The sequence below is a fragment of the Bombina bombina genome, chromosome 4 (genome assembly GCF_027579735.1).
Source record: "Bombina bombina isolate aBomBom1 chromosome 4, aBomBom1.pri, whole genome shotgun sequence".
Lineage (NCBI taxonomy): Eukaryota > Metazoa > Chordata > Amphibia > Anura > Bombinatoridae > Bombina > Bombina bombina.
The window spans coordinates 377955053-378027141 of record NC_069502.1 but is presented as its reverse complement, the minus strand read 5'-3'; positions in this window follow the sequence as shown (position 1 = coordinate 378027141).

The window sequence follows — 72089 nt, the reverse complement described above, 5'->3', positions numbered from 1 at the left end:
GATACAAAGAGAATAAGAAAATTTTATAATGGGGTAAATTAGAAAGTTGCCTAAAATTGCATACTCTTTCTGAATCACGAAAGAAAAAATTTGGGTTCAGTGTCCCTTTAATATGTATATAAGAATATGGTACATATAATGATCAATAAATGTATCTTTGAATAATATTAATATATATACCTACTCCAAATTAAAGATACTCAAGAATCCTGTATATGTTATGATACCTAAAACAGTATTAAGTGAATTGTAACTTTTTGTATATATAACTTTATATCTTGAGATTGAGTATTTTATGTGACTCAGTAGCCAATTGCCATACTATTATGTTACTTTAAGAAGGGGGAGGTTTCTCACTGTCTGTGTGTGGGGGGAGGGGTGTGTATAATTGACTAGCCTATAAATCTCTCATTATTTACATGGAAGACTAGGGTCTATGAGTAAGGAAGTTTTCCAGCTCTTCCATATTATTGGCTGCTTTATGCTTGCTTCTGTTTATACTCTAGAATACATTGCACTGCTTTTTAAACATCCGTGCCTGCAATCTGAGTCTTTTTAAGAAATATTGCATGGAAGTGTGCTTATTGATGTAGAGAGCATTAGAGGCATTTTAAAGATCAAAATAAAGCTCGGCTGGCACATATTTAGTACACACATTTGTCTGAGTGCATTTAAAAGGGACCTCCAATCCTGTACTGTCCATTGTATATGTATGTATGTGGTCTCCAACTGTGGCCCTGCAGACGAGTGCCTGAAGATAAGGTAGTCTTGAGTGGATCCAGGATACTCTGCAAACACGTTCATAATGTGCATGTTGCCATGTCACACAAAGTGCACATTGATACAATAAAAAAGTGTTGGCAGATACAATATGCCATTTGGTGGTTCCTCGGTTGCCGCAGAGCAATATGGGTGCAGTATATTGTCCTCCACACATTAGTTATAACCCCCCCATATTTTATTAGTTCCTCTTGAGATCAGCCCAAGCATCCTGTGTGTGAGTGAATCCTATGACAGGATGTCACTTTGTTGAGAATGCCATTTCTAAACTTCCCGATTCCCAGTGAAAGTGCCTTGAGTAATCCTTTATGACATGGTACAAACTAATAACTAATAGCTGATTCCCAAAGTTGTTCATCTAGGACATATTCAATGTGATGTTTGTTTAATTTCTAGTTTGCTAGACCTATGTGAGCACCTTAGTAATGATTCTTAACCAAATGTAAATGAAATTTATTGAAAACAAAAATGCTAATTATTTAAACAAAGTTGGGAGCTGTGGTTAAAACATCTTAAAATGTTCTGGATATCACAGCTACGTTCATATTACCCAGCAACTTGTAATACAAGTAAAGAATAATGTTTTTTGTGACCCATTGAAAAGATATGATGGCATTTTTCAAAAGCTTGTAAACTTAGTTCTTGATATTCTAACTGCTGATGAACTCGTAATATGGGTGGGTGCTAAAACCACGACAGCAAGCTTCCGATCATATGCATAATCCTCACATAGTTAATAGCATGCCACTAATGAAGCAACAATTAGAAAGCTGAGCCATTTAAAACAAGCATTCATATCTCTGAATTTAGTTTTTAGCCAAATATGTATTTACGCCATGTTTTAATTTATCTAAGGTATCGGCAGTCATTACCTCCTTACGCACCTCTCAAGCAGTAAACATACCCAATTTGGCTAAACTTTCCTCACCAGGGATTTATACAGTGATACTATTATGCTTTCATACCTTGCAACTTTTAATGCATTCTATTATCTTATTAGCCTTAGAATCCCTGCATTGCACACTTATTTTAGCTTGTTATCTATATATTTGTCTAAATCCTTTTCCTCCTGTCTAAATCATAAGTCTAGTTCAATAATAGGTAGCCTGCTTATTTTTATTCCCAAAATGTACAACCTTACATTTATCAATATTAAATCTAATTTGCCATTTACCAGCCCATTCCACCAGTTTTTGGTCAATTTCCTTGCAAATCAATTACATTGCGCACTTACCTAATCATCTTACATGGCTTTGTATCATCTGCAAAAATAGAGATATTGCTATAACACTTACTCGCTGATAAAAATATTAAAAATAAAAGGGCCAAGAGCAGATCCATGTGGGAGCCCACTAATTACTTTTGTCCAATCTAAGTATTATCCATTTACTACAACAGATTGCTCTTTGTCTTTTTCCCCAGTTATTTATCCATAAGCTAACATTTTCAGCTATTTCAAGTCCCTTTATTTTGTACAATAATGTTGTACTGTATCGGAAGCCTTAGCAAAATCCAAGTAAATCACAGAAACTTATTCACCTTGTTCTCTTGTGCAATGCCCCCCTACACAACCAATTGCACTAGAGAATGGCATGTAAATCACCCCATACAAATGAGTGTTGAGTTGATTTATTTCACCTTCTTGAGGTGGGTACGTTTGTAGTTACAGGCTCACTCACGTGAGCTTGCACTCAAAGACTCAAAAGCAGCCAATATGGCTTGATAAAAGTTCCTCTCAGTAATTTATCCCTTTTCAGGGCCATTATACACTCATTTTTTCTTTGCATAAATGTTTTGTAGATTATCTATTTATAAAGCCCATAAAGTTTTTTTTTTTTTTTTTAAATGTATATTTTACTTATTTTTTATTTTTTTACTTATTTTTAAATAACATTGCTCTGATTTTCCCTGTCCCTTTAAAGTAGGATGTTAATTTAAAAAAAAATAAATGATCTAATAAAGTAGGGGATTTAATTTTACCATAGAATGCCCCTTTACAACTGTAATACTTCTGATAGTAGGGCTGTACAAAATAATTCATCACTCTTCAATATACATTAAAGTTATGGAAACTAATATAAAAATCCAATCTTTACCTGTGGCACTGTACTTAATTTACAATGAAGATGTCAAATATCCATAAGAAATATTAAATAATAATGGATGCAATTTTAAGATGCTATTTCTCAAAGGATAGTATATTAATTTTCAGTGGATCTTTACGGATACTATTGTAGAATTTTCCAGTATTGTAGAATTTTCAAGTTCGATGTGAAAAAGCAAGTCTTCTCTACTTTCAAATTACAGGTTGAGATGACACTCCATAAAAAAATGAAAGGAGAAATAAAATTGATAAAGTTACTGTTTTAATGAGACTGCCTTTTATTGTCAGGAAGATGGATTTATTTGAGATTAGAGAAAATCAATCCTTGGTATCAACATTTAACAAAACAAACAAGTACAATTTATTAAAATATGTAGTTAAAATATAATCACAATATTTTGGACTTACATTGTCCTATCTTCCTTTATTCTAATTGGTTCTGTATGTATTTAGAAATATAATAATATTATTCATTTGGAGATGTAGATTTGTGAAGGATAACAAAAATGCGTATACTCAAATACCTTTTTCTAACTTGAGTCAAATAGTTTTTTTTTATTTTATATTCTACCCATGTCATGTTTGCAATGTCTTCTTTATTTTTCATATTGCAGTTTTTAATGATAGATTACACATTTTTTACACTTAGTTATCTTTTATATAGTAAACAGGAAAAAAGGTTTGGATCTCTTGTCAAGTTATAAATCAAAAATCAAAAACAACTTTATTGACTTCAACTGGATAAAATTCCAAAACCACCAGCGTTCTTAAAAGTATACCTTTTCACAGTCATTGGTTGGAGGGGTGTTGATTTACCCTATTTCAAGTTTTGCCACGTATACAAATTATATTATATGATTTCTTATTACAATGATAACAATTATTTGTTTAACAACCTTTCATCTGTAATAGTTCTAGGTATTTGTGATATGGGCTGCTTTTTCTTAATAGTCTAATCCTTACAGAAATCTAGACATATGAAGGAATTTACACTAATAAAAAACAGCACAATATGCAAGGTGTTCATAAGAATATCCCAAAAAGAAGGTTTTTATATACCGATGTCCATAACTTTATGACTTTCCTGTAACTTGTTTAATCTAGACTACTTTGTATGTAAATAGACCACTTTACAAATATATATACAGTATATATATATATATATATATATATATATATATATATATATATATATATATATATATATATATATATATATATATTATTTTCAGTAATATTAGGGGTTAAAATGGTAGGGTGGTTTAAACACCCCTATAACCAATGACTGTGAAAAGGTATACTTTTAAGAACGCCCCTCCCAAGTTTTCATCAGGTCTATGATTACGGCATAACGCTGAAACTAGTAAGGCTAGCTGTCTCCTGCGTTTTTGTGCTGGTGGTTTTGGAATTTCATCCAGTTGAAGTCAATAAAGTTGTTTTTGATTTTTGATTTATAACTTGAGAAGAGATCCAAACCTTGTTTCCTGTTTACTATTTGATATCGGATTACAAGGAGTCCTTTCTTGCCAGGGTCTCATTAACCTCACCTGGTATGTCTACCTGTCTGCCTGAATGAGTATACCTTAACCGCAAAATGGAGGAAACTAGCAGTGACAGCAGCGAGAGCGGATTGGAGCTCTACCCACACACCCCCCCATCGTGACCAGTGACGTCACACGCCACACTCGGAAACAGAGAGCGGCATTGGAAGCAGCCACATGCGACAAAGGCTCATTGAGTGAATAATCCCACACCGGAGACGTAGTTCACATACTATGCCTGGATCCCTGATATGGCATATGTCCCAGCCTTGGAGGTCTAGTGAGTATTGGTGATTTCTGCCAGAGAGGGGTAAGTGAGTGACGTGCACCTCATAGAGGACAGTTGATTGCTACACGGAACGGTATATACAATATTTATCCTGTCTGCTGTTTACCCTTTGTGGACACTACCTGGCATTTAGCGGCAGCTACGTTTTAAGCACCAGAGTTTGACTTTACTATTTAGTGAATGACATTGAATAGGGAATTTTGTTGTATTATCTTTTATATGTACAGGGAGTGCAGAATTATTAGGCAAATGAGTATTTTGACCACATCATCCTCTTTATGCATGTTGTCTTACTCCAAGCTGTATAGGCTCGAAAGCCTACTAACAATTAAGCATATTAGGTGATGTGCATCTCTGTAATGAGAAGGGGTGTGGTCTAATGACATCAACACCCTATATCAGGTGTGCATAATTATTAGGCAACTTCCTTTCCTTTGGAAAAATGGGTCAAAAGAAGGACTTGACAGGCTCAGAAAAGTCAAAAATAGTGAGATATCTTGCAGAGGGATGCAGCACTCTTAAAATTGCAAAGCTTCTGAAGCGTGATCATCGAACAATCAAGCGTTTCATTCAAAATAGTCAACAGGGTCGCAAGAAGCGTGTGGAAAAACCAAGGCGCAAAATAACTGCCCATGAACTGAGAAAAGTCAAGCGTGCAGCTGCCAAGATGCCACTTGCCACCAGTTTGGCCATATTTCAGAGCTGCAACATCACTGGAGTGCCCAAAAGCACAAGGTGTGCAATACTCAGAGACATGGCCAAGGTAAGAAAGGCTGAAAGACGACCACCACTGAACAAGACACACAAGCTGAAACATCAAGACTGGGCCAAGAAATATCTCAAGATATGGACTGATGAAATGAGAGTGAGTCTTGATGGGCCAGATGGATGGGCCCGTGGCTGGATTGGTAAAGGGCAGAGAGCTCCAGTCCGACTCAGATGCCAGCAAGGTGGAGGTGGAGTACTGGTTTGGGCTGGTATCATCAAAAATGAGCTTGTGGGGCCTTTTCGGGTTGAGGATGGAGTCAAGCTCAACTCCCAGTCCTACTGCCAGTTTCTGGAAGACACCTTCTTCAAGCAGTGGTACAGGAAGACGTCTGCATCCTTCAAGAAAAACATGATTTTCATGCAGGACAATGCTCCATCACACTCGTCCAAGTACTCCACAGCGTGGCTGGCAAGAAAGGGTATAAAAGAAGAAAATCTAATGACATGGCCTCCTTGTTCACCTGATCTGAACCCCATTGAGAACCTGTGGTCCATCATCAAATGTGAGATATACAAGGAGGGAAAACAGTACACCTCTCTGAACAGTGTCTGGGAGTCTGTGGTTGCAGCTGCATGCAATGTTGATGGTGAACAGATCAAAACACTGACAGAATCCATGGATGGCAGGCTTTTGAGTGTCCTTGCAAAGAAAGGTGGCTATATTGGTCACTGATTTGTTTTTGTTTTGTTTTTGAATGTCAGAAATGTATATTTGTGAATGTTGAGATGTTATATTGGTTTCACTGGTAAAAATAAATAATTGAAATGGGTATATATTTGTTTTTTGTTAAGTTGCCTAATAATTATGCACAGTAATAGTCACCTGCACACACAGATATCCCCCTAAAATAGCTAAAACTAAAAACAAACTAAAAACTACTTCCAAAAATATTCAGCTTTGATATTAATGAGTTGTTTGGGTTCATTGAGAACATGGTTGTTGTTCAATAATAAAAATAATCCTCAAAAATACAACTTGCCTAATAATTCTGCACTCCCTGTATATCTTGTTAGATGATCAATTATTGGTATACTTGGCTAACTTTTGTATATATGGTTTGTTAGGCTATCTATTATGCATTAGAGGAAAATATTTCTACTTGGGACAGTCTACACCAGAATTTTTATTGTTTTAAAAGATAGATAATCCCTAAATTACCAATTCCCTAGTTTTGCATAACCAACACAGTCATATTAATACACTTTTTACCTCTGTGATTATCTTGTATCTAAGCCTCTGCAAACTGCCCCCTTATTTCAGTTCTTTTGACAGACTTACATTTTAACCAATCAGTGCTGGCTCCTATGAACTCCACATGCGTGGGCACAGTGTTATCTATATGACACACATGAACTAACACCCTCTAGTGGTGAAAAACTGTCAAAATGCCCTGAGAGAAGAGACGGCCTTCAGGGGCTTAGAAATTAGCATTATGAACCTCCTAGGTTTAGCTTTTAATTAAGAATACCAAGAGAACAAAGCAAAATTGGTGCCCCACCGCTACAGAATTTTGTGGTGCTATACAAATAAATGATAATAATACTAACAGTAAATTGGAAAATTGCATAAAAATTACATGCCCTATCTGAATCATGAAAGTTTATTTTGGACTAGATTGTTCTATTAAGGATGGGCAATAATTTATTTGAATATTTTACAGACATGGTACAGTTTCAATGCACTATAATTGCTAGAGATTTATTTAACTTTTTTTTTCCCTTTTAATGTTCAATGTTTGTATGAAAAACTTAATAAAAAGATTTAAAAAAAAATTGCTAGTGCATTGCATTAAATGTATTGCTATGTTTCAGTGTTATAAATATAATACTAGTGTCCAAAAATATCCATGGCCAAAGTTAAATCTAAATGATCCTTTAGGATTTATTTCCCCAACTCTAATACTGTATATATTCATAGATGATTATAAATAGATGATTATAGAGAGATAGATAATAATTAGGGATGGGGGTTTACTTTTATTGTAGAATGGGGTAGTATTGTTTTTAGAAAAAGAGCTAAGTCACTTTAGGGTAATACCCTATAAAAAGCCCTACAAAGGGCTATTGCTAAGTATAGTTTTTTTTATTCTGAGATGTTTTTTATTTTTGGTGGTGGCTTTTTTTTGGTAAAGTGTTTTTTTATTTTATGTAGTTATATTCAGCCAGATTACGAGTTTGGTGTTATGAGTGAAAAAGCATTGTTATGGCCCATAACAATGCTTTTTCCCTACCGCTGCTATTACAAGTCTTGTCAGAATAGCTGTACCGCATACTGTTTTGGCCGTCACACAACGTCAGTACCGCACTTTAAGAAAAGTCCCTTTTCAATGGGACTTCCATAGCACCGGTATTACGAGATTTGAGGGCTGTGAGGCCAAAAAGTGAGCGGTACAGCCTAAAATTACAAGATCTGTACCACCATCTAAAGTCAGTAGTTATTAGTTTTACGCTACAAAGCTGTAGCATAAATCTCATAACTAAACTGTCACAAAGTACACTAACCCCCATAAACTACCTATTAACCCCTAAACTGAGGCCCTCCCGCATCACAAATACTAAAATAAAATTATTAACCCCTAATCTGACGCTCCAGACATCGCCACAACTTTAAAAATGTATTAACCCCTATTCTGCCGCTCCCCAAAATTGTCCCGACTATAATAAAATTATTAACCCCTAAACTGCCACCCTCCCGCATCAAAAACACTATTTAAATATAATTAACCCCTAATTTGCTGTCCACACAAACTGCCGCTATAATAAACCTATTAACCCCTAAACCTAACCCTAACCCTAACGTAACCCTAACCCTAACAACCCCTAACTTAAATATAATTAAAATAAATCTAAATAAAACCTACTATTATTACCTAAATAATTCCTATTTAAACTAAATACTTACCTGTAAAATAAACCCTAAGCTAGTTACAATATTACTAATAGTTACATTGTAGCTAGCTTAGGTTTTATTTTTATTTCACAGCTAAGTTTGTATTTATTTTAACTAGGTAGACTAGTTAGTAAATAGTTATTAACTATTTACTAGCTACCTAGTTAAAATAAATACAAATTTACCTGTAAAATAAAATCTTACCTGAGTTACACTAACACCTAACATTACAATAAAATTAAATACATTAAATTAACAAAAAGAAATTATCAAAAATAAAAACGAATTACTCCTAATCTAATAGCCCTATCAAAAAAAAAGCCCCCCCCCCAAATAAAAAACAACAACCCTATCCTACACTAAACTTAAAGGGCCTTTTGCGGGGCATTGTCCCAAAGAAATCAGCTCTTTTACCTGTAAAAAAAATATACAAACTGATGTCTATGGGGAAATAGTTCACGAGCACATCAAAACACTGCTTATATTTGGGTGAGGTATGGAGCTCATCGCAACCATATCGCCCGCACAAGCCAGGTTTTTGCAAACCTGTGTTAGCAGCGCTATGAAAGGTGAGCGGTGAAAATAACGTACAAGTAATTAGCGAGCCAGCCATAACGCAAAACTTGTAATCTGGCTGATTGTTTGTTATTTTGTATAATTTTGGGAATGTTAGCTTTTAGGTAGTTTAGTAGTGTATGTAGTTTGCGTTGGGGGGGGTTGTGGCAGATTAGGGTTTAATTAGTTAGGGGTCTTATTGCGATGGGGGTTGTGGCAGTTTAAGGGTTAATAGGTTAGGGGTCTTATTGTGATTCGGGGTTGGGGCAGATTAGGGTTTAATTGTTTATGGCACTTATTGTGGTAGGGGGGTGTGGTGGTTTAGGGGTTAATAGTTTAGGGGGTGGTTAGGTCTTTAGGTTATGGCAGATTAGAAGTTAATAATGTAGGTTACATTGGGGTTGAGGGCACATAAGGGGTTAATATTTTAGTGTAGCTTTGCATTTATATACAATGTTAAAATTATATGAATTGTCATGTACAATGCATGTTATTTTAAGTATTGTATGTAATTTAAAATATAGTTATTTTTGCTTGTTAATTTTTTAATTTTAAACTTAAATATATACTTTAAATTATATATTTATGTTTAAAATATTAAAATGAACAAGCAAAAATAACTACATTTTAAATGATATACAATACTTAAAATAATATGCATTATACATGAAAATGCTTATCATCTTAACAGTATACAGGTGGCACTCGGTTTACAACGGTTCAATTTGCACCGTTTCAGAATAACAACCTTTTTTTCAGTCATGTGACTGCTATTGAAAAGCATTGAGAAGCAGTGCATTGATTAAAATAGTCAGTAGGTGGAGCTGTCCACTTGTGCTGCAGCAAAGATATGCAAGCCAAGCAAGCTGAAATTAATCAGTTTAACCAGACCTGAGCTATCGAGCAGCTTGCAAAGAAACAAGATCTTCCTGTCTATAAATCAGTGCAGATTGAAATGCATAGAAAGAACTGTTTGCAGAAAAATACAAGTAAAGTCTGTGTTGTGTGATTATTTTATTAGGTTTATAATGCTGTTTAGAAAATGTTTTTGTTCATTTAACTTAGTTTTAATTATATATTGTGTGTTGTGTGATTATTTTATTAGGTTTATAATGCTGTTTAGCATTTAAAGTCTGCATTTCAAAGCTTTAAAAATAATGTATTAGGGGTTACTTATGCCAATTTTGAGAGGGGCCTGGAACTCCCTCACTTTCCATTGACTGGGTTTCAATTTACAACGGTTTCAATTTACAACCATTCCTTCTGGAACCTAACCCCGGCGTAAACTGAGGGCTACCTGTATATAAATGTGGCGACATAGCTCCTATAGTTATAAAAGAGAGGTTTTTTGTATACTTTATTATTCTTATTGATTGCAGACATGACATAGGTGTAGGCGTTCTGTGGGAGTTAGTTGGGCTTTCTAGGGGGAGTATAGGGAAGACATGACATAGATGCAAGTGGTCTGTGGGAGTTAGTTGGGCTTTCTAGGGGGAGTATAGGGAAGACATGACATAGATGCAAGTGGTCTGTGGGAGTTAGCTGGGCATTCCAGGGTAGTGTAGCTAAAACATAACATAGGTGTAGGCAGTATTAGGGAGTTAGCTGGGAATTCCAGGGGAGTATATCTAAAGTATGTCCTAGGTGTAGACATTCTGTGGGTGTTTGCTGGGTGTTCCAGGGGGAGTGACCTGGTATATCACCAACAGTGCAATATATTCCAATATCTGAAGTAGAGGTTTATAAGTAGGGTGTCAGCGATGTTTGTCTTGCCATCTTTTCAGTGGCAAGACTTTATAGTATGAGGCAGGTAGAGTAGGTGTAGTTACAATAAGGTCACACAGACATTATTTGAATTGTTCTTAAATAGAAACAGTGTTTAGGTTTAGTGAGCGCACTGTCTGTGCTGTGTAGGAGCAGTTCAAATACGCCCGCCACTGAAAGTGCCGACAAGTGGAAATGCTGGTGATGGCCAGAAAGATAGTTTTTCATCAGTCTGTTGATGTTTTGAATATTGGGGCCTATATATATTTAATATTGTGCAGTCAGTTTAAGTCTTTTGCCCTCATTTATCATTTGCCAGGCAGACAAGGTTTGCTATCAGGAACCTTACTCGCCCAGCTTTGCCGCGAGTATCTAGATCTAGAAACATAGATTTTGATGGCAGATAAGAACCATAGGTCCAACAAGTCTGCCCAAAATTTCCTAAAAGTGTTAACTCATATAGTTCATAGGCTAGACGTATCCTTAACCCAGACATTTTTTAAATCCCCCACAGTGTTTATCATTTCACCTCTTATAGAAGTTTATACCATGAAGAAATGCTTACGCAAATTACTCCAGAACGTACTAAATTTCAGCTTGAGATAATGACCCTTGTTCTTGAATTTTTCTTTTTAAGTTAGTATCATATTATGTTTTTCCCTTCTCTAAGCTATATACTGTATATTTTGTGCCTGCTAAGTCTCCTGTTTCTGCAATTACAGTGACAGCTTTCCTCAAACCAGCTGTGCCTGCTGTACCTATCTGGTATCATGTGGCAGCCTAACCAACAGTACCCACTGGGTATAGTGTCCCTGCTAAGTCTCCTATGTCTGCAATAGCAGTGACAGCTTTCCTCAAACCATCTGTGCCTGCTGTACCTACCTGGTATCCCGTGGCAGCCTCACCAACAGTACCCACTGGATATCCTGAGTCTGGTGAATCTCCTGTGTCTGCAATACCAGTGACAGCTTTCCTCAAACCAGCTGTGGCTACTGCACCTACCTGATATTCTGTGGCAGCTTCACCAACAGTACCCTCTGGGTATCCTGTGCCTGCTGAGTCTCCTGTGTTAGCAATACCAGTCACAACTTTACTATTACCAGCAGTACCTGCTATACCTACCTGGCATCCCGTGGCAGCCTCACCAACAGTACCCACTGAGTATTCTGTGCCTGCTGAGTTTTCTGTGTCTGCAATACCATTGACAGCTTTCCTCACACCAGCTGTGCCTGCTGTACTTACCTAGTATCCTGTGGCAGCCTCACCAACAGTACCCACTGGGTATAGTGTGCCTGCTAAGTCTCCTGTGTCTGCAATAGCAGTGACAGCTTTCCTCAAACCAGCTGTGCCTGTTGTACCTACCTGTACCCTGTGTACTTACCTGGTATCCAATGGCAACCTCACCAACAGTACTCGCTGGGTATCCTGTGCCTATTGATTCTCCTGTGTCAGCAATACAAGTCACAGCTTTCCTATAACCAGCACTGCCTGCTTTACCTACCTGGCATCCTGTGGCAGCCTCACCAACAGGACCCTCTGGGTATTCTGTGCCTGCTGAGTCTTCTGTGTCTGCAATAACTGTGACAGCTATCCTTAAAACAGCTGTGTCTGCTGTACATACCTGATATCCTGTGACAGTATCACTAACTGTACCCACTGGATATTCTGCACTACTTTTGCATTTTAATCCCCTGGACTTTTTTTGTGCAACCCTCCAAGTTTCTCTGAAATTGTACAGGACTTTAATGTTCTGCCTGGGGCCTATGCCATACTTTCTGTTTCGGTGTTCTTCAATTCAAACTACAAATTTTTATTTTTGCTATTTATTCAGCAAAGCTTTTTAAAATACTTCTGTTGTCCAGCATATATATTTCTGCATTCTGAGTTGTACTAATCTCCTCACACCACCCCTCCTGGATCTTAAATTAGTTTGTTGTGTAGGACAGTGTCAAATGCTTTGCTAAACTCTAGGCTACATCAAAAGCTCAATCCTGGTCTAATAATTTAGTTTACATAATCAAAGAAGTCAATTAAATGTCTCTAACATGATCTCACTGAAGTAAAACCATGCTGATTTTGGTCCTCTAAATATTTTCACTGAGATTTACGAGTTTTGCGTTAACAGGGGTGCGTTGCTAACAAGCATTTTTTTTCAATGCTCCCTTCAGACAACGCTGGTATTACATTTTTTTTTTAAACCCAGCGTTAGCCACAAAAAGGTTAGCGTAGAGCAAAATTTAGCTCCACATCTCAGCTCAATACCAGCGTTGCTTACGGTAGCGGTAAGCTGGCAAAACGTGCTCATGCACGATTTCCCCATAGGAAACAATGGGGCAGATTCAGCTGAAAAAAAACCTAACACCTGCAAAAAAGCAGCGTTCAATTCCTAACGCAGCCCCATTGATTCCTATGGGGAAATAAAAGTTATGTCTACACCTAACACCCTAACATGAACCCTGAGTCTAAACACCCCTAATCTTACACTTATTAACCCCTAATCTGCTGTCCCCGACATCGCCGCCACCTGCATTATATTTTTAACCCCTAATCTGCCCCCCCAACGTCGCCGCTACTATATTAAATGTATTAACCCCTAAACCTAAGTCTAACCCTAACCCTTACCAACCCCCTAACTTAAATATAATTTAAATACAACAAAATTAAATTACTACAATTAAATAAAGTAATCCTATTTAAAACTAAATACTTACCTATAAAATAAACCCTAAGCTAAATACAATATAACTAATAGTTACATTGTAGCTAGCTAAGGGTTTATATTTATTTTACAGGCAGCTTTGTATTTATTTTAACTAGGTACAATAGTTATTAAATAGTTATTAACTATTTAATAACTACCTAGTTAAAATAAGTACACATTTACCTGTAAAATAAATCCAAACCTAAGTTACAATTACATCTAACACTACACTATCATTAAATTAATTTACTAAATTAACTACAATTAAATACACTTAAATTAAATAAACTAAAGTACCAAAAAAAACAAACACTAAATTACAGAAAATAAGAAAATAATTAAATTTTTTTAAACTAATTACACTTACTCTAATCCCCCTAACAAAATAAAAACGCCCCCCAAAATAATAAAATTCCCTACCTTATACTAAATTAGAAATATCCCTTAAAAGGGCTTTTTGTGGGGCATTGCATTGCTGATCCAATCAGCCAATAGGATTGAAGTTCAATCCTATTGGCTGATCCAATCAACCAATAGGATTGAGCTTGCATTCTATTGGCTGTTCTAAACAGCCAATAGAATGCAATCTCAATCCTATTGGCTGATTGAATCAGCCAATAGGATTTTTCCTACCTTAATTCCGATTGGCTGATAGAATCCTATCAGCCAATCGGAATTCAAGGGACGGCATCTTGGATGTTATGTTCCTGTCCCTTTAAATCAGGATGTTCAGGTATTGACATCCCTATATAAGGCCCCTCCTCCAGTCTACCTATGCTTGGTAATTTGTACTCACTTAGCTATATGCTGAGCAACAACGAAGACACCTTGCTGATATTCCTAACCAAGGAATTTACTCCTAACAACTACAACTGCTGTGTGCTTTCCAACTTTGGATCGTCATATACCAGGTTTCTCTGTTTTGTCCGGAATCTCTAAAGTATCTCTTACTTGTTAATTCAGTTTCACCCGGCTTCTACATTGAAGCCGTGAATCGGCGTCTGACGTCATCGCAAGTCTCTGGATCCTCTCTCACTCTGGGTGCTAACAAACAACTCCTGTGCTTAACAGCAACTCACCTTGAAGCTGCGGTAACCGTTACAATTCCTTACTCTCTGAAGTTGGTAACGTATTATACCTTAATTCATTTACTACTTTGAAGGACTTCCTGCTTGTTTTAAAGTGTGACGCTTATGCAAATGCAGCTACCGTTTACTATCTGATTGCCTGTAACATCTAACGATTCAGCTTGATGAACTGTGCTTAACTATTCTATGTGCATTATCAAATAATCATACTATTATCTGTCAAAAGACTCTCTGCTGTTTATATGAATACTAACAACGTTATAGACTAACTAAGGACTGCCTGTTGCCTAAAAACATCATTAACTGTTATAGAGCTCTCCTGCTTACTATATTAAAGAAACACCTCCTGGTTGCAACCTGTGTTTCTTGAGGCTGACATTTACCTACTCATTCTTAATCTTGTCCTTATCTAATTCTTTCTTTTATCTGCTATCTCTGTAATTATCTGCATATTGCAACCTGGTATTGCAATCGGGATAATACACCTTTAAATCTTATTTCTTTCACTCTGCATCCATGCAGCAGTGACCCTCAGATCTATGAGCAAAAACTAGGTTCTTGATTACATCTAATGAACCTAAAGGTTTGGTGTGAGACTGAGTGGTCCTGCAGTTAAGGATATAATATACTTACACTTAACATATTACCAAGCCAATATATATCCTACAGCATGGATATCACTGAACTTACAAACCGTGTGGGTTCCCTTGCACAAAGCATGGACCATATGCTACAAGGCCTCAGAGAAATTAAAATTGAAAATGATCACATTAGGAAGTTCATTAATGAGCACTTATTTAATAAACCTGCTCCTATTGAATTAACACCTGAACCAACTGTATCCCCACCTGAAAAATTCTTTGGTGACAGGACTCAGTTTAGAGAATTTAAAAACTCCTGCACTCTGTACTTTTCTTTAAAACCCCGAACCTATACATCTGATCGGGTCAAAGTTCTAACGGCCATTTCATACCTAAAAGGAGAGGCTAAATCCTGGGCTAACGCCTTCTATGAGAACAATGACCCCATATTAGACTCCTTAGATGCCTTTTTCTCTGCCATGTCTCTATTATATGAAGACCATCATAAGCAGAATACTGCTGAGACTGCCCTTAGGAGCCTACGACAAGGTAAAAGAGCAGTAGAAGAATATATCATGGACTTTAAAAGATGGGCACCAGACACCCAATGGAATGAACCTGCTCTCAGAAATCAGTTCAGAACAGGTCTTTCTGAAACATTAAAAGATGAATTAGCCCGTGGTGCAGTTCCTGTGGATTTGGAGAATCTCATGACCTTATGTATCACTATTGATAGAAGGATAAGAGAACGTAGATCTGAAAGGGCAGTATCTGATCCTATTGTCAAGAAAATCCCGGTATACCATCCTGTGGTTTCTGCGCCATCTAAATCAAATGACGAACCTATGGAAGTTGCTGTTATGAGGGGTCCTCTAAAACCAGAGGAAAAAGCCAGAAGGAAGCTACATAACTTGTGTTTATATTGCGCAGCAAAGGACCATGGTGTTAGAGACTGTCCTGCTCTTATCAGACAGAAGAGGGGTAAGAATCTTCAGCACCAAAATTGCCTTAACAAATTGTCTACTCTTACCACTCATTTACCAATTTCTGTTTTCTTGCAGTGGCGTCTACAGAAGACAAAAACCCAGGCCGTTATTGACTCTGGCGCATCTGGGAATTTCATTGACCAAGCATTTGTTACAAAACATAAAATACCCACAATAAAAAAAGATAGTGCACAAGCCATAAGATTGGTTGATGGATTTTTTATGAATACAGGACCTATCACGCATCACACTACGCCCTTGCAAGTTATCACACAGACAGGCCATACTGAGACATGTACATTTGACGTTTTGCCTTCTAGTTTATACCCGTTAATTTTTGGTATCAATTGGTTGATAAAGCATGATCCTGATATATCTTGGAAGCAAGGTGTTGTGAATTTTAATTCCACTTACTGTATGGAAGTCTGTTTTCCCAAAGCTTCTGTGTGTTGTATGACTGATCATGTCTTACCTGAATGTTATCAAGAATATTCCGATGTGTTTGACAAAGTAGAAGCTCAGAACCTACCCCCCATAGGTCTTATGACTGTCTGATAGACTTACTACCGGGCAGTTCTATTCCTTTTGGTCATATATACCCTATGTCACAACCTGAATTGGTTCATTTGAAACAGTATTTAGAGGATAACCTTAAGAAGGGATTTATAAGACCTTCCACCTCTCCAGCGGGTGCTGCAATGTTTTTTGTTAAAAACAAGGACGGATCACTTTGTCCTATTATCGACTACAGACAACTTAACAAATGTACCAAGAAAAACAGGTACCCACTCCCACTCATCCCTGAACTTATAGAACGGTTGCAAGGAGCTAAAATTTACACAAAATTAGATCTTAGAGGAGCTTATAATTTGATAAGAATGAGGAAGGGAGATGAGTGGCTAACAGCTTTTCGCACACGTTATGGACTGTATGAATATACAGTAATGCCTTTCGGTCTGTGCAACGCTCCTGCAACGTTCCAGTGTTTTATAAATGACGTATTTCATGACTTACTTGATGTCTGTATGGTCATTTATTTAGATGACATTTTGATCTATTCTGACAATATAACAAACCATCACACCCATGTCAAGCTTGTTTTGTCCAGACTCCATACACACCATCTCTATGCTAAGTTAGAGAAATGCATTTTTAATACCACTACTATTTCCTTCTTAGGATACCATGTTTCCCCTTCTGGTATCGCCATGGAAGCAAACAAAGTGGAAGCTATTACTAACTGGAGCACCCCCAGTACAAAAAAAGATGTCCAGAGATTCCTTGGGTTTGCAAACTTTTACAGGAAGTTTATCAAGGGCTTTTCTGAGATTGCTAGACCCTTGACTAAATTAACTCAGAAAAAAAACTGGTTTCTCTTGGAATATTCATGCTGAGAACGCATTTAATATTTTAAAGGAGAGGTTTGTAACAGCACCGATACTCAAATTCCCAGATCCCAGTTTGCAGTACACGCTTGAGGTCGATGCTTCTGAATACGCTCTTGGAGCTGTACTCTCACAAAGAGTTTCACCCAAGGAAGCACTGCATCCAATATCATATTACTCTAGGGTAATGAGCTCAGCCGAGCTAAATTATGCTATTGGTGAAAAAGAGCTTCTCGCAATAAAATCAGCACTAGAGTTTTGGAGGCACCTCCTTGAGGGTACTAAACATACTATTCTTATACTTACGGATCATAGAAACCTTGAATATTTAAAAACCAGCAAAACGTTAACTTCTAGACAAGTTAGATGGAGCCTCTTCTTTTCAAGATTTGATTTTACCATCACTTACCGCCCGGGTTCCAAAAATACAAAAGCAGATGCTCTTTCAAGGAAAGATCCAAAACCTCAACATTATATACCTCCAGATTCTATCATTCCACAAAATAAATTCATTGGATTAACTTCAATCACTGAAACCTCTATAAAAGAATATCAGGGAGCAGATCCAAGACTCCCATTAGCAGATCTACAAAAACACAGTAGCAATCTGTATTACCATGGAAACCAGATATACATACCAGAACCTCTACGTAATGAATTAATGCATGGTGCACATGATTCTCTTCTATCAGGACATCCCGGACTTCATAAAACACTACGCATACTTCAAAGAGACTATTGGTGGCCCAATATGAAAAGTTCTGTCTTGTCTTATATCCGGTCCTGCTCTGTCTGTGCTACTTGCAAACATACTAGAACTCGTCCTTATGGTCTCCTTCTCTCGTTACCAGTTCCCGATAGACCCTGGAAGGACATAGCAATGGACTATATAGTGGAGCTACCCCCATCCTCTAACCATAATACAATCCTAGTCATTGTTGATCTGTTTTCTAAAATGGCTCATTTTATTCCACATATGGGTTTGCCAACCGCTTCCGAAACAGCCTTACTGTTCCTAAATCATGTTGTAAAGTTACATGGACTACCCGACTCTATCACGTCTGATAGAGGATCTCAATTCACCTCTAAGTTCTGGACTCAGTTATGTTCTATCCTCAAGATTACTAGGAGATTAAGTACTGCTTATCATCCCCAGACTAATGGTCAATGCGAAAGGACTAACCAGTCCCTTGAACAGTATTTGAGATGCTATTGTACCAACCAACAGGATAACTGGTTTGCTCTGCTGCCTACTGCAGAATTCGCACATAATAACATGACCAACGCATCCACAAAGACTTCGCCATTCTATATTAATTATGGTTTTCACCCTTCATATCATCTTTTCCACAGAACTGATTCCTTGCTACCTACTGTTGATCAGACTGTTAACACTATTGCTGAGGGCTTCTCTGTTCTCAAAACAACCTTGCAAGAAGCTCAAGCTTCACAGAAACACCATTATGATTTAAGGCGCTCAAAACCCCCTCTTTATAAACCTGGGGATAAGGTTTGGCTCAGTACTAGACACCTGAAACTTTGTATTCCAAGTAAAAAGCTTGGAAGTCTTTTCATAGGTCCTTATGACATAGTTAAGGTTGTTAATCCAAATGCTGTGACTCTTCAGCTGCCTCCTTCTCTCAGGATACATCCTACATTCCATGTGTCCCTCCTGAAACCTTTCTCTCCGATAAGAGATCCCCCTCATCCTTCGTTGACTAACCCTCCAGTTGTGGATGATGTTGAGTATGAGGTGGATTCTATTTTGGACTCTCGCTTATATCGCAATCAACTCCAGTACCTGGTACGATGGAAAGGTTTTGGGGCTGATGAGGACTCCTGGGAACCATATTCTAATTTGTCGGCACCTCGTCTTCTTTCAATTTTTCATCGGAGACATCCGGACCGACCCAAGCCTTGATCCGCGGAGCGGCTCTTTTTAGGGGGGCGTCCTGTTATGTTCCTGTCCCTTTAAATCAGGATGTTCAGGTATTGACATCCCTATATAAGGCCCCTCCTCCAGTCTACCTATGCTTGGTAATTTGTACTCACTTAGCTATATGCTGAGCAACAACGAAGACACCTTGCTGATATTCCTAACCAAGGAATTTACTCCTAACAACTACAACTGCTGTGTGCTTTCCAACTTTGGATCGTCATATACCAGGTTTCTCTGTTTTGTCCGGAATCTCTAAAGTATCTCTTACTTGTTAATTCAGTTTCACCCGGCTTCTACATTGAAGCCGTGAATCGGCGTCTGACGTCATCGCAAGTCTCCGGATCCTCTCTCACTCTGGGTGCTAACAAACAACTCCTGTGCTTAACAGCAACTCACCTTGAAGCTGCGGTAACCGTTACAATTCCTTACTCTCTGAAGTTGGTAACGTATTATACCTTAATTCATTTACTACTTTGAAGGACTTCCTGCTTGTTTTAAAGTGTGACGCTTATGCAAATGCAGCTACCGTTTACTATCTGATTGCCTGTAACATCTAACGATTCAGCTTGATGAACTGTGCTTAACTATTCTATGTGCATTATCAAATAATCATACTATTATCTGTCAAAAGACTCTCTGCTGTTTATATGAATACTAACAACGTTATAGACTAACTAAGGACTGCCTGTTGCCTAAAAACATCATTAACTGTTATAGAGCTCTCCTGCTTACTATATTAAAGAAACACCTCCTGGTTGCAACCTGTGTTTCTTGAGGCTGACATTTACCTACTCATTCTTAATCTTGTCCTTATCTAATTCTTTCTTTTATCTGCTATCTCTGTAATTATCTGCATATTGCAACCTGGTATTGCAATCGGGATAATACACCTTTAAATCTTATTTCTTTCACTCTGCATCCATGCAGCAGTGACCCTCAGATCTATGAGCAAAAACTAGGTTCTTGATTACATCTAATGAACCTAAAGGTTTGGTGTGAGACTGAGTGGTCCTGCAGTTAAGGATATAATATACTTACACTTAACATTGGATGACGTCATTTAAAGGAACCTTCATTCGTCGGGAGTCGTCAAAAGAAGAGGATGCTCCATGTCGGCTGGCTTCAAGATGGACCCGCTCCGCTCTGGATGGATGAATATAGAAGATGCCACCTGGATGAAGCCTTCTGCCCGTCTGGAGGTGGGGGGGTATTGCATTTTTTTTTTACAGGTAAAGAGCTGATTACTTTGGGGCAATGCCCCGCAAAAAGCCCTTTTAAGGGCTATTTCTAATTTAGTATAGGGTAGGGAATTTTATTATTTTGGGGGGCTTTTTTATTTTGTTAGGGGGATTAGAGTAGGTGTAATTAGTTTAAAAAAATTGAAATTATTTTTTTATTTTCTGTAATTTAGTGTTTTTTTTTGGTACTTTAGTTTATTTTATTTAATTGTATTTAATTGTAGGTAATTTAGTAAATTAATTTAATGATACTGTAGTATTAGGTGTAATTGTAACTTAGGTTAGGATTTATTTTACAGGTAAATTTGTTCTTATTTTAACTAGGTAGTTATTAAATAGTTAATAACTATTTAATAACTATTGTACCTAGTTAAAATAAATATAAAGTTGCCTATAAAATAAATATAAACCCTAAGCTAGCTACAATGTAACTATTAGTTATATTGTAGCTAGCTTAGGGTTTATTTTATAGGTAAGTATTTAGTTTTAAATAGGATTAATTTATTTAATTGTAGTAATTTTATTTAGTTTTATTTAAATTATATTTCAGTTAGGGGGGTGTTAGGGTTAGACTTAGATTTAGGGGTTAATACATTTAATAGCTGCGACGTTGGGGGCGGCAGATTAGGGGTTAATAAATGTAGATAGGTGTTGGCGATGTTAGGGGCGGCAGATTAAAGGTTAATAAAATTTAACTAGTGTTTGTGAGGCAGGAGTGTGGCGGTTTAGGGGTTAATATATTTATTACAGTGGCGGCGATGTCCGGTCGGCAGATTAGGAGTTAAAAACTTTATTGAAGTGTTTCCGATGTGGGGGGGACCTCGGTTTAGGGGTTAATAGGTAGTTTATGGGTGTTAGTGTAGTTTGTAACACTTTAGTTAAGAGCTTTATGTTACGGCGTTAGCCCATAAAACTCTTAACTACTGACTTTTAAATGCGGTAGGAGTCTTGACAGGAGAGGGTCTACCGCTCACTTCTTCCAAGACTTGTAATACCGGCGTTAGGCAAGTCCCATTAAAAAGATAGGATACGCAATTTACGTAAGGGGATTTGCGGTAAGCTCGAGTTCGGAAGAAAAGTGAGTGGTAGAGCCTCTCCTACCAGACTCGTGATACCAGCGGGCATTAAAAAGCAGCCTTGGGACCTCTCAACGCTGCTTTTAAGGCTAATGCAAGACTCGTAATCTAGCCATTTGTCTTTTTTAAGTCATAATTCTTTCTTTTTTTTTTTTTTTAAAAGCTTTATTGTTTAATTCAAACATACAGATTTTAACATCAAGATCAATGTAGCATAAACATAACATCAATATTCAATATAATACAGTGTTCTCATACAGATCTTTTTACAGAACTGTTTTAGACCGTTCTGTCCTGCACTCACGGTATTCCTTAGCAGATCTTTAATCACACCCCCCACCCCCAGGCCTGGTCACTTCCCCGTGTCTCCAGGTAAATATAACTGTATGTGGTGTGTTGCTACTCGTCGTTCCCACAAGAGTATTTTTTCCCCTCATGAGTTTATTTTCTCCCCTGTTCCCCTGGCAATGTCTAGATCCCCTGAGTTGGATGTAATGCCCCCACTGTGTCTTTCAACTTGTTATCCTAGGGGGATCCTAGGAGACTATAGCGGGCAACGCTGTCTTATGTATAGAGTGGAGGAGTTAGCAGGTGAATTTGTGCCTGTACATGGGGGAATTTATATCTATGAGCGGGGAGGGGAGGAGGGGAGGGGGAAGGAGGGAAGAAGGAGGAATGGGCCTATCTCTTCATCAGTGTGATATTTGTATTGTTAGTGTTTACTTCATATTTGCAGCATAAGTTCATGTATTTCCGCTGTACCATTTCTAATATGGTGATACCTTTCTAGTTGTAGCAGCAGATCTACCTGTTTTATCCACTCCTGTTGGGTGGGGGATATAGCGGTTTTCCAATGTCGGGGGATTAGAACTTTTGCGCTATTCAGCAGCGTCAATAACAGTTTTTTCTTCGCTGTGCATTTAATCTGGGGCAGCCCTGCATATAGGAGCACCATTTTTGGGTCTCTGGGGATTATGATATCTAGTGTTTTGCAGATGCCTGTGAGGATGTCCGTCCAGAATTGCTGGAGCTTGGGACATTCCCACCACACGTGCAGAACCGTGCCTTCTGCCTCGCAGCCTCTCCAACATTTACCCGAGGTATTTGGGTACAATTTTTAAGCCTGCTTGGGGTAAGGTACCACCTGGTGAGAAACTTGAAATTAGTTTATTGTATCTGTGCCGATATGGAGGCAGTCTTATTAATAAGAAATGTGGTTTTCCATGTTTTTACGTTTATTTCCTCTCCTAATTCCTTCTCCCATATTTTGGTATATGCTGGTAAGCAACCAGTGTCGTTTTGTCAAAGTTTCTTATAAATTATAGATATTAGGTGTGAGCGTGGGTGCCCTGCATAACAGAGTTGTTCAAATTCTGTCCACTCCCTGAGCAATGAGTTCTTATTTTTATGTGTTGATATAAAGTGGGAGATCTGAGCGTGGGCCAACCAGTTTAGGTGTGTTTCCGTATCTTTGATGTCCTCCCATTTTTTTATTTTGTGTTGTTGAGTCAATGTTGAGATTGTGTTCTGCGCTATTTGATAGCCCTGGTGTGTGTAACTCCTCACCGCTCCCAGTGCCAAGACTGGGTTGTCCATGTATGGGGTCATAGGGGACGTCGGTGAGGATATTCACGTTGATGTATGGATGAGTTTATCCCATACACTGAGTAACTCTTTGTAAAGGGGATACTTGTCTACAGTCAGCGGTCGGTCCCTTTTTAATGTCCATGCTATATGTCCCGGATTGTTAGTGTGTAGAATTGCTCTGTCTATCTGTATCCATTTTTTTGTATTGTCATTGACGCACCATTCTACTATTCTTTGCAACATTAAGGCTTGTCTATATGTCTGTATGTTTGGGACACCCAATCCGCCTTCCTCTTTTGCCAAATACATTGTTTGCTTATTAATTCTGGGTCTTATACTACCCCAAATATATGTCTCTAGTTTGTTTTGAAGTTTACTTGTAAAATCTACTGGTAAAGGAATGGGCAAAGCCTGCATAAAGTAAAGTATTCTGGGGAGGACATTCATTTTGATTACACTGATTCTGCCCAACCATGACAATTTCTTGTTTTTCCAATTAGATAAATCTGCAAATATCGTCTTTTCCAAGTGTTTATAATTAGTTTCAAAAATGGCCTCGGTGTCTGCTGACAATTGTACTCCTAGATATTTCATTGTAACTGTTTGCCTTCGCAACGGGCAGAGAGACATCAGTTGGGATATTTTATCTTCTGATAGATTTATGTTTAGCACCTCAGATTTATTGACATTTAATAGAAAGTTGGAATGAGTGCCATATTCCTGAATTATCTTTAAGGTTTGCGGTAACGACTCCTCAGACTTTGTTAGGGTTAACAGAATGTTGTCTGCATACATAGCTATCTTGTGCTCTGTGTTATCCAATTTAATTCCTGTAACTCGGGAATCCGCACGGAACTTTAAGGCTAAGATTTCTATCAATATTGCGAACAATATCGGGGAAAGGGGGCAGCCCTGCCGGGTCCCATTTGTGATTTCAAAGCTCGCGGACAAGAGGCCGTTAACTTTGATCTTAGCTGACGGGGCGGTATATAGTGAAAATATCATTTCAAGAAAATGTGTACTAAAACCCATCTTTGACAAGGCGAACCGCAAAAACGTCCAGTTCACCCTGTCAAAGGCTTTCTCTTTCTCTGAAAATGTGTACTAAAACCCATCTTTGACAAGGCGAACTGCAAAAACCTCCAGTTCACCCTGTCAAAGGCTTTCTCTGCATCCATTGACTTTCAAGGTATTGTCCCTTGCCTCCCTGCCTGGTACAAACCCCACCTGGTCCGAATTAATTAACCCTGGGAGAACCCTATTTTTTTTTTTAATTTTATTTTTATTGAAGTTTCAAGAAAAAACATAAAGGGAATACAAGATTCAACATTTGCCCATCTATAGGATAAACATCAAGGTACACCTCATAATATTATGACATTCAAACTAACTATGCAGTTAACATGGGAGTATCTGTTCCAGGCATCAAGTAAAGTCATGAGTTCTGGGATTTTGCAGAGAGAATCATAATAACAGAAATACGGAAAGATTACTCTTAATAAGCATAAGTCTATATTAAGTCTAGATAGGTGTCAGAGATAAGTTTGGGCGCGTTAAGATGAAACTTCATTTTATATTTTATTAAATGGACTCTGGTCTCCACATCTATAAAGTGAATGAAGTGAGAGTTCCTATCATGATGTGGGGAGTTAGCATTTAATGTGACCGCAAAGGTGTCATAGATAGCAGGAAAGAAGAGGGATTACAGTGGACAATAGCCACTCGGTATATGGGAGGGGGAGGGGAGGGGGAGGAAAAAGCAGGGAGGGCGGAGCAAGTTGTGATAGGGCTACAGAGTGAGACTATTTATACAATTATTTATACTGTGGGTGTCTTAAGAGCAATGACTAGAATAGAGAGCTATGGGGGGGTATCATATGTGCAATGTATATCTATGGGGCGGGGAAAGATATAGTCATGGTAACAGAGGTGTAGGGAGGCCAGGACATTCTATTGACACCCTAAAGGAGATTAGGTTGTAAGGCCTAGGATGGGGGTATTGATATGGAGGAGAAGAATCTGTTACACCAATCCAGAGATGGGTAACGCTATTGCAATTACAGACCTCCTGGTAGATTTGGAGTGGGAGGATAGTTAAGTGAAAATCCCAAGTGCAATAGGGGGAAGCTAGCCATTAGGGGCACTTAATGTGAAGCTTATAGAGGAGATTTCCCAAATGTACCCTCCAAGACCTAGAAACTACAGTCTCCACTTTATATAAAAAGTCTATACATTAACATGCATATTTACTCAGGAGCCAGAGAGGTGCATATGCGAATAGTAGACCGTGAGAGAGGTGTGTCAGTTTTACTATAGGGGTAGTGTTAGGTTATATATATAACAATGTCAAATAGGGTGGGGAGTAGTTGAGCAGGGAAATTATCTTCAATATTTTAACTGGAATTTATGTGAGTAATCGTTGATGTTGTATGGATCATCCTGTCTGCAGTTCACTAAGATAGCCCACAAGGTGTATGCAACTCTAGAGTGTGGGTTAGTGGCCTCTGAGTGTTATTCTTTATTTATCAGGAGATGGATATATGAATTAATAAAGTTAGCTCTGCAACAGGAGACAACCAGCAAGGGAGCCCATGTAGTAAACATAAAGGTAATATGAAAAATTGAGACCTATTCTGTAGGGTAACAGTGGCACTATGTTAGTTAGTTTAAGCATCAATGTTCTAGAGACAAGGTTCAAGCCCTAGAAGTAAGCTGTTATTGAGTGTAAAGATTCCTTTAGGTTAGGGCTTAAGATGTATAATCCAGGCAGGCTAAAGTATTTGTTAGACTAGTCTAGTAAGCAAATTATATCTCATTATGTCACAAACCCTGAATATGGATTAGGTATTTTGGCATATGTAACATAATGAAAAAAGCTAGACAATGCAAATGTACAATTTATAACACTGAATAGGTTGGGTTTGTAGAAAGATTAATCTCTACTGATCTATGAGACTGATACAAGCCAAATTTAGTTATCTTTATCTGTGTTGTTGGTACAGGCTAATAACCTATCTAGGTATGATGGTCAAATTCAAAAAGTAATTGAGCTTGTGCTATGTAACCAATATAGGCCTGTTGAGGATGGTATATGACAATGGGGTTTCAATTCACACTCTCCTAGGGCAAATTACCTCAAGCATTATATAAATAGATAGAGAAAGGTAAGCCATTAAGAAGTGGCAAGGCATAATCAAATAACATATTGGCTAGGTATCAAGACCTTTAAACCTACTATCACCCAGTTTGATGAACAATAACAGCAAAACATTGTCAGAGAGAGTTAAACAAAAGTGTTAGGTGCTCACAGTTGAAAAATATGTGTTCTATTAGTACCAATGTCTGAAGAGGAGCAGGGTGAAAGTCAGACAATCCTTTAGCAGAGCATTCTCAGATCCATCCGAGCAAAAACCTGCTAATCTAGCCGACACCTAGACGAAACCAACTCTTGTGCTGCACGATGATCAGGCAACTCATAACACTCAATAACGGAATCTGCATCAACTGAGTTCCACCTGGCGATGAAACAAGCAGCGCCATGTCGCATGTATTTTTGAGAGAGCTGTGGTAGGTTGTGTTGCTCAGATGACCATAGGGATCGAAGATGCTGTGAAATTTCAGACCCCCGGAGTACTCTGTTGTGATCCAGCTTGTGGCCTCTTGATCAGATAGGTAGACAATAGGGCTACATGCAGGTGTTGCTACAACATACCCCATCTCCAGATGATAGGATGTAATAGCTCGTGGGATTGTAGAAATTAACTGACCTCCGTGTCTTGGGCTGACACCCCGGTTAACATTTTCAAAGGGCTGCATCCGCAAGTGTGTATGTTTGTCTCTCCCCAGTGGAGGGCCGACCGCATCTCCCCACTCCAGATCTGTACAGTGAATAGGCAGGATGTCTTGCATATAGAGCGGGGTGGTGTTCAAACGTCTCTCCGCTAGGTTCCTGATAGGTAACTGAGGGCTCTGGGGCTTTGGAGTGCGGCTGAACCGCTCAGGTAGTTTCACATGACAGGGCTTAAAGTTAGTATCGGACAGTCTGAATGAGGCTGCTTTAGTTTTCCCCTGCATACTGCGATCTGTCTTATCGATCTGTGTGCTGTTAGGTAGGATCTCCAAAACAGGGCCAGGCGTGATCCCCTCTGTGTAATCTGATGAATCTACAGTGGCGCTTTGAAGAAAGGGGTAGGTTGTGATCTCAAGTGACTCCTGATTTTGCGGCTGGTGGGGTAACAAAGCTGCCCATTTATCTCTTATAACAGTCAGATCATGCTTTAAGTTTTTATAGTAGGTCCGGAGGGATTGTTCTGCCTTTTTCTCCCATCTATCCAAAGACTCCATTTTAAGATGGCGATTCACGCTCTTGCAGTTGCACACTTAATACCGTTTTTTTTTTTTAGGGTCTGTTCTGTTGTGTAGATCACTCCCAGCTCTCCCAGAGCATGTAAGATAGGTAGGCTTGATGTGAGCTCAAAATACTTTTTTAAACGATATCTCCTATATTTATGTAAATTCACTATATAGTGTTATAGTTGAGGAGCTTCAGAGATGTGCGTCTGTTCAGTTTGCTAGTCGGCTCCGCCCCCCCTGGGAGAACCCTATTAATTCTTGTTGCCAGAATCTTCGCATAGATTTTTACGTCCGAGTTAAGGAGGGAGATGGGGCGAAAATTTTCGGGTCTGTCTGGGGTCCTTCCCGGCTTGGGAAGGACGGTGATATGTGCCTCCAGAAGGTTCCGCGAGAACCCTCCGTCTTTATGTAGTGTGTTATATGTGTCTGCTAGGTGAGGAGCCAGTAGCTGTCCAAATTTTTTGTAGTAAGCTATGCTAAAACCGTCCGGTCCCGGGCTTTTTCCCGCGGTGTATCTTTTATCGCATTTAAAATTTCTACTGTTGTTATGCATGCTTCTAGTCTTTCTGCCTCTTCTGCACTGATTTGGGGTATTTCTATGTCACCTATATAGGATTCCAACTCATGGTCTGCGTCCCTAGTTTCTGAGTTCGAGTCAGATGGCTGTGTTTGTCCTTTTAAATTATATAATGCTGAGTAGTATTGTCTCAATGTCTCTGCAATACCCTTGCTGTCATCATGTTTTTCCCCGTGTTTGTCTGTAAGCCCTGTGACGTAAGCCCTGTACTGTTTTCGCTTAAGCGCTTTTGCTAGTGAGGCCCCAGGTTTGTTATTGTATTCAAAGTAATGCTGTTTTAAGTGAAGTGCTTTCATTTGAGCCTCTTTAATTTGTAAGTTTTGTAATTCAGTTCTAACCTTTTGTAGGGTGGTGTATACATTTGTGGCAGTTGTATCTTTTTTGTGTTCCCCTTCCCAATATGCGAGTTGTGCTTTCAGCGAGTTATAATATTGTTTGGTTTGTTTAGTCTGTTGTATCTTAATTGTAATCAATACACCTCGTATAACAGCTTTGTGCGCCTCCCATATCATGGAAGGTTTGCTCTGATCTGTTTTATTAATTTTAAAGTACTCTGTCAGTTCTTTTGTTATTTCCATTACAGTTATCGGGTTGTTCAGTAAATTCTCATCTAGTCACCAGAGATAGGGGAGAAATGGTTTCTCTTGCCATTCAAATTCGCATACCACAGGCGCGTGGTCTGACCACGAGATAGGCAGTATGTCTGTGTAAGTGATTTGTGAGAGCATTGCTGGATCCGCCATTATAATATCGATTCTGGAATATAAATGGTGTGGATGCGAATAGAATGTATAATTTCTTTCTTTTGGGTGCTGTACCCGCCACGTGTCTCGGAGTAGTAGCTGCTGTACCTGTGCTGCTATTGATTTTAGAACTTTTTTGGGGACATTAGATGATCCACTGGAAGTGTCTATTTTGGGGTCTAAAGGTGTGTTGAGGTCACCTCCCATTATCATTTCCCCTTTACCTATTTCCAGAAGTTTTTGTGTTACTGTCTTCAAGGTTATGTGTTGCTGCTGATTGGGTAAATATATGTTTGCTAATGTTACATGTCTATTATATAAGAGACCCACTACTATGAGATATCTTCCTCCCTTGTCCTTCTCTACATGAGTGGCCTGGAATTGTATATTGTTGTTGATAAGGATTCCCACCCCCCCTGTCTTTGTAGGGCCCGAGGCTAGGAATGTTGTTTGGTATCTGGGGCTTAATACCCTTGGCTCCCTCCCCCTCTTGAAATGAGTCTCCTGTACAAATAATATGTCACCTTTTTGCTTTCTCAAGTCGTTAAAGGCAATAGATCTCTTTGCCGGGCTATTGAGGCCCTTAGCATTAATAGTGATGAGGCGCAGTTTGTGCGCTCTATTTTGGTCTCTCCCCATCTCTATATCTACCGAGTTATGCATTTCGTGACCTGAAGGTGGTCTTGGTCTCAGTGCAGTGTTATCTAGTAAGAATGGAATTCAGTGAAGTGTGAGGAGTATCTACCCCAGTACCGCGAGTGCAGTGTTGCCGAAGAAGCAGTTAGTGCTCTTTGTGTTCTGTGAATCACGTAGTATCTCAAGAGTCTAAGTTGAGTTAGAGGGTGTTATCCCCTGTCCCCAGGCCAATCTTCTGATAGACTATAGCCCTTATATGTGTTAGACCTGTCTACCCTGACTGTAATTGCCTAAGGCGCTAGTTTTCCCAGGGTGTCTAGAGGGTGCTCAGCATCACTCTATGCTTATTCTGAAACCTATGGGGCAGGGCAAGTGGAAGTCTTCTACAAGCTTGCATCCATTAAGTGTTGTATAAGTCCCTGCATTCAGATCTGTGTTGCGTTCAGGCAGGTGCCTAGAGTGTGGAATGTAGTTTGTTATCCTGATATCACTTTTATGTAAATGTCTTATCATATCTTCTCCTTTGTAACCGTCGCTCCATCTCCCTAGGTTGTGTATGTACATGCTGATCCACACTATTTCCCATTGATTGTGTAATGTAGCTATCATCAGTGTGTATAAGGATGGTATTAGGCCACATGTGTTTTTTTTACCCATGGCACAAATGTGTTAAACAGATCAAAATCAGCATTACTAAAACTTGTAACTGAAGCCCATGTGCTAGGTCAGGGCGGACGCCCTGGATTATCATTAGCCATGCAATTAAACAGTAAATAAGGCATTCCTCACTTTGCATATTATCTAACTCCATATCAACCCTTTGTCTGGGGTTTCCTTTTTTAAGAGAAAAAAAAAAAAAGAAAATTTGGTTCGTGGTGAATTCAGCTAAAACTTAATTAAACCCAAACACTCTTACAATTTTTTCATAACAATCAAAAAACTATTCTCTATGAAAACTGTACCAATCTTTTATATATAAGTCCTTTTGTGCATATCCAGTTCTTAGTGCGAGGTGCAAGAGAGGCCCCTATGGTAGCACCCTCGCTTGGATCTCAGTTCTTGGTAGGTAAATGGAAGATACATCACGCCCCCCATTAGATTGCTTGTACTGGTATATTAAGCATAACATTGGTAACCTTCTAATGCTTATCAGTAATTACCTATTCGTCATAACGACGTAAGGACCCTAGACTGTTTGTAACTATACAATTAGCTAGTACACTAAACCAACATCTTTAATTGTTACTTCTGACTACGTTATCAAGCCTTCAGTAATGATTATTATTGGAAAGAGTAGGGTGCAATAGTATTGATACTGACATCTTAAAACTTGAACATTCTGACAGATAAAATACATAAACTTATAACTCTACAACTTTGACAACTTTACCCAGTCTTTCCCAGATAGTTCCTGATAAGAGTGACAGGGCCAGTCCGTCCAAGAGGAAATTGATGTCCATGACACTGTCTATGTGCGGGACTTTATGTTTCTTTTCGGATTTCATCTTTCCGTTTCTGTGGTTCCGGCGGTATATTTCTATCTTGTGGCAAGTGATCCTTAGGTGGTGTAATGGACACTTGAAGGATTTCGCAAAAGCGGTCCAGGTCGTCTGGGCCTCTGTATATGGTCAATTTGTCTCCTTTTGTAGCATGTATGCAGACCGGGAACTCCCATCTGTATTGTATACCTCTTTCTCTCAAGACCGAGGTAATGAAATGGAGTTCCCTCCGCTTCTGTAAGGTTGCCGGGCTGAGATCCGTATATACTTGTATGGGTATTCCCGCGTGAGTAAACCATGGTTTTTGCCTTGCATGCCGTAATATATCTTCTTTTTCCTGATAGTTAAGGAACTTTATAATCACGTCCCTCGGCGGGGCTTTCGGAGAAGGTTTAGCCCTCACGGCCCTATGTGCCCTTTCCATTATCACTTCTGCCGCATTACTGGAGCCTTTAAGCGTTCTGAAGAGGTCCTGCAGATACCCCGGTAGGGCTGAGGGTTGCACGCTCTCTGGGATGCCCCTGATTCGCAAATTATTTCTGCGCCCCCTGTTGTCAAGGTCTTCTACCTTTTCTTGCAAGTTCTGGATAGTTTCCTCTTGGTTATACATGAGCTGCGAAAGGTGGTGCATGTCTTGAGTGGTGATATCTTGACTTTCTTCGAGATTGACCACTCTGCTATCTATTCGTTTAATGTCTCTTTTCATCTCTTGGAACATGTTCCTCATATCCGCCATGGCGGATTTGATGTCTTCTTTATAAGCTAATAGTTTCAGGTCCTCTCTTGTGATTGCCCCTTGCTTGAAAGGGGTGGCAGGTGTTGCCATGTTAGTCTCACTAATCTCCGATGATGGCTGTGTGTTCTGTGTGGGTTCTAAAGGAGTTTGTGTTGGTTCTTCTGCTGATTTTAAGTAATTATCCATCATCTTGGCTTTGGGGTTTACATCCATTTTTAATATCTTTTTGGCCAGCATTACCCTTCTGTGTAGCTGTGCAGCTTTATTCTCTAAGCGGGCCAATCTGCTGTTTAAAAGCCTTTGGGCTTTATGCATGTTACTGCGTGCTTGCTTAGGGTCTGGCCTTTTGTATATCTGTTCCCTGCTTGTGCTGCTGATGTCTATGTTAAGTGTAATGTCCAGATTGCAATACACACCCAGGGAGTGAGAGTAAGATTTTAATGGGGCTGTGTATGTACCCCTGTTGCTGAGCACCTGTTACTATCACTGGCCCCTTACACGTGGTGTTTCAGTTACTTTATCGCGGTGGCCCAGTGCTGTATGCTTGTTATGCAGCAAGCAGGCTGCTAAATCCCCTTGGTCTCCTGTGGTGTTTTGGCCCCTGGGTTGTGCAATAAATTCCGGGTTACAGGAGAGTTATGGGCGATTATGATGGGGCTGTGTATTTACCCCTGCTGCCAATTTACAACTATAGTGCGGCTATCACTGCCGCTTACCCGCCACGTGGGATGGCAAATTAACCCGTCTCAATGGCTCCGTGTGTTATACATGTCCCGCTTGCTCCACTGCTTTATCTGCCGCTCTGTCACTGTGGCCGTTTATGGCGATATTGACCCCTGAGTGATGTGATAGGTGCCAGGCCCTCTCTTACGTGTGCCTCTTTCTTAGTGTGCAGACTGCACCCCCTCTCGCTTACTGAGTATGGCCGTGTATGTTATGGCCCTTGCCTTACTTGCTAGCTCCGTTCTGCTCTCAGTCTGCGATGGCAGGTCCTCTCGGCTGTAAGTGCTTCACCGGATTTTGCATGCGAGTCCCAGTTTCCTCTTTATCTACAGCAGCGTGGGCTTTTGTTCCTGTCTGCCGGGGGACATCTGTGGTGCACTGGCTGCTGTAATACTGATCCGTCCGTGTGATGTGCCGCACTTAAAGTCTCCGTTCAGCCCTGGGTATACTATTAGGGTATTTGTGCTTTTAGATAGGGCTTTTTAGATTGGCTGATACATTTTATTTGGCTAGCCTGGGGACAAGGGCCTAGGAGCTGTGCTATCAAGCTGCCATCTCGGTTCGTGGACAAGCTCCGCCCCCCATAATTATTTCTTTTAAGAGATTTTCTTTTAATTTCAATACTACTGAAGTTAAACTGACTGGTCGGTAGTTACTTATGCCTTTTTTTATGAATAAGTACTACATTAACTATTTTCCAATTATCTGAAACAACTCTTGTCAATAGTGACTGATTAAATAGATCAGATAATGAGGCAGCAAGCACAGATCAAAGTTTATTTAAAACCCTAAAATTGATATTATTAGGATCCACTGACTTTTTAACAAAAAGCCCTTCTAAAGGCTATTGCTACAGTATAAAAACTTTTAGTGTTTGTATAAGGTTTTTTATTTTGGGGTAGGATTTTAATTTTAAAGGGGATTTTAGTTGTAGTATAGGCTTAAATTGGATCAGTTTTGAATATATTGTCAGTTTGCATAACCTTTGTTCATCGGGGACTGACTGTGCTATCTTCTTTCCCGCATGAGCTTTAGCCTTCCTAACTAACTGCTTAGCTTTTTTTTTTTTTGAGTCTCCATTTTTGCATATCATCATCTGAATGTGTTTGTCTGTCATTTTTTTTTTTTTCTGAATCATAAATGTTTATTTTGACTTGAGTGTCCCTTTAAGAGTTAGTGTGCAATCTGTCTTTAGGGATGATAAACAAGCACTTATTTCCTTTAAAGCTTTAACTTTAAATTTTTAGTCAAACAAAAATGGTTTAATATGTTTATATGAATGAGATATTTATCTTAAGCTCTGAATTGCAAAAAGTAAGCATTTATACAGTAAGTTTTTGAGGCATTTATATTTTTATTTTATTTTTTATTTTATTTTTATTGAGGTTATAATAGATACAGAGCAAAATTACATAAATAATTAAAAAAACAAAAAAACAAAAAAAAAACAGTTCCATGATGTGGGCACACAGGGGTCAGAATTAACAGCGAAAAAGTACAATAGTCATAGATAATACTGTGTCATAGATACATGTTAAGCATTGCCCTAATATAGCATTAGAAGATAAACCTCATTTTTTTTTTTTTCTTAAGCATTATATCCTCTTAAAACTTTGGTGAACTGTAGTGTGGTAGGTATTCCCCTAATGATAAGTAGAGGCCTCTCTTGGACCTATGAAAGAGACCTTTGTACAACGGGGAATTTCAAGAGGATAGAGGAAAGTAGCAGATAACAAAAGGGCCACTTATGGACCCAAAATAAAGTACAACATAACAGTCTGTAACAACAACAAAAATATTGTCAAATTGAGAGATAAATGAAATATAGTTAAAAGTAGTAATAGGTCTACTATGAGTGAGTATTGCAGTGAACTTCCCATACGGGAGCATTAATGTGGATTGGAGTTAGAACTACAGGAGACTGATATAGACAAAGGCTAATAACATTAAGGGTGAATAAAAAATTACATTTAGGGTAAACCTCATGGCACGCATGCGTGATACATAAAATTTCCATCAATAGTGCCTATCGCCCGTGATAACATGAGCATGTATATAGATAGCAATGGATAAGTATATGTGAATAGACATAGGGACCAGCATCATATAGGCAATAACAGTTGTGGCATGTATGGTACGAATAGGCAGGAGTACAACATAGTAAACCAAACATGGGTGCTGCAGGGGGCTAGCAAGTAATAGTTATACAATTAAAGATCAATAATCCCACAGTCATATATAAAAAAAAATAAAGGGGTAAAAAATAAACAACATATAAATAGGAGGATCTAGATTATAGCATATAGATGGTATGTCTTCCCCTTACATGCATGATCAAGATTCTGTAGTATTTAATATCTTGGATATATGGGCCAGTGCATACCTAAATGTCAGGAAGGTATGAGTTATGAGATATCTACAACTATTAAGGATTATATAAGTATAGGCTGCTCTTTGTATTGAAAATAGAGGTTACTGCCCTGGCCACAAGCAGTTATACCTCAAAGGTTCTTATATGATACTATCCTGAAATAGGCTACAAAAGAGGGATATAAACATGCCTTATGTTGTTGAAATATGTATTTAACTTTGATGCCCTAACAACTTAATATGGCACAATGATTGCACCAACATAATAATCATCCACATGACCTGGAACATAACAATCAAATATCATAATTTTAGACAGTAAGGTATACAAAAGCTAACCCTCCAACACAGTCTCTTTATGAAATCCTTAATACGACAAGTGCTCAGCTATCTCTAAGAACAGAATAAGATAATTTGCAAGTTAGTATCTCGATATATACAGTTACCCCTGGTTAACCATTAGATTTAATATAAACAAACTGACAACTTAGAAAACGTCCCTTTTGAGGATCGAGTACGAGGAAAAACAGTTAAACGTGCGTTATAGCTGCAAAGTAGGACCTCCGGCATCAGGCTTTCTGGCCGTCATCAACAAGAGGAGAGGCTCTACAGATATTCGGATTGTTTGGGGCCCCTGTTCTTTCTGAACATAAACTCAAATTAGAGACCGCGGTAGGCAAAGAGTCTCATCAAATCAAATTGGCCACATGTATGAGTGGGCTATCTATGGTAATTAACTCTAAATGTCCCAAGCCCATTAGTCTGTGCCAAAACATTCTCACCCCACTCCGATCTTAAGGCAACAGGGGTTAGAGACTGTAGGTATTTCCTCGATCTCCTCTATCTCCCGGCCATGGGGTTTCATTAAGAGAGAAGCGGGAGCATCATCTTCATGTAATGAGTCTCCCATAGCATTGAGGTAGGTACCTTCTTGGGCTGCTTTGTGAGGCCTGTTCCTTGACCTCCGCTTTCCCATATGGGACCGGCCTTCAGAGACCGGGCAAAGTCCTCTGCCCGCTCTGTGCCCAGCCGCCGATGAAAGCAGTGATCTGCGAGGGGCGACACCCCCAGAGCCTGCACACAAGGTCTCCATCTCCATAGTAAAACGCACGGGGTGCAAAGGGTTTTGTCTAGGCTCCCAGGACCAGTCAAAAGAGCAGCATCGCCACTTGGTGTATCCACTCCGGGAGGAGTAAGGTTGCTGCCTTTTGAGTAACGGTCGGAGTGCTGCAGATCAGATTTCTCAAGCGGGTGAACCCCACAGATAATTTTACCTAACTCCGTCTCTAGGCTCCGAAAGTGATCCTGTGTGAGCCGGATCAGCTTAGCATCCCATTTGTCCACAATTGCCTCCATCTTTATAACGTAGTTTAGGCATTTCTTCCTCCGTGAGAATATCTGTGCAAGTAGCCCTCTCACAGTAATAAAAGGGTCTCCCTGATATGGTAGTTCGCAAGAAACGCTGTATAAAATAGCCTTAATTATTAAAGTAGTTTGAAAAGAATGTTCATATGCTTCAGTTGAGCTTGTAACCCAGTATCTTTTTTGTATTTACAGCATGTGCTACTTCTTTTGAAAGCCATATTGGTTTCCTCTTTCTTTTACTTTTACAGACATTCCTAATACAGTGTGCTGTTGCATCTAAAACGACATCTTTAAAAAAATCCCACTGTTCTTGTACCCCAATAATCATAGTTTGCCTTTTTTAAACAGTTGTTCAGGTATTCTCCCATGTAAGAAAAATCATCCTTCCTAAATTCTAAAACATTTTGTTTTAGTCTGGGTGGACAGTGTCTGCACATGAATACTAATCCAAACAGAATAACGATTACTGGATCCTAAGTTTTCACCTACAGACACATCTGATATGGTATCATTGCTTTACTAAACCTAATATTAACCTTAACCAATTGCTCAAGTGATACCCCTTGCAAGCATTCAAGAACATGCCTGCTTCTAGCTGATCTAGCAAAAGGAATCTTCCAGTCTATATCTGGCAAATTAAAGTCACCCACTAACTTTACCATTTATGGTCATTTAGCTTATTTCTTCTATTAAAAGATTTCCAGTTTTTTATCCTGTAATGATGGCCTATACACAACCCCTATTCTTAACACATTTTTATCCCCTATTTACACAGTCACCCAAATACTTTCCATATCATCATTAGTTCTTTTGATTTCAGTAACCTTTATTTTTTTTACATACAAAGCAACTCCTCCACATTTCTTCCCTACTCTGATCTTTTTAAATAGCTTTTATCCAGTTATGACCGTGTCCCAGTCATCAGAATCATTGTAACTCCAAAGAAAACCATTGAATCATGAGCTAAAAGTCCAATATTTATATTCAAATACATTAAAACAAAAAATACACAAGAAGGTAACTGGTAGGGAAACATCTTATGGGTTTCATGCCTCTGAATGGCTCTTACTAATAGATTACGTTAGTGTGCCGCATAAGGCTACTTAAGCTAGATGTGACCAACAACAAGCAAGAAAAAAATTAAAAACAGACTTTACAAAACAAACAACCAGTTATTCATTAAGAACAGGGCAATACAGGCACAATGAAAAACAAATCATAAAGACAAATGATATATGTGTATATATATATATATATATATATTTTGAAAATAAAAATTAACACACTTCACTGCGCTATGCCCACTTGATTAATACACATCTGTTGTTAGGGAGATGAAAATATGATTGACGCTGGCTAGGCAGATGGTTATGTATTTGTACAAGGCTATATATTTATAGGAATCAAGCTATTTGATGAAAAGGCTCTGAGTAGCTTTGAAACGCGTCAGGTGTCTTATGGTGTTGTGTGTTCTGGCTGCTCACCTACTGCTAAGCAAATTTGCTTTATTTTATATAGCTTTTATATCTACTTTTTTATACAGCAATTGCATTTTTAAGCTGTCTCTACATAAAACTTTGGATTCATATAATCATTGCCGTCCAAGTGCTGACAAACGTTAAACAGCCAGCCTTTCAATAATCCTATGACTGTATATAACTGTTTTGGATCGCTATACTTGGAACCTATCTGAATTTTCTATCCGCCATTGTGATACCTCATAGTGGTTGAGGTCACATTTTGTAAGTAGATACTCTGTATGTTAAATAAATAACTTTTTTACCACAGAGTTACGCTATGTTCCTTTTTTTATTTCATTATACATTGTGAAACAAATTGGATGGGAGGAAATCTAGTGACCTCACAGAAGCCTTCACCACACTCCAACGGAGCCTGCATCTAACAGATACCAGACGGCAACTCCCTGGGAGGAAGTACATACAGGATTGTCGAGCTGTGCAACAGACTTACCTCATATGATTGAGGTTGCCCGCTGTAAGTAGGATAGAAGCCCTATAAGGGATATGTTGTCAGCTTGTTACAGCAAGTTGTTCTATTGTCTGCTGTTACTCAACCCTGAACTTTGCCTCTAAATTACATATATACGCTTATGACTGTTTCTAAGAGTTTTATTAATCACAGATGCTGTTGAACTTTTTACATAACGTATTGCACTTTTTTCTATTTAAGTTTATGAATACCTACTAATTCTGCATATGAAACATATGAGAGAATATATTATCTGTCAATATTATTTGCATTGCATTTTTTTATATGGTGGTCCTATAGGAGGGACAAATAGCTTGATTCCTTTAAATATATAGCCTTGTACAAATACATCACCATCTGCCTAGCCAGTGTCAATCATATTTTCCTCTCCCTAACAACAGATGTGTATTAATCAAGTGGGCATAGCGCAGTGAAGTGTGTTAATTCTTATTTTCACATTACATAACAGTGACTGATAGGATTAAGGGATTATCCGTTCAGCCATATTTTTACACATACACAGCAGCTTTACCCTTTGTACAATATATTGAAGCATCTCCCAGTGGTTCTTGAGGGGCAACTCACAACTACCACTTAAACAATTTATTTATATATATATATATATATAACTCATATCCCATTCTGTATTGAGACTCAGAGGGGTTCTTGTTTTAGGTTTGTATATCCAAAATAATTCTCTCTTTTAGATTATTCTATATCTCTAGGTAGCAATGTTACTTTGTCTATAATAGAGACATTTAATTTTGTAATTTTCAAAAAATGTGTATTGTTAAAATAGCAGGCAACTGCTGAATCCTTGTTGTAATTTCTAACATCCCTCAGATGTTCAACTCTTGTCCTTAATGCCTGTGAGGTCTTACCCATGTATTGCATAGGGCAAATATGGCATTCTAATAAATACATGTCAAAGTTTGTAGAACAATTCTCATAAAACTTGAATTCAAAATATATACCCGTTACAGTACTACTGAACACAGGTCCCCCTTTAATATGTTCACAAGAACTTCAATTTGCAGCCTGACACCTGAAGCTGCCCTTCTTATTAATTAATTCTGTACTTCTATTTGTATCACTCATCACCAGACTAGGGGGCCCAATTATCAAGCTCCCAATTGAGTTTGATGCCCCTGTTTCCGCTGAGTCTTCAGGCTTGCTGGAAATAGCAGTTATGAAGCAGCAGTCTTAAGAATGCTGCTCCATAACTGGTCTGCCTGCTCTGAGGCTGCGGACATGATTGGGCTGATTGACACCCCCCTGCTAGTGGCCAATTGGCCGCAAATCTGTAGGGGGCGGCATTGCACAAGCAGTTCACAAGATTTGTGACAGCATATGCTGTCAGCATTATTATTATTATTATAATCAGGTATTTGTATTGCGCCAACAGATTGTCGGTGTACAGGATAGCTTTTGTAGGGGTCAAGTGGGTAGAGGGCCCTTCCGATAGTTTCACTGTTGTAGTCAGCTCTTATGAAGCGATCTGTAAACAGCTGGGCCCATAGGCTTACATTCAGGTCTTGGGGTTCAAGGGGAAAGCAATGGAGTTAGGAAAGGTTAGTGTTGGTTGTATGCATCCCTGAATCGTTTCTTTAGGGTGTGCTTGAAGCTGTTAAAATTAGGGGAGAGTCTTATAGAGCGAGGCAGGGACTTCCACAAGATGGGGGCCAGTCTGGAGAAGTCCTGTAAATGAAAATGTGAGGAAGTAACAAGAGAGGAGGAGAGGAGGAGATCCTGAGCTGATCGAAGTGGACGGGAGGGAGAGTATCTAGAGACAAGTTCTGAGATGTAGGGGGGAGCAGTGCAGTTGAGAGCTTTATATGTCAGGGTGAGGATTTTATGTTTAATCCTAGAGGCAAGAGGAAGCCAGTGAAGGAATTGGCAGAGAGGTGCAGCAGATGAAGAGCGACGAGTAATGAAGATGAGCCTGGCAGAGGCATTCATAATGGATTGTAAAGGAGCTATGCGGCAGCTAGGTAGACCAGAGAGGACAAAGTTGCAGTAGTCGAGGCGGGAAAGGATGAGAGAGTGGATTAAAATCTTGGTTGTATCTTGTGTAAGGAAATGTCTAATTTTAGCAATGTTTTTAAGGTGGAAGCGGCAGGCTTTATCCAAGGACTGAATGTGAGGAGTGAAGGAAAGATCTGAGTGAAGTGTGACCCCAAGACATCGGGCGTGCGGGGTAGGGGTAATGATGGAATTATCAACAGTTATATAAATTTTGGGGGTGGAGACAATGGAAGAAGGGGGAAAATAAGGAGTTCAGTTTTAGAGAGATTTAGCTTAAGGTAGTGAGAGGACATCCAAGATGAGATGTGAGAAGACAGTTAGTGACATGGGTTAGTAAGGAAGGAGGTAGGTCTGGTGCAGAGAGGTAGATTTGGGTGTCATCAGCATACAAATGGTATTGAAACCCATGGGACTTTATTAAGGAACCTAGTGACGACGTGTAGATTGAAAAGTGAAGGGGACCAAGCATTCATCGATGTCTGTCGGACATGATCCGCTGAGCGGATCATGTCGGACAGACCAGTGATAAATCGGCCCCTAGGAGTAAGTATAGTAGATAGAGTGGGACAAACCAACAATTAACTAATTGCGGGGCCAAGACTTCATCTCCTAGTATGTGAAGATTATGTTTCAGAATTTTACAGATTTGTTCAAAAGGATTTGTATGTTAAATTATGATAAGCATAGCATTTTCTGTGAAATTAAAATTTTTTCCCTGACTATATCACCTCTTTTTACCTCTTCAAGAGTTTTAGTAGGTCAATTAAATGATAACCCCTATCCAACAATCTCTAAGAAAACTATTTAGCTTGGATATCAATACGTTCTTTTGAATTGGTATTTCTTTTTAACTTCAAATATTGACTCCTAGGTATAGACTTAACTAAATGTGGTGGGTGACATGAACTAGCATGTAATATAGTGTTCTCAGCAAAGGACTTCCTATATGTACAAGTTCTTATATAACCTTAATCTACTAGTCCTTGTAAGTGTAAGTCTAAGAAGTCAGCTACATTGTCATGTATGGCCCCCGTAAACCTTAAGTTCAAATTGTTATCATTCAGATAAATTAAAAAATCTTCAAAGGCACAAGAATCATGAATGATAAAAATAAAATTTTTGATATAACTCATAAACATAACAACTATTTCAGTAAAAATGTTAACTGAATGATAGAGGCTGTGGAGTTACCACCATCCCACATACAAGTTTTCAAATGAGGTTGCAAACTTTGCACCCATCACTGTACTACTACATTGCAGGAAAAACTTACTATCAAACATAAAATAATTTGGGGTAAGCAGGAACTCCACAGCCTCACAAAAGAATATCATTACTTCCTGAAAAAAAGCAGTACCCCTGACCAAAAAATATTTCAAAGCTCGTAGGCCCAATGTATGAGGGATAGATGAATACAGAGAAGTGTACATCCACCACAACCCATTTATAATCACTTTGACATTTAATATTGCTTAGAAAGATTGCACTAATGAATACAAAATTTGGACTTTAAGCTAATGAGTGCATCGATTTTCCTGGGATCGTTGATGTTTCATCAGTAGGAAACTGTTATTTCTGCCTGCACCAGCTTCGGTGTGTTTCCTCTGGTTGCTTTCTTTCAGCTTTTTTGGATCACAAGGCTGTATCCACAGTTTCCTGTGTCTATTAGAATCATTGTACCATGATTCTGTTATAGCTACTAAATCCAAGTTGTTCCTCGTCATTACTGAAGTGAGTTCAGGTAATTTATTAAGCTGTTAGCATTTGTGCTCATGGCATGAAGAACATTTATACTAAAATTTCTAAAGGTGTAACTTGGACTAACTGTTTTTTCATTCTGTGGGGTAAGGTGGGTATATCAATGCTGCCCCCTTTACTAGTTTAAATTACTTCTAATAAAGCATTTAAACTCCATGTCCAAACACTCTGCTCCTTTAGCATTTAAATTCAAGCTATCTTTCTTAAATAACACTCACCCAGATTACAAGTTGTGTACTAAACCGGGGGCGTAAATAACTAAAAAAAAAATTGCTGTATCGCACTCTCCATAGCGCTGCCATTACAAGTTACTGAAAAACCTTATTTTGTTGTGCGGTATAGTGCAGTATGGTGCGATAAGCTCCATACTGCACAAAACCCAAGACCTGACTTTACGTGCTTGTGCATCTTTTCCCCATAGACATCAATGGAGAGTAAGTGTTAGAAAAAAATAACACCAGCGATCGCGGAATGGAAATTGCTATAACGCAATACCCATTGATGTCTATAGGGAAAAGAAAGTTATGTTAAAACCTAGTACCCTAACATAAACCCCTAATCTAAATACCCCTAATCCACCTAAGCTGCCACCCTCTGACATCGCCGACACTACTACTATAATAAACCTATTAACCTCTAAAACTCCGCCCCCCCACATCACTATTACTATAAAAAAATATTAACTCCTAAACCTTCTGCCACATTGCTATTACTATATTAAACTTATTAACCCCTAAACCAACCGGCTTAAATCCTATTGCCTGTTGCAACGGTACCCCAATAGGTACCTTGCATTCAATCCTCAGTGTGGGGCGATGATCGTACAAAGAGGATCCTTCATGCTGGATGGCTCTGCGGTCGCCGGTCCTGTTCTGCGGTCACCTCTGCTCCACGCCGCCTTGCCCTGAATAAAGATAGAAGAGGTCTCCACACTGGATGAAGATGTCGCCATCTGGAAGAAGACCTTCACCTCTTGGAAGAAGACATTCTCTGCTGGACTTCAGAAACGGTGAGTACCTATTTGGGGGTTAGACTTTTTGTTTGTTTTATTGGGTGGGTTTTTCTTAGATTAGGGATTTTTTATTTTAATGGGCACAAAAGAGCTGAATTCCCTTTTAAGTGCAATGCACATACAAATGCCCCTTTAGGGGCAATGGGTAGCTTAGGTTGGTTGGGTGGGGGGGTTACTTTAAGCAGGGAATTTGTACTTTTTGTAGGTAAAAAAGCTGTTTAACGTAGGGCAATGCCCTAAAAAAGGCCCTTTTAAGGGCTATTGGTAGTTTATTGATAGATTAGGGGGTGTTTTTATTTGGGGGTCTTTTTTATAGGGCTATTATATTAGGTTTCATTATTATTATTTTGGATAATTTCATTTATTATTTTTGTAATCTTAGTTTATTTTTATTTTGCGTAATTTTAGTGTTTGTTATTTTTAGTAATGTTAGGGGTTAATAGCAGGGATAGGCAAGGTGTCCGTACATAGACACTGGTGTCCGTGACTAGCCCTTGCAGTGTCTGCCACAACCTTATGCCTAGATTTAGAGTTCTGCGTTAGGGTTAAAAAGCAGCGTTAAGGGGTCCTAACACTGCCTTTTAACACCCGCTGGTATTTAGAGTCAGACAGGAAAGGGTCTACCGCTCACTTTCTTTCTGTGACTCTAGGCTACCGCAGATCCCCTTACATCAATTGCGTATCCTATCTTTTCTATGGGATTTGCCTAATGCTGGTATTACGAGTCTTCGAAGAAGTGAGCGGTAGAGCCTCTACCGACAACCGCAAAAAAAGTCTGTAGTTAAGAGTTTTATGAGCTAACGCGGGAACATAAAGCTCTTAACTACTGTGCTATAAAGTACACTAGCACCCATAAACTACCTATGAACCCCTAAACCGAGTCCCCCCTACATCGCAAACCCTATAATAAAATTTCTTAACCCCTAATCTTCCGACCGGACATTGCCGCCACCTACATTATAGCTATGAACCACTAATCTACTGCCCCCAACATCACCAACACCTATATTATATTTATTACCCCCTAATCTGCCCCCGCCCAATGTCGCCGCCACCTACCTACACTTATTAACCCCTAATCTGCCGACCGGACATCGCCACCACTATAATAAATGTATTAACCCCTAAACCGCCGCACTCCCGCCTTGCAAACACTATAATAAATTGTATTAACCCCTAATCTGCCCTCCCTAACATCGTCGCCACCATCCTACAATTATTAACCCCTAATCTCCCACCCCCAACGTCACTGCTACTATAATAAAGTTTTTAACCCCTTAACCTAAGTCTAACCCTAACCCTAACAACCCCCTAATTTAAATATAATATAAATTAAACTAAATAAATTTACTATAATTAAATCAATTATTCCTATTTAAAACTAAATACCTAATCCTATCAGCCAATCAGAATTCGAGGGACACCATCTTGGATAACGTCATTTAAAGGAACCGTCATTCGTCATTAGTCCATCGTGCTGGAAGGATGCTCCGCGCCGGAGGTCTTCAGGATGCTGCCACTCCGCTCTGGATGGATGAAGATAGAAGATTCCGCTTGGATTAAGACTTCAATAGGATGGAAGACCTCTTCTGCCCTGCTTGGAGGAAGACTTCAATCGGATGGAGGACCTCTTCTGCCCCGCTTGGATGAAGAATTTGGCTCGGCTGAGTGAAGACGACTCAAGGTAGGGAGATCTTCAGAGGTTAGTGTTAGGTTTTTTTAAGGGGGGTTTGGGTGGGTTTTAGAGTAGGGGTATGTGGGTGGTGGGTTGTAATGTTGGGGGATATTGTATTTTTATTAACAGGTAAAAGAGCCACGCAAAAAGCCCTTTTAAGGGCTGGTAAAAGAGCTGATTACTTTGTAATTTAGGATAGGGTAGGGCATTTTATTATATTGGGGGGCTTTTTTATTTTATCGGGGGGCTTAGATTAGGTGTAATTAGTTTAAACTTCTTGTAATTTTTTTATTTTCTGTAATTTAGTGGGGTTTTTTTGTATTATAGTTTAGATTATTTAATTGTATTTGAGTTTAGATAATTGTAGGTAATTTATTTAATTAATTTATTGATAGTGTAGTGTTAGGTGTATTTGTAATGTAGGTTAGGATTTATTTTACAGGTAATTTTGTAATTATTTTAACTAGATAGCTATTAAATACAGGGAGTGCAGAATTATTAGGCAAATGAGTATTTTGACCACATCATCCTCTTTATGCATGTTGTCTTACTCCAAGCTGTATAGGCTCGAAAGCCTACTAACAATTAAGCATATTAGGTGATGTGCATCTCTGTAATGAGAAGGGGTGTGGTCTAATGACATCAACACCCTATATCAGGTGTGCATAATTATTAGGCAACTTCCTTTCCTTTGGCAAAATGGGTCAAAAGAAGGACTTGACAGGCTCAGAAAAGTCAAAAATAGTGAGATATCTTGCAGAGGGATGCAGCACTCTTAAAATTGCAAAGCTTCTGAAGCGTGATCATCGAACAATCAAGCGTTTCATTCAAAATAGTCAACAGGGTCACAAGAAGCGTGTGGAAAAACCAAGGCGCAAAATAACTGCCCATGAACTGAGAAAAGTCAAGCGTGCAGCTGCCAAGATGCCACTTGCCACCAGTTTGGCCATATTTCAGAGCTGCAACATCACTGGAGTGCCCAAAAGCACAAGGTGTGCAATACTCAGAGACATGGCCAAGGTAAGAAAGGCTGAAAGACGACCACCACTGAACAAGACACACAAGCTGAAACGTCAAGACTGGGCCAAGAAATATCTCAAGACTGATTTTTCTAAGGTTTTATGGACTGATGAAATGAGAGTGAGTCTTGATGGGCCAGATGGATGGGCCCGTGGCTGGATTGGTAAAGGGCAGAGAGCTCCAGTCTGACTCAGACGCCAGCAAGGTGGAGGTGGAGTACTGGTTTGGGCTGGTATCATCAAAGATGAGCTTGTGGGGCCTTTTCGGGTTGAGGATGGAGTCAAGCTCAACTCCCAGTCCTACTGCCAGTTTCTGGAAGACACCTTCTTCAAGCAGTGGTACAGGAAGAAGTCTGCATCCTTCAAGAAAAACATGATTTTCATGCAGGACAATGCTCCATCACACGCGTCCAAGTACTCCACAGCGTGGCTGGCAAGAAAGGGTATAAAGAAGAAAATCTAATGACATGGCCTCCTTGTTCACCTGATCTGAAACCCATTGAGAACCTGTGGTCCATCATCAAATGTGAGATTTACAAGGAGGGAAAACAGTACACCTCTCTGAACAGTGTCTGGGAGGCTGTGGTTGCTGCTGCACGCAATGTTGATGGTGAACAGATCAAAACACTGACAGAATCCATGGATGGCAGGCTTTTGAGTGTCCTTTCAAAGAAAGGTGGCTATATTGGTCACTGATTTGTTTTTGTTTAGTTTTTGAATGTCAGAAATGTATATTTGTGAATGTTGAGATGTTATATTGGTTTCACTGGTAAAAATAAATAATTGAAATGGGTATATATTTGTTTTTTGTTAAGTTGCCTAATAATTATGCACAGTAATAGTCACCTGCACACATAGATATCCCCCTAAAATAGCTATAACTAAAAACAAACTAAAAACTACTTCCAAAACTATTCAGCTTTGATATTAATGAGTTTTTTTGGTTCATTGAGAACATGGTTGTTGTTCAATAATAAAATTAATCCTCAAAAATACAACTTGCCTAATAATTCTGCACTCCCTGTAGTTATTAACTATTTAATAGCTATTGCACCTAGTTAAAATAAATACAAAGTTGCCTGTAAAATAAATATAAATCCTAAAATAGCTACAATGTAACTATTAGTTATATTGCAGCTATATTAGGGTTTATTTTATAGGTAAGTATTTAGTTTTAAATAGGAATAATTTATTTAATTATAGTAAATTTATTTTGTTTAATTTATATTATATTTAAGGGGGGGTGTTAGGGTTAAGGTTAGACTTAGGTTTAGGGGTTAATAACTTTATTATAGTAGCGGCGATGTTGGGGGAGGGAGATTAGAGGTTAATAATTGTAGGTAGGTGGCGGCGATGTTAGGGAGGGCAGATTAGGGGTTAATACAATTTATTATAGTGTTTGCGAGGCAGGAGTGCGGCGGTTTAGGGGTTAATACATTTATTATAGTGGCGGCGAGGTCCGGTCGGCAGATTAGGGGTAGGTGGTGGCGACGTTGGAGGGGACAGATTAGGGGGTAATAAATATAATATAGGTGTCAGCGATGTTAGGGGCAGCAGATTAGGGGTTCATAGCTATAATGTAGGTTGCGGCGGAGTCCGGAGCGGCAGATTAGGGGTTAATAGTATAATGCAGGGGTCAGCGATAGTGGGGGCCGCAGATTAGGGGTTAATAAGTGTAAGGTTAGGGGTGTTTAGACTCGGGGTTCATGTAAGGGTGTTAGGTGTAGACTTAGAGAGTGTTTCCCCATAGGAAACAATGGGGCTGCGTTAGGAGCTGAACGCTGCTTTTTTGCAGGTGTTAGGTTTTTTTCCAGCCAGCTAAGCCCCATTGTATCCTATGGGGATATCGTGCACAAGCACGTTTTTCCATCTTACCGCTACCATAAGCAACGCTGGTATTGAGGGTTGAAGTGGAGCTAAATTATGCTAAACGCTCCCTTTTCTGAGGCTAACGCAGCCATTCAGACAACTCGTAATTCCAGCGTTGGCTTAAGGGTGCGCTGGAAAAAAAAGCAGCGTTAGCACCGCGGGTCTTTACCGACAAAACTCTAAATCTAGGTGTTAGTATATCTTTTCTTTCTGATTAAATAATAGGAATAAAAAAATATGTTGTGTGAATAAAGTTACTGGCTTGTCAAGAAATTGCTAGTGATATTGGGTGATAAGTTACGGAATAAAGCCTGAGTGAAATATTGGATGCGTATCTGCATCTGTATAATAACACCCAGCACTATACAAATACACAGTAGTGACACTGGCACATGCGTATAACCAGACAAGGGCTGGTTATAGGGTCAGTGGTATCTGCATCAGCATAATAACACCCAGCGCTATATAATGACACAGTAGTAACACTGGCAGATGATTATAGCCAGAGGAGGGCTGGTTATAGGATCAATGGTATCTACATCAGTATAATAACACCCAGTGCTATATAATGACACAGTAGTGACACTGGCACATGGATATAGCCAGAGGAGGGCTGGTTATTGAATCAGTGGTATCTGCATCAGTATAATAACACTCAGCACTATATAATGACACAGTAGTGACACTGGCACATGGGAAAAGCCAGATTAGGGCTGGTTATAGAATCAGTGGTATCTGCATCAGTATAATAACACCCAGCATTATATACACAGTAGTGACACTGGCACATGGGTATAGCCAGAGGAGGGGCTGGTTATAGGATCAGTGGTATCTGCTGCAGTATAATAACACCAAGCACTATAAAATAATGTTTTTAATTTCAAATGTACCTTGGTGTCCTTCACTAAGGTCTGTACTTTGGAAAATGTCCGCTACAGCCTTTGTATGTGCCTATCCCTGGTTAATAGGTTTATTTAGTGTTGACAATGTGGGGGGGGGGGCGGTGTTTTATGGGTTAATAGGTAGTTTATGGGTGTTAGTGTACTTTGTAACATTTTAGTTATGAGTTTTGTGAAACGTTTTTGTTTCGCAAAATCCATAACTACTGGACTCAGATAGCCAAATGGATTGCGGCGGTATAGACTATAATGCAAGCATTTTAGCCAGGCAGCATAACCTGTAATACAGGCGCTATGAAAATCCCGCACTTAAAAGCCATTTTTTGAGTGCGGAATGGAAAGTTGCGTAAAGGCTAAATGCTTGCGGTATAGTTTACTGCAGTGACTTGTAATACGGGAGACTTGCATATTCTGTGAGCAAAGGTAAATTTTTCAGCGGTATAGCAGTACCGCACCATAGTGCACAACTTGTAATTTAGGTTTTAGTATCTTGCAAAAAACAAACTATAAGTAGCTAATAAAACCAGAGCCTCTTTCCCTGCACCAATCATTTAACCAATAATTCAATTTTATTATCTGCTTCATCTTTCCTACTTCCTGCCCATACACAGATAAAATAGCAGAAAATGAAACAGTTTTTGCCACATGCTCTAAATAATTGCCCAGGTCACACAACTCTTTTTGAACAACAGCAACATCATTACTAGCAAGATCATCTGTTCCTAAATGAACAATCACATTTAGCTCTCTTTCCCTCCTTGCTGCCTTAACAATTGTCAAAATACAATTATTACCCTGTAGGCAGTAGCTCCTGGAAGACTTCTAACCTTCCTTGCTTCTCCTTCTCTTTCATCTAAATACAGATTCCTCAAAATGGAGTCACCCACTAACAGTCTTTTCCTCAATCTCAATTCCATCTGAAGTTCTTAACTGTGTTTTATTTTATTTGGGAAATCACCTATTAATATATTTGAGTTACCTGTTACATACATACCATATCCCCTTTAACCATTTTAAAACCTGTTTATTAATATTTATTTATTTTTGTGTTTTGTTAACATTTTTTTTTATTCTTACATTTTACTTCAGGTCTTAAGCCGTGCTAAATATTCTAGAGCAGTTTTGGCTAGTGCTCGAGCGCATCCTATTGCTTTAATCTTTTAATATTTGAAACCAACGCTGGTTGAGATATATATTGAGAGTATAGGTTGAGTTAGAGCAATGTCAGGAGTGTTATCCTATTTCTGGCAAATGGGATTTACCATGGACTTGTAATATCAAGTTGTATGGTAATGCTAGAGCTGTGAAGCAATGCTGCTTTTTGCGACCTGGGCTATCATTAGCACACCACTTGTAATCTGGACCATATTTGGCTCTTGAGTCTGTAGAATAGAAATACACCTATAGACTCGTCAAGGCAATTCAAAGCCTCAGGACAAAGGGCAGGAATGATAGTAGAAGAATACAAAATAGATAAAAAATTATAAAATCGAGAGCAAAATATATTGCCAAGAAGTTTAGGCAAAAAAGCTAATCATTGGCTAACATTTCAGAATGTACTAAAAGGAACAATAGTCCACAGTATCATGATACTTAACAAGAAAGTTTGACTGAAAATTTTGAATTCAGAGTTCAAGTTAAAGCTAAATTCACAGATTTAAAATACTTAGAACACTTTCGCTTATGTTAAGAGCAGTACAAACACAATAAAACTCATTATTAAATATGAATATTTCATAAAAATGATTTTACATGTTTTCAACTACTTAACTGCAAATGGTTCCAATACACTTATATATATATATATATATATATATATATATATATATATATATATATACACAGACAGTGGTAAAGTTTCAATATCAGTTACCTTATTATGCTTTGGAGAGAGAAACACTGTCGCCCTGCAGCGTGAAGGGAGTATACACCTGGGGATCCAAAATAGCAGGCTGGATTCACAGGGAGAGACCTCCGTAATAGTAAGGACAAAAAACAACTGTCTCCTTGCATATAATCATAGATTGATAGTCCTTGGATTAGAATGTTTAAACACTATGCACCAAGCCTTATTAAAAAATAAAACTGTTTATTGGATATACTTAAAAGAGTAACTCACATGAAATCACAGAAAGACAATAGTGAGGTACATCATCTGACGCATTTTACGCCCAACTGGCACTTTCTCAAAGATAGTCTGGGAGTGTCCACACACAGGTATAAATGGCCAAATCCCTGCCACACCTCCCCAGACTTCTGACATTTTGTGGCCTATCTATCAAGCTCCGTGTTTCTGGCGAGTCTTCAGACTCGCCAGAAACAGCAGTTAGGAAGCAGCGGTCACAAAGACTGCTGCTCCATAACCCTGTCCGCCTGCTCTGAGCAGGCAGACAGGAATCGTAACAATTCAACCCGGCCAATGGTGGCCCATTGGCCGTGAGTCTGCAGGGGTCTGTGAGCTGCTGGTGCAATGTTAAATGCGGAGAGCGTATAGCTCTCCACATTCAGCGATGTCTTGTGGACCTGATCCACACTGTTGGATCTGGTCCACAAGACATTTCTTAAATATGCCTCATAGAAAGGTCTCTGTGAGCATTTCCGTGAGTGAAAGACCGCCCTTCTATTGCAAACACTTTTGTTCACTGCAGCTGAGCACAAGTGCTGCATTTCCATTGGTTCACTACGGGCAGCCTTAAAAACGATCATAGAAATGATCACAGAGATGTACATACATATACAAAAAAGAAACAATGAGTACAATACAATGAAACAAAGGTACAAAAGCAACAGAAATTGTAACATTGCCACTAATGTAGGTCAAATACAGTTACTTACAAAAGCAACAGGGATGATAATATTGCCGCTAACGTCAGTAAGTACAGTTGTATACTAACTAATTGCTAATTGTTACAAAAAACATTGTAAAAACATATTATTGAAAACATTAGACAAACAGAAGTTAGCGGTAGATAGTTCTCCTCCAAATAGAGTTGTAAGCTGTAGATTACTTTTGCAACTTTACAGGTTAGTCCATCTTTTAAAAGAGAGCATTATAAGATAGCTAGAATTTGGTAGTGAATTCCAGAGCCAGATGCATTCTAAATAGAACAAATAATACGTATAAGTATAAATATCTTCAATTTTACATGGATCAGTTTATTTTTCATCTTTATGCCATATATATTTAGTAATTAAGCTATTCATTTATTTGATATACACTTTAATCCCATTTATGGCTATATGTCACAAGATAGATCATGCAGCAAGAAGGCATAAACATTCATTATTATATTCATAATTATTCATTTAGACCAAGTTATTAGAGTATAATGACATTTTGTATTGATGTTCAAGACAAGAAAAGAGAAGAAAAGGATAAAAAGATAAAATCAGATGGAGTAAAACTTCCGTTACTAAATATATACATAAAGAAGAAGTATATTCTTATAGACCCTGGTATAGGTCCAAGTCCCATCTTAGATTTATCTCTCTTGGTTCTCTAGTCTCTAATTTGAAGATCCATTGGACTTCTCTATCCAGCAGTTTCCTTTACCTGTCCCCTCCTCTCTTGTTTGGAGGGACATAGTCTATTGCTTGGAACATGAGATAATTTTTTCTTTCCTTATAAAGTTTAAAGTGTTTACCTACTGGTGTTTTTGGAGGATCTTTATCAATTGATGTGAAAGAAAAAATGATGTTGGTATCACTCACTTTTTATCATAGCATTACTTTATCGGCTATGCAATTATCAGCACACAAAAGTTTTCAGTCCATTTGAGACCCCTATATATACGTATGTTTATAGACCATAGGGGGACACAGTACACCAAGTTCTTCCACAGTGAGTGGTATATTAAGACAATGCAAAACCTTTAACTTAGTAGGAAGAGAGAGGTACAGTTTCTTCAATGTATTTTGGACGTTAAATGTTTAGACATTTTGTTGTATTAACACACCTCAAGTTTAAGTGTCATTGATATCATATATGAATCTAAAAGAGTGATTAGCTAAACACGCTAATAATATACACAGACAGGGGTAAAGATTCAATATCGGTTACCTTATTATGCTTTGGAGAGAGAAACACTGTCGCCCTGCAGCGTGAAGGGAGTATACACCTGGGGATCCAAAATAGCAGGCTGGATTCACAGGGAGAGACCTCCATAATAGAAAAGACAAAAAACAATTGTCTCCTTGCATAGAATCATAGATTGATAGTCCTTGGATTATAACGTTTAAACACTATGCACCAAGCGTTCCTTTAAATGACGTCATCCAAGATGGTGTCCCTTGAATTCCGATTGGCTGATAGAATTCTATCAGTCAATCAGAATTAAGGTAGAAAAAATCATATTGGCTGATCCAATCAGTCAATAGGATTGAAATTCAATCCTATTGACTAATCAAATCAGCCAATAGGATTGAACTTCAATCCTATTGGCTGATTGCATCAGCCAATAGGATTTTTTCTACCTTAATTCCGAATGAGTCCCTCTAAAGTAGCAAAGAGGCCACAACTTTGCAAACAACAAGATGCCACAAGTGCTGAACATTCCCAAAGATAACAAGATAACATGTAGCCATTGCCACCTGACTCCATGAGAGCCCCGTGTACCCCTTATTAACTTTATGTTCCATTAGTCACTAAGCATTTAATACCCAAGATACCGTTCAATGTCCATTGGAATTGATAGACCACTGTCCTCTCAAGTAGGTATCCCAAACTGGGCTGAGCAAGTGCACCCCTGAGGTAACAAAGTTTACAGCAGTCCCGGGACACAGTCCACAAGCTAACCCACTCCAGTTCTCCAAACCATGGGGGTCATTGGCTGCAGAACAGACGGAAGCAGACATATCCACCATGGACTCCAGATTGTGTTAGGACTGCGCTCATGAGAACCAGACACAATCTCTGGTTTTGCGACAACCTGATTAGATCCGTACAAATAAGAACCGGTCCCACTGGCCTTGTCAGTAAAGTTCCCCTTGGTGCCAGTAGTGATGACAGTAGCCTGCATGTCAGGAATCATAAAGTTGCCATGCTGCAACAGAGCTATCTTTCTTGCAGCTCCCGGTCCATTTTTCTGATCAGTGTAGGAGTGCAATTTTTCCCTCTGGGAGAAGACAGCCCGAGCTGCACTTGGTTCAGGGTCTGGTGCAGTATTTCGATATGTGACTGCGAGTGAACTCATGTCTGAGTGCTTCTTGTGTTGGATGCAAAGAGACTCATAGCACTGAGGCACTTGTATGTCACCATGCTGCAGGCCACAATCACTCCTCCCAGCCATATTGGACTCATTTTTTTCTGTATTCTGAGCCCCTGCAATAATAATTAGTCAGTCAAATCGATTGTGCATTTGCCGTTCTAATTCAATAAATAAAGCATGCACCTAATGAAGTAATAGTTCTCCCATGATCAAGGAGAAGTATGAAGAGCTTTAAGTCAGCTCTCAATGCAGGTAAACTTGAATTACACTGCTTACCTGGTCCCCGGGGGGGGGGGGGGGTGCTAAGCTCCCTCTCTGCAAGAGCCGCCAAAAAAGCTCAGCAGTCCAGTCTGGGAAGTCCTAATATGTTCAATACATATATAATCCAGCTTAGGGTATCTTCAGTTACATCTCAGAGCACAATTTCAGGCTGGATGGTTACACAATTTTCAGAGAAGAAGGCGGATTGTAAATCTGGATACAGAGCTCCCAATTTAGTGGCCATCTCGGGTCTTAGCCTGGACAAGCCCCCCATTACTGCCTTTTATATATGTCTAGACTGGCATCTACATTGACTTTCTGATGGTTTTGTACCTTAACACCGCCACCTGAAAGGTGGCGAGTCAAAAATACCGAGGTGGGAGCAGAAAATGTAGCGAGCGGATAAATAGATTTTTTAGTACATTAGTTTATGGCGAGTTTGTGGTCAAATGTGTCTATTTACAGTGAAAAATGGAGAGGTAGCGAGGTTTGGTGGATAAGTACGCTCGCAATTTTAAATATGCAGGTTTAAACATAGTTTAAACATATCAGTGTGCGAGTTTTGGTGCAAATTTTTTTGCCGGTAGCTCGCTGAATGCTTAGTACATAAAGCCCTAAAAATGCCAACAAATCAAAGAAAAAGAGAGGAAAACAAAATAACTACCAGAAAGAGAAAAAATGTAATTTCTGAGATTCATATTTCTCAGTAAGGAGTCATATTGCATCAACGCCTATACAGGGTCTACAGACATATCTGATGCCAACACTCCAGAAAATGACAACCAAAGTTATATGGAAAATCTCGGAGCAAGACCAAAAAATACAAGTAGACCCAATGAGAATGATTTACCAAGTCCCAAATGATAAGGATGGAAAAACAGCTAAACAGTCAAAAAAGTCAGCAAAGCAGCAGAACAAGAAGAAACCAATGATGAGAAGATATGCACTGTAGTGAACCTGTCCTAATATTCTCTGGATAAACACGAAATAGAGGTCCTGGAGAAAGGTCTGGGATTTTCCCCATCAACTGACTTTGATCCATTTTGTACTATTACAGACGTTAATCGTTTTGTGAGGAAATTGGTACTGAAAAAGCACTTTATGCAAATACAAAATAATGATAGTTCCCAAGTACATACTCTATCTGCAGTAGATAGAAATGGGAGTCCACCATCTGAAAGAAATGAGAGTCCACCTCCAGAAATAGATGAGAGTCCACTTCTAGATCGAAGTGTAATACAACATACTAATACGAGCATTAATCTAGATTTTGAAGATGCTAGAACAAAATAGATACTTGAGGATCTGGGTAATGAATCTGCCAGGGCAATCACTGATAATAATACTCAAAAAGTTATAAACAAACATCTCAAATCAAAAAGTACCTTTTATCCTCTACATTCTCGCAATAACTACATTGAAATGTTTCAAGAAAAAACACATAGAGACCTGGTACCTGGTACATCAATACACTAAACAAACCAATCAAAAACATACAACATCCAAATAAAATTTGACATACAAACAGAAACAAGCTTTGAAAATACTGATTGATAATCAACATATAACCATTACCCCAGCTAACAAAGGTGGATCCATAGTGGTCCAAAATACAACTAACTACCACAGAGAGGCACTAAACCAACTCAATGACAGAGAAACATATAGATTACTCCCTAGAGATCCAACTGGAGTTTTCTGTCAGAATTAAAAAAGCTACTGGATTGGGGGGAACATCTTGGTATATTGGACAAAAAACTATGTGAATATTTATATATAGTACAAACGGTGACAGCTAATTTTCATCTTGTTTCAAAAATACACAACAATCTGAAGTCCCCACCAGGGCACCCTATTGTGTCAGGGGTGGGCTCAATGGGTGAACACTTGGGCAAATGGCTTGATAACATTCTTCAGCCATAAATCCCGATGATTCCCAGTTTTGTCAAAGACACGACACATGTAATTAATAAAATGGATAAACAAGTTTAGGAAGACAACTTTAAGTTGTTGACAGTTGACGTTTTATCACTATATTCATGTATACCCCACAAATTGGGGATTAAGGCAGTTGAATATGATCTGCAACTTAGGAGTACCTTCCCAAATGAACTGATTGAGTTTGTACTAGAAGTACTAAGATTTTATCTCACTCATTTTTTTTTATGTTTGACTACTACTACCTACAGATATGTGGCACAGCAATGGGGGCAAAATCTGCCCCCTCATATGCTAAACGTTTCTTGGGGTGGTTTGAGTCTACATATATTTATGGTGAGCAGAATATCTATAGTAACTGTATCAAGTTGCATATAAGATACATCAATGACTTGATAATAATTTGGTCTGGTACCTATGAACAAGCAAAAAGTTTCCTGTTCTATCTCAACTCCAATTCTATAAATTTGAAATTTACCTACAACATGAACAATCATACTATAGAATATTTAGACATTGTATTAAAACATAAAAATGGGAGAATAACATCAGAATTATACAGAAAGGAAATTGCTGGTAACACTATTTTAAGAGCAGACTCTTGTCATCCAAAACATCTAAAAACTGGAATCCCAAAAGCCAATTCATTCACATTAGAAGGATCTGTACTTACTGACATTGATAGTTATGACAAACATTCGTTTGATCTAGTCCACAGATTAGAAAGAAGAGGCTATAATAAAGAGTCTCTATTAACATTAAGAGACAAGATAAGGAATACACATAGAAAAACAAATTACAAAACAAACAGTGAAAAAATCTGATTGAAACAATAAAAAACAGGGATGACATTGGATTTATAACACAATTTAGTAATCAATTTACAAAAAGTAAAACATTATACATAAGAATATTGGCATCCTAACTTTAGATTCCCAATGCAAAAAGATTTTGGATAAAGGTATCAAATTTATTCCGAAACAAGCAGCTACTATAGGTAGCCAAGAAATTAAATATCTACATGGTATAGATACTTCCACTAGAGAAACTTAGCTTACAAGAAAGTTTTTTTTTCGCTGTGGCAGACACTGTCGTGTGTAATCACTGTAAGACAGGCAGTGAATTACTTTAAACTGCTAATAATTCCATACATAAAATTAAATACAGATTAGACTGTTGCTCGAAGTATGTTATCTATGTGATCATATGCAAAATCTGTGGAAAACAATATACTGGTTCTACTAGTAGGAATCTGAAGGACAGGATACATGAACATCTCACATCAATTGATAAAGATCCTCCAAAAACACCAGTAGGTAAACACTTTAATTTTCAGGAAAGAAAAAATGCTCTCATGTTCCAGGCAATAGACTATGTCCCTCCAAACAAGAGCGGAGGGGACAGGTATAGGAAACTGCTGGACAGAGAAGTCAAATGGATCTTCAAATTAGAGACTAGAGAACCGAGAGGGATAAACCTAAGATGGGACTTGGACCTATACCAGGGTCTATAAGAATATACTTCTTCTTTATGTATATATTTAGTAAAGGAAGTTTTACTCCATCTGATTTTATCTTTTTATCCTTTTCTTCTCTTTTCTTGTCTTGAACATCAATACAAAATGTCATTATACTCTAGTAACTAGGTCTAAATAAATAATTATGAATATAATAATGAATGTTTATGCCTTCTTGCTGCATGATCTATCTTGTGACATATAGCCATAAATGGGATTAAAGTGTATATCAAATAAATGTATAGCTTAATTGCTAAATATATATGGCAAAAAGATGAAAAATAAACTGATCCATATAAAATTGAAGGTATTTATACTTATATGTATTATTTGTTCTGTTTAGAATGGCTCTGGAATTCACTACCAAATTCTAGCTTATCTTATAATGCTCTCTTTCGAAAGATGGACTAACCTGTAAAGTTGCAAAAGTAATCTACAGCTCACAACTCTATTTTTGAAGAGAACTATCTACTGCTAACTTCTGTTTGTCTTATGTTTTTAATAATATGTTTTAACAATGTTTTTTGTAACAATTAGCAATTAGTTAGTATACAACTGTACTTACTGACGTTAGTGGCAATATTATCATCCCTGTTGCTTTTGTAAGTAACTGTATTTGACCTACATTAGTGGCAATGTTACAATTTTTGTTGCTTTTGTACCTTTTGTTTCATTGTATTGTACTAATTGTTTCTTTTTTGTATATGTATGTACATCTCTGTGATTATTCCCATGATTGTTTTTAAGGCTGCCCATAGTGAACCAATAGAAATGCAGGACTTGTGCTCAGATGCAGTGAACAAAAGTGTTTGCAATAGAAGGGCGGTCTTTCACTGGCGGGAATGCTCACAAAGACCTTTCTATATGTCAGAAGTCTGGGGAGGTGTGGCAGGTATTTGGCCATTTATACATGTGTGTGGACACTCCCAGACTATCTTTGAGAAAGAGCCAGTTGGGCGTGAAATGCGTCACATGACGTATTTCACTATTGTCTTTCTGTGATTTCATGTGAGTTACTCTTTTAAGTATATCCAATAAACGCTTTTATTTTTTAATAAGGCTTGGTTCATAGTGTTTAAACGTTCTAATCCAAGGACTATCAATCTATGATTATATGCAAGGAGAAAGTTGTTTTTTGTCTTATATATATATATAAAAGACATATTTTTATGTGCTTATATGTGTATATGCAGTACTGTGCAAAAGTTTTAGGCCACCATTAGATTTGTTGTTTTAGCAATTGTATAATGACCATAAATAATTATTTCTCAGTCTCTTTATTAGAATACAACCAATAAATACAGGATCTTTGTATGCAGTATTAAAAAATAGAAACCAATCAGAACAAAACTGTTTTTATAGGCTAAAGTGGCAAGTATTTAGTGTGATCTCCTTTGATGCTTAAGCCATTGCAGATACCTGGCTCTCATAAACCTAAATGAAATGTCATTGTTAACACCTGCATTTTTCCTACTATTTCATGTCAAAATGACTGCTGTGTTTGTGCAAGACCTGCTTGAGTATTACATGCATATGTGGTATGAGTTTAATTCATTGGAAGCTTGCTAATAAGACCAACTTTCAATCACATCATTAAATTCAAAATGTCGAAGAACACATAATTTGACAGACATAAAATCATACTTGTGCATCAGCAAGGCTACTCTCAAAGGGAAAGCAAAAAACAAACTGGATACTCAAGATGTGGTGTTTAAGTCTAACACTGTCAGGTATGAGGTGTATATCTTTAATTCCAAACTTATTTAAGGCTACTCCTCCCCCTCTCACCTGCCGTTTAATTTAGTTGTGTACTCTATCTCAAGCTGAGACGCCAGCACAACTCAATTCCTGGCTAAATTATAGTGAACTAAATCATTACTTCCTCAAAGGACTTTTCTACTGCTGTAACGGACCCAGTGTACCTTTTGTGACATCCTGCCACTGGATCTACCTTGGATTACAATTATAAGCTAACCTCCTCCGGAGTTCTCAAGTGACTCAGGGTTCCCAAACTGCAAGTGCTGATCAACTCTCACCGGCTCTCCTCGGGTGTCTCTCACTAATCTCCTCAGTTTCTCACTCTCTCTCTGGTGATCTACGTTGGTTTGGCCGCTTACTATTCAGACTGTCACAGCTACAGCGCAGCACCCCCGCAAGCAAGACTTTTCACAGCCTTTACTCTGCTACGCCCTGTCGTAGTCTGTCCGAGATTCCGGCGAGCTCACGCACACACCCTCCTCTCTCGCTGCACACAGCCCGCAGCTGTACAGCTCTCCCTCTACTGCTGCCTGCTCCAAACCTCAAAGCTGCATAACATACCGGTCAGCATATAAGAGATTTTAAGTTCCAATCACCACATTACTGGCATACTATTGATCCATATTACCAGTAGGTACCAACTACTGTATTTAAAGGTGCATACTCAGAGGGATAACTATTGAATGATACCGGACTCTCTCTCTCTCCTGTAACCTATTAACACTGAACTACACAGGAGTGTTTAAACCTTTATTCCTCTATCTAGTTCAGTATAATACTTTATTTTATAAACCTGAGTGATTACTCCTAACTGCAATAAATTAGGTTGATATATCTGCAGTTGAGATCCAACTACCTAACAAGTTCTGTTTTCAGATACAGAGTGTGACAAACACTAACCCTAACACCCCCCTAACTTAAATATTATTTTAATAAATCTAAATAAAAATTACTCTTATTAACTAAATTATTCATATTTAAAACTAAATACTTACCTATAAAATAAACCCTAAGATTAGCTACAATATAACTAATAATTATATTGTAGTTATTTTAGGATTTATTTTTATTTTACAGGCAAATTTAAATTAATTTTATCTAGGTACAATAGTTATTAAATAGTTATTAACTATTTAATAGCTACCTAGATAAAATAAAGACAAATTTACCTGTAAAATAAAAACTAACCTAAGTTACAATTACACCTAACACTACACTATCATTAAATAAATTATTCCTATTTAAAACTAAATACTTACCTATAAAATAAACCCTAAGCTAGCTACAATGTAATTAATAATTACATTGTAGCTATCTTAGGATTTATATTTATTTTACAGGCAACTTTGTATTTATTTTAACTAGGTACAATAGTTATTAAATAGTTATTAACTATTTAATAACCACCTAGCTAAAATAAATACAAAATTACCTGTAAAATAAATCCTAACCTAGGTTACAATTAAACCTAACACTACACTATCATTAAATTAATTAAATTAATTAACTACAAGTAGCTACAATTAAATACAATTAAATAAACTAACTAAAGTACAAAAAAAAAACAAATAGTAAATTACAGAAAATAAAAAAAGATTACAAGAATTTTAAACTAATTACACCTAATCTAAGCCCCCTAATAAAATAAAAAAAAACAAAATAATAATAAAGTCCCTACCCTATACTACATTACAAAGTAACCAGCTCTTTTACCAGCCCTTAAAAGGGCTTTTTGCAGGGCATGCCCCAAAGAAATCAGCTCTTTTGCCTGTAAAAAAAAATACAACCCCCCTAACATTAAAACCCACCACCCACATACCCCTACTCTAAACCACCTAAACCCCCCTTAAATAAACCTAACACTACCCCCCTGAAGATCTCCCTACCTTGAATTGTGTTCACTCAGCCGGGCCGAAGTCATCATCCAAAGGGCGCTGACGATGTCTTCCATCCGATAGAAGTCTTCATCCAAGGGACACTGAAGAGGTCTTCCATCCAATAGAAGTTTTCATCCAGGTGGCGTCTTCAATCTTCATCCATCCGGAGCGGAGCGGAGCCATCTTCAAAGCAGTCGACGCGGATCCATCCTCTTCAACCGACGCCTACTCGCCGAATGAATATTCCTTTAAGTGACGTCATCCAAGATGGTTTCCTTCAAATTCCAATTGGCTGATAGGATTCTATCAGCCAATCGGAATTAAGGTAGGAAAAATCTGATTGGCTGATTCAATCAGCCAATCAGATTGAAGTTCAATCCGATTGGCTGATCCAATCAGCCAATCAGATTGAGCTTGCATTCTATTGGCTGATCGGAACAGCCAATAGAATGCAAGCTCAATCTGATTGGCTGATTGGATCAGCCAATCGGATTGAACTTGAATCTGATTGGCTGATTGAATCAGCAAATCAGATTTTTCCTACCTTAATTCCGATTGGCTGATAGAATCCTATCAGCCAATCGGAATTCGAGGGACGCCATCTTGGATGACGTCACTTAAAGGAATATTCATTCAGCGAGTAGGCGTCGGTTGAAGAGGATGGATCCACGTCGGCTGCTTTGAAGATGGCTCCACTCCGCTCCAGATGGATGAAGATTGAAGACACCGCCTGGATGAAGAGGTCTATCGGATGGAAGACCTCTTCAGCGCCCCTTGGATGAAGACTTCTATCGGATGGAAGACATCTTCAGCTCCCCTCGGATGATGACTTTGGCTCGGCTGGGTGAACACGACTCAAGGTAGGGAGATCTTCAGGGGAGTAGTTTTAGGTTTATTTAAGGGGGTTTGGGTGGGCTAGAGTAGGGGTATGTGGGTGGTGGGTTTTAATGTTGGGGGGTTGTATTTTTTTTACAGGCAAAAGAGCTGATTACTTTGGGGCATGCCCCGCAAAAAGCCCTTTTAAGGGCTGGTAAAAGAGCTGGTTACTTTGTAATGTAGTATAGGGTAGGGACTTTTATTATTTTGTTTTTTTTTAATTTTATTAGGGGGCTTAGATTAGATGTAATTAGTTTAAAATTCTTGTAATCTTTTTTTATTTTCTGTAATTTAGTGGGGGTTTTTTTGTACTTTAGTTAGTTTATTTAATTGTATTTAATTGTAGCTACTTGTAGTTAATTAATTTAATTAATTTAATGATAGTGTAGTGTTAGGTTTAATTGTAACTTAGGTTAGGATTTATTTTACAGGTAATTTTGCATTTATTTTAGCTAGGTGGTTATTAAATAGTTGATAACTATTTAATAACTATTGTACCTAGTTAAAATAAATACAAAGTTGCCTGTAAAATAAATATAAATCCTAAAATAGCTACAATGTAATTATTAGTTATATTGTAGCTATCTTAGGGTTTATTTTATAGATAAGTATATAGTTTTAAATAGGATTAATTTAGTTAATAAGAGTAATTTTTATTTAGATTTATTAAAATAATATTTAAGTTAGGGGGGTGTTAGGGTTAGTGTTAGACTTAGGTTTAGGGGTTAATTAGTTTAATATAGATGGCGGCGGTATAGGGGGGGCAGGATAGGGGTTAATACATTTATTATAGGTGGCGACGGTGTAGGGGGGGCAGATTAGGGGTTAATAAGTTTAATATAGGTGGCAGCGGGGTCCGGGAGTGGCGGTTTAGGGGTTAAACAATTTATTTAGTTGCGGCGGGGTACGGGATTGGCAGGATAGGGGTTAATAAATTTACAATAGGTGGTGGTGGTATGGGGGGAAGGATAGGGGTTAATATGTATTATGTAGGTGGCGGCGGGGTCCGGGGTGGTGGTTTAGGGGTTAACATGTTTAATATAGGTGGCGGCGGTGTAGGGGGGGCAGATTAGGGGTGTTTAGACTCGGGGTACATGTTAGGGTGTTAGGTGTAGACAGCTCCCATAGGAATCAATGGGATGTCGGGCAACAGTGAACATGAACTTTCGCTATGGTCAGACTCCCATTGATTCCTATGGGATCCGCCGCATCCAGGGCGGCGGATTGAAAACCAGGTACGTTGGGCCGGAAAAGTGCAGAGCGTACCTGCTAGTCATTTGATAACTTCCAAAAGTAGTCAGATTGTGCCGAACTTGCGTTCGGAACATCTGAAGTGATGTAAGAATCGATCTGTGTCAGACTGATTCCGGCGGATCGTAGCTTACGTCTCAAAATTCTACTTTTGCCGGTCTGTAGGGCTTGATAACTTAGGCGAATCAGCCTCGCCACAAATACGCTGCGGAATTCCAGCGTATTTGAGGTTGATGGCTTGATAACTAGAGGCCATAGTGTTATTATGAGTGTAACTGTACTTTTAAATGTATTTTTAATGATTTTTTTCCTCTAACTTTTTATTCAAGTTTAAGCTTGAATGTCAAACTAACCCAACGCACTTTAAATCCAATTGCGCTTGAGCGAATATGTTTACTTTAAACTTGTAATACGTGCACTAATTCTGATGTGTGCAAACCGATATCGCTTGTGCGCAACTGTTAGCATACCACTTGTAATCTGTCTGAGGGAATTAAGTGTTCAGAAGGAGGATGGATGAAGGCATAGCTGTAGGTGTTCTATGGTTACTATAGGCAAGGTTGGGAAGTCCATAGGCTAGTTGAGTCAGTGGGGTAGCGCTTCTGTCTGGGGGTAGACCCCAAAGGGAGGACAATGAAAAAGACTGGGTGCCTTTGTAACCTTAGCACCCCTTGCTGCTACTGCCTCTGATAGGTGATGTTAGTTACCTTTTCAAGATGGAATTGCTGATTTATAATATTATGTTAGCATAGGAGACAGTCAGGACAATGAAAACATCTGCATTGATTCATTAAAACACTAATTAAACTATCTCACTGAAACAAAATATAAAAAAAACATTGGCACTCATAAAAATTGGAACCCACACCCCATCAGAGCAGCAGGTAGCAAGATCAGCTCCACTGAAATTAATTAAACCATTTCTATCTCCAAATTATTAACTTCTCACCACATAGAATGACATCCACTGTCAAGGATGCCAGCATCACAAAAATATTTTAAAAACATTGCAAAATAAATTAATAAAAAAACAAGAAAAAAACATCCTATTAAAAACAGTCCACTCTAACATATGCCTTGGCAAAACAAAACTGCAAGACTGAATACTTCACACTAGTAATAGTGCCTTTCAGAATCCTGTGTGGTAAATTTGCAGTTTCAGTAAAACATCCCAGCAACACCACAATAATGTTCCCAGAATAACCTGGGATTGCTGGGGCAAATTATGTTCTATCTAGCTATATTAAAGGGACGTAAAACATGTTGAGATCTGTGCATATCCTAAAAGGGATAATTAATTAAAAATACATTGCATATTTTTTTAAAAAAATTGCTGGCAAGTATTTTAAAATAATTTTCAAAAATAAGCAAAATGAATTACATAGCTAAGCTGCCTGGAGAAGCCAACCCGCCCCCTTATCAGTATTTAGACACAGGCATTGTATTTCAGTTCACATCTTCTAGGCATGCTCCAACAGATAATCCCTATGCACTTTTGTATTCTACCAAAGCAACAATAGATATAGATACAGCCATAAAAGGAAATGTGTGGGGGGAGTTAGAGCTTTACAATACATAAACTAAAAAGAAAGGGTTAATGGTGAGGCAATGCAGTATAAATTTGCAGGTAAAGTAATTAAATTACATATTATTATATTTTGTCTCTATCCCAACGTGTTTTATGTCCCTTTAAGTGAAAAACAATATTCAAAATTGTCTTTGGTAGAAGGTAATAAAAAGGATAATTAAACTAAATGATCCATTTAGCCAACCCATAATGCTATCATAACACTATTTCTATGATTCTAGGATAATTTATATAAAGTATGTTCTAGGTATATACGTTTACAGATAGGCCAATAGATGGTTATAATAGATGGGGCTACATCTATCGTGGCAAAAGATTGTTTTAATGCTTAGATGTTATCTAGTGAGACATCAAATTTATGGAGCAGAATAATGTCATTTAATAATGGTGTTTTATAAGCGGATCCTGCTGTTAAATATAGAGATATAATGAAATAACATCACATTGAATATATTTCTATCTCAAGAACTCACAAATTCATTTTTTTCTTGGTTTTGCATTTAGTCTTTTGAAGATACATATTCATTTTAATTAGAAAATAAATCAAGGAAAATCTGTTTAGCTAACACAGAAAAGTTCCAGGGTTAACTATTCTATGGTTTGCTCCAACAGAATGGAAATGTTTAATGGACTATAAATTATACAGTGCAAACATGCACCCTAGATATGTAAAGAGATTTTGATATAGACGAGCAGAGAAATCTGCCTGTTGACCTCAATTTAAGCTTAAAATCCATTCAAACTCAACCGTTCATATTTCAGGAGATTATAAAAAGCATGAGTCACACTACAATGAGTGTACAGAAGTAAAATGCCAATAATTTATATGTGATTTAAACTGCTTTATGGTTTTGTATGTGTAGTTTAAATGAATGTTCATGTCTCTAAGATTGTTAGACTTTTAATTACCTTCTGCAAGTAAATGACAGTAGGTCACATAATATCTTTTTTTTCTCAAATCAAAGGTTGGGAGATTTTATTTTAGCACTCATCATATAAAACTAATGCTTCACTGAATTGTTATGAAAATGCTTAGAATGGTAGACATGCAGAGAAACAGGGCTTCTGTGTATATACACTGTATTACCTTTTCTATAATGTGGTCATTTTATATTTTTATTTTGTATTGCGTTTTTGTTTTAGCAACATGGTATAGTTTAAATTGATTATAAAAAAAAAAACATCTGAAAGAGAATTTTCAAAGCAGCTTGTGAACTAGACGTTTGACCGGTAAAGTATTTATTAATATTTTTAATGGTCATCATATAGTAAAAAGAGTTATGTGGGACCAGTCTGCTTTTGAAAATATGATAGTTTATTAAAGAAAAATGGAATAAGAAATATACTGCTTTTTTTCATGGGGCAGGTCTACAGTGCAATACAGGGGTTTAAAACTGCATAATGTAAGTTAAGTTTATATATTGATACATGTTTAAAAGAAAAATAGGATTTATTCATATTCATTTTACTTTTTTTTTTTCATTTTTTTTTTCCTCTTTATAATTTTTATTGAGGTTATGCAATGTGAGCAACATATATGAGTTACCATAAACAAAAAAGAGACATGGGATCGAAAAAATTAGGTAGACAATAACCCATGACACAATTAAAATCACCCCATAGTGTTATAGTTACTGGGCATAAGAAACCTCCATTTTTTATAATTTCTATATCAATTTCCTTCCTTTTCACATTAAGCCACTTTTGGGCCTATGAAGATTCATATAAACTAAAGGAGGATATTTGGCATTTAAAGTGGTCACGTTTGGACCTGAGTAATGAGTATTAGCGACTGATATTGCAGATAAGTGTTGTGGGAAGATAAATAAAAAATGCTGATATGGGCAAGGATTATGGTTGAATGCGAAAGGGACACTGCTAAGCCCTCAATTAAAGGCTAGGCAGTACACACTATTGTAAACAGTAAAGGCTAAACGGCAAATAAGGTTAGCTATTGTTGTTTGTTATGAGAATAAAAACTAGCATATAATTAAATGTAAGGGGGTTCCCTGGTAGGTATATACTTGCTTGGTAGGACAATAGCAACATCTTATTCAATGAGGACAGAGTACAGAAGTTGGTAACCACATGTATAAAGAGTCTCGGAGTTGGCATAGACTTAGATTCACTTGTTAGTTAGTTAGTTAGTTAGTTAAAAAAAAGCTAAAAAATAATGTTTAGAATTGTGTTAGGACCTCTAAACATGGCAGGTGTAGAGAAGTGCTGAAATATACAAAATTCTTAAAGATGAAGAGGTACCTCTTCAGTTAGATTTAAATTTACTCCTAGGTTATGGATATATGTTAATGTGTTGCATCAAGGTAAGGACTGTAGGGCAACTAGTAGGTGAATATTATTTGGGTGTCACTCAATATGCCCCCTTGGTATAGACTTTGGCAAGGTTTTTGACCTGCTGTTCTGGCCGCAGACAACAGGCTCACAAGTTGGGACCTAGTGACATAATCAGACCCCAAAGTGGCAAAAGTAACCTCATTTACCTAAGGAGCAAGTAGCCTAAGAGAACTAGGAGATATACATGGAGTATCAAGATTTATAGCATATACCCATCCACCTTTAGAATAAATAACCCCTTTCCATAGAATCTTACATTAAGTATATAACATTACAACAAAACAGATCCATCTTAGGTGTAACACACCCTCCAACTATATACATTCAATTAAATAGCAGTACTGATGTAAGCAAACAATGGTGGCTTGAAAAATAGGTGAATACAGATTACAGGTAACTTATAACTGTGCAGTTATTAAAGGTTGTGATTCAGACTAAAACATAAACGCCTAGATTTAGAGTTCTGCGTTAGCCATCAAAACCAGCGTTAAGGGGTCCTAACGCTGCTTTTGGCCGCCCGCTGGTATTTAGAGTCAGTCAGGAAAGGGTCTAACGCTCACTTTCCAGCCGCGACTTTTCCATACCGCAGATCCCCTTACGCCAATTGTGTATCCTATCTTTTCAATGGTATCTTCCTAATGCTGGTATTTAGAGTCTTCGCTGAAGTGAGTGTTAGAACTCTAACAACAAAACTCCAGCCGCAGAAAAAAGTCAGGAGTTAAGAGCTTTCTGGGCTAACGCCGGTTTATAAAGCTCTTAACTACTGTGCTCTAAAGTACACTAACACCCATAAACTACCTATGTACCCCTAAACCGAGGTTCCCCCACATCACCGCCACTATAATAAATTTTTTATACCCCTAATCTGCCGACCGGACACCGCCGCTACCTACATTATCCCTATAAACCCCTAATCTGCTGCCCCTAACACCGCCGACACCTACATAATATTTATTAACCTATAATCTGCCCCCCCAACATCGCCGCTACCTTACCTACACTTATTAACCCCTAATCTGCCGACCGGACCTCTCCGCCACTATAATAAATGTATTAACCCCTAAACCCCCTCACTCCTGCCTCGCAAACCCTATAATATATTTTATTAACCCCTAATCTGCCCTCCCTAACATCGCCGTCCACTTAACTTCAAGTATTAACCCCTAATCTGCTGACCGGACCTCACCGCTATTATAATAAATGTATTAACCCTAAAGCTAAGTCTAACCCTAACCCTAACACCCCCCTAAGTTAAATATAATTTAAATCTAACTAAATAAATTATTTCTTATTAAATAAATTAATCCCATTTAAAACTAAATACTTACCTATCAAATAAACCCTAATATAGCTACAATATAACTAATAACTCCATTGTAGCTATTTTAGGATTTATATTTATTTTACAGGCAACTTTGTATTTATTTTAACTAGGTACAATAGCTATTAAATAGTTATTAACTATTTAATAGCTACCTAGTTAAAATAATTACAAAATTACCTGTAAAATAAATCCTAACCTAAGTTACAATTAAATCTAACACTACACTATCAATAAACACTAATCCCCTAAAGATCTCCCTATCTTGTATTCACCCAGCCGGGTATCACCGATCCGTCCTCCAGAGGGTCCGAAGTCTTCATCCTATCCGGCAAGAAGAGGTCCTCCAGAGGGTCCAAAGTCTTCATCCAGGCAGCATCTTCTATCTTCTTCCATCCGGAGCGGAGCGGGTCCATCTTGAAGCAGCCGGCGCGGATCCATCCTCTTCTAACGACGTCCTAACACCGAATGAAGGTTCCTTTAAATGATGTCATCCAAGATGGTGTCCCTCGAATTCTGATTGGCTGATAGGATTCTATCAGCCAATCGGAATTAAGGTAGGAAAAATCTGATTAGCTGATTGAATCAGCCAATCAGATTCAAGTTCAATCCGATTGGCTGATCCAATCAGCCAATCAGATTGATCTCGCATTCTATTGGCTGTTCCGATCAGCCAATAGAATGCGAGCACAATCTGATTGGCTGATTTATATTTATTATAGGGGTTGCGAGACGGGAGTGCGGCGGTTTAGGAGTTAATAGATTTATTATAGTGGCGGCGAGATCCGGTCAGCAGATTAGGGGTTAATAAGTGTAGTAGGGTTTAGTGAGAAACACTCGCCAATTAGCTTATGGAGTTTCTGATAGTGATCCTCAAGCAGCACAAGTATTGCTGCTTCCAAGGCCTTTCCATCCATGGTGATTTCTGCTGAGTGTGACGGTGGATTTTTGCTAATACTAATACAATTGCGCAATGGAGTAAAGTGCCCCTTTCTATGCACAAGGCCCAGTGATTGCTTCTTCGAGCAACTATCCTATTACAGGATGTCATAACCCCAGAGTTAGGGAGGGGTAATTTTGTGGCAGCCCCAGATCTATGCTTCAGTTCTAACACAGGGTCGCTTCTTAAGATCCTCACAGCTAATTGTAAAAATGGCTTCCAGGCCTGTTTGAGATCCTGTTGCATGTCTTTTTCATAGAGCATAGGCAGAAACATGGTCAAATCCTCAATACTGAGGATATGTCAGCTCCCAGCAAGGTAACTGTCCTCAGATGAGTAAAGAATATTATGATTACTGTAGAAAACTTATAGTAAGACACTCATAAACCGGGAGCTTCACAGAGATGTGTCTTGCCACTATGAGAGTAGGCTCCACCCCCTTTTTTCATTTTAATTGATTAAGTATGACAAAATAGAATGGTGAATTTTAGTAGTGGAGTATGTGAAAAACTGTAAAGGGCCAAATAAAACTTTTCTGAATAAATCAGTTTTTAGGGAACTTTTAAACATGTGAAGATATGAGGGAGTAAAAAAGTCAAAGGAAGAGAGTGCCATATCTTTAAAATGTGAGTGATTATCATCCTCAGTTTTGTGGGGGGGATGCAAAACAGGAATTTGTAAAGTATTGTACTCACCCCTCATCACATCTATCTTGTAACCATTCACATCTACATAGGACATGTTCATGTGTGAAGGATACCAGCTAAAACACCTTCAAAGCCTTCCAGAACAAATGAGTTAAAATATATATTATATATAAAATAGTCTGTGCTAACAGATGGCCAAAAGAAAAATTGAAAACAATTCAACAGAAATAAAGGAAAAAATAAAGATGAAAAAACAGGAGACAAGATACTTCATAGGGGTGATAAATTCTTTATCAAATCCACAATCTGGGAAGACTCCTGACCATACCTCTAAAACACCCCAGAACACCCAAAGCCAGCAGAAACTTTTTGTTCTATCCAGCAAGGCCACTTTACCATAACAAAATAGACATGGTAATATGTCACAATTGCAAACATCTACATAAACCATACAAGTTTTTCTTTTGATATGCAAGATATCAGTGGGCAAATATAGATGTTGATGGCAAGAATGCCCACAATTTGAACTGTGGAGAAGAAAAGTGATGAATTTTGAACTTCATCTAAACTTTACAATGAAGCCCCTCAGCATGAATGAACCAAGACCATAGTGTAGTGTTCCATTATTATCATTAAAGTACATATGAGTAATGATTAGTCTGAATTATGAAATAAAATATATGGCCTAGATTTAGAGTTTGGCGTTAGCTGTCAAAAGCAGCGTTAAGGGGTCCTAACGCTGCTTTTTACTGCCCGCTGGTATTTAGAGTCAGCCAGGAAAGGGTCTACCGCTCACTTTCTTTCCGCGACTCCAGGCTACCGCAGATCCCCTTACGTCAATTGGGTATCCTATCTTTTCAATGGTTTTTGCCTAACGCTGGTATTTGGAGTCTTGGAACAAGTGAGCGGTAGAGCCTCTACCGACAAGACTCCTACCGCCAAAAAAAGTCAGTAGTTAAGAGCTTTATGGGCTAATGCCGGAACATAAAGCTCTTAACTAAAGTGCTAAAAAGTACACTAACACCCATAAACTACCTATCTACCCCTAAACCGAGGCCCCCCCCACATCGCAAACCCTATAATTAAAATTTTTAATCCCTAATCTGCCGAGCAGACACCGCCGCCACCTACATTATAGCTATGAACCCCTAATCTGCTGCCCCTAACATCGCCGACACCTATATTATATTTATTAACCCCTAATCTGCTGCCCCAATGTTGCCGCTACCTAACTACAATTATTAACCCCTAATCTGCCGACCGGACCTCGCTGCCACTATAATAAATGTATTAACCCTTAAACTGCCGCACTCCTGCCTCGCAAATACTATGATAATTTGTATTAACTCCTAATCTGCCCTCCCTAACATCGCCGCCACCTACCTACAATTATTAACCCCTAATCTCCCGCCCGCAATGCCGCCACTACTATAATAAAGTTATTAACCCCTAAACCTAAGTCTAACCCTAACACCCCCCTAACTTAAATATAATTTAAATTAAACGAAATAATATTCCTATAATTAAATAAATTAATCCTATTTAAAACTAAATACTTACCTATAAAATAAACCCTAATATAGCTACAATATAACTAATAGTTACATTGTAGCTATTTTAGGATTTATATTTATTTTACAGGCAACTTTGTATTTATTTTAACTAGATAGACTAGTTATTAAATAGTTATTAACTATTTAATAGCTACCTAGTTAGAATAATTACAAAATTACCTGTAAAATAAATCCTAACCTAAGTTACAATTAAACCTAACACTACACTATCATAAAATTAATTAAATAAATTAACTACAATTACCTACAATTACATTTAATTAAATAAACTAAACTATAGTACAAAAAAAACCAAACACTAAATTACAGAAAATAAAAAAAACAATTACAAGAAGTTTAAACTAATTATACCGAATCTAAGCCCCCTAATAAAATAATAAAAACCCCCAAAATAAAAAAATGCCCTACCCTATTCTAAATTACAAAGTAATCAGCTCTTTTACCAGCCCTTAAAAGGGCTTTT